The 72089-nt window shown below is 38.9% G+C and overlaps 1 long non-coding RNA gene across 1 annotated transcript; it reads right to left on the bottom strand.

Annotated features, from left to right (window-relative positions):
• Positions 1–24361: 24361 nt before the first annotated feature.
• LOC308193687 lies at positions 24362–38689 on the bottom strand. The gene is made up of 5 exons (XR_013949848.1): positions 38601–38689; positions 37396–37576; positions 34275–34465; positions 28018–28171; positions 24362–26561 (listed from the first exon to the last, which is right to left on the bottom strand). It is a non-coding gene; the product is annotated as an uncharacterized lncRNA (long non-coding RNA).
• Between the last annotated feature and the right edge of the window lie 33400 nt (positions 38690–72089).

A 72089-nucleotide genomic window follows, 5' to 3' on the forward strand; every position in this document is an offset into this window, starting at 1 on the left:
GAATAGCAGGTTTCAGAGTCATTTCTACATTATTTGAAGTCATCACATGTGTATGCAGTGCCAGATAAAGTTTTGGCACTTACAGCCATGCAAAACATAACTTTCCCAAAAGATCAAAAAGGCAGTTCATTGTATATTTGTAGCAAAGAAGCCATGTTCAGAAAGAAGTTAATGACCTTCCCCGATACACGCACCTATACATATAGAGATGGGAACTGTACATGACCAATCTTAGAGCGTATGTGGAATTACCAAAGATTTTCAGTATTGGTCTAACTCTGCTTTTTGTAAAGTCAACTCAGGTCTTACACTTGGCTTTCCTGTAAGCAGAGGTAGGCCAGCAACAACTGAGTACTTTAGAACTTCCCAGCTTACATATCAAATGCTAAACAATTCTGTAACAGTACTCTTGGGTTAAGGTGAAGGTGCTACCCCATACAGTCATTTTACTGTATGCAGGATCTGGAAATGCAGTGAAATGCATTTTTGTGACTGTTAAAACTATAACATCTGGAATGCCATCCTGGACATTTTCCAGGTGATTTCCATGAGGAACACTTTGTAAAAGTTGTTACCCTTCTAAGCAGAATATGTTCCCAGGCTTGCATAGGAGCAGAGATTGGATTATAAAGTGCTAAATGTTTTTTTATAACTGCATAAGCAACAATACTGTATGGGTAACTATTCAAGGGAAATTATTTTTACAGACAATTTCAATGGACTTATTCCAGCCCTCAATAAGATTCATATTTCTGGAATTCAGAAATGTAAGATAACTTCTCATCTCATCATGAAATCAGGATACCCAATCTAAGACAAATGTCTTAGATCTTCCTATTTCCTCTCATTTTCACATGATGTTTTCAAAACCTAAGGCATGAACAAAATGGTGTGGGAGAGGGTATAGAGAAGTTAGGTCTGTAGTAAATTTAAAAAGCCAATGCTGGCCATTCTCACATGGCCAGGACAGCCAAGTAATTCAAGCATTTATCAGAGCAGGCAGGCACATGGTTATGGGAACAGGCAATAAAAGGGTTTTTTGGATACACTAAGAGGTTAGAGGCCGTCTCAAATGCTCACAAGGAGGAACAATGAGATGTCTCGTCTCAAAACATAAATTCATTTTCTCATAAACTCATTAGGACTTTATGTCATTTATGTTCCTTGTTGGGAGTCTGTTGACTTCAAAACCTTGGTGAAGGAGTCCTGCCCTACAAACACACCACAGACACACTTCATGCTAGAGAAAAAATGTAATAAACACAACTAATTTAATTAGATTGGAGGAGAGGAAGAGTAAGCAGTAAGGGAGTAAAAACAAGAAGATATTTGAAGGCTTTGGGCTGAGTGTCTAGCACAGACCTTAAAGTCGGTAAGAAACTACAAATCTGGGACTTGTGTATGAGGAAATATTACTGGGAACAAAAAAAAAATAAAAATGAGGAGGCTAAGGAAAAATAAGTAGTGACAATTTTGGCATAACTAGGTACCCATGAAAGAGAGTCTGAAAATGCTACTCAGTATGAAGTGCTAAAGAAAATCTGGATGCAGTCAACAAAACATCTCAAAGAGACACAGACAGCCTCACTACTACTATTCTAATTGCTATATGTCCTTTAAGAACAACATTTAGTTGATAATTTCAGAATCTCTCAGCACCAAGGACAAAACAACAGTCACAGCTGAGTTTTCCCCATGATTTGTGCCTCTAAAACTATCCAGTCAGGTGAGTCTTCTGGGTAATATCTTACACACTTTTAAAACAGTTTTTCAGAAAATCACACTAATTCATGTGGCTCCACTCACACAATTGGTACATGAAAGGCGTGATAATAAGAATATCAATTGGTGAAATAATATTTTTCTTTTTGTGGGCTTTTAACACTGTATTGTTGTTTTTAACTTATTTCTTCAATAAAGAACTGCAGTTATCAACTGGGTTTACATGTTAGAGAGAATTGTTTTCCAGGATAATACTTCATGTTACACATTAATGAAATAATTGGATATAAAAGAATAGATATTTTATTTTTTTTTCAGGTAGAAAGGCCTTCTGAGTTTTACTTTGTTTTTCAGCAACATGCTGTTAGACTATGATGTTACAATAAAACTAATGAACTTTTCAAATTGCAAATCTTACCCCGTCTAAAATGTGTTTTTGATTGTGTAGATATTAAACTTAATGTTATTCAAGATCTCATTTTTTTTAAGTTTCCTGATCACAAAGCAAACAAGAGAGTTTGTAATTCTCTTAGTGTTATCTTATCTGTCCTAGCAGCATCAAAACTATGCTGAATTTGTATGGATATATGATGTATTCTTTAAATGCCTCAGCTCAATACCATCAAATCTAAATTATATTTGACACTGCAATTGCAGAAGTTCAACGACTTTGGAGTGTAAACAGTACCATTTAGACAGGAAACTACTTAATTGATTCAGAAAATAACCATGAGTTCAATTTAGAGACTATTCAACCAAACTTTGTGTCTTTTCAATTTAAAAGGCTCAAATATGCAAGTCATTTCTGTGAGCCTTCTTGGAAGTCTTCTGATTGGGGAAAGTTGAATACAATTACCCAATTTTGACAAATAAAATAAAATATTTTTTTTCTGTTGAAATAAGAAACCAGTTTACTTTATAAAGTGAGATGGAGATCTAAACACTCAACAAAATTCGAAAATTTTTGTATAAGAATAAAGAATTAAATTTTCTTGTAAATAATCATCTATTATAGATAAGCCACATCACTGAATGTTCAGCAAGAAACATTTCAGACCACAGCCAGGACAGCAAGGTTTGTTCTACTAGGAAACAAATACCCACAACCTCTTCTGAATTCATGGGACTGTAGTGAGTGTATGGGTAGGACACCTAGGCTTGAAGAATGACATATTAACCATGCTCATTTCCTCCCGTATCTATACAGCTAATGCAAATATGGGCATCTGAAATGTTCATGAGATTAATCCATTTGTGCACCAACAAGATAAGGGAATTTATCTAAAAACTCTTTTCTGAACCCTGAGTTCCCTGTTTTTAAAGACAACAATAGTCTTGTAGCCATAGTCACCTCTTACTTTAGCATAGCTTTGGGGTTGCTTCTTCTGAAAATGGCTATAACTTTCTCCCATACTTGTACACTGAGGCTCACATGCTGTACCAGCCCATTCATCAGACAAAGTAAAAGAAATGGGATAAAGTTAAAGAAAGAAAATATTTCAATATTAGCCCTTCCAGTGTAAATCAGCTTGTGGACCTTCAGTGGGCCACGTGAAAACCTCACGCTCACATTTAATTTGCCCATCCTGAAGTATTTTTCCTCCTAATGCCAAATACCATAATGCTCTCTGTCAGTGATTTGAAATTATTGTATAAGCTACATATCGGGTACACTATTGTTAATGAAATGCACACAAGATGATGAACAACTTCCTTTTCCTGCTGGAGCCCAGCTGCAACCAGGCCCTGTATCCTTGATGCTGTAAATCAGGCCTTTGTACTCCGGGAGGATTCAATCAGCTGCAGGTGTGGGCCCGCCAAGGCCCGCCTGGGATTAGGTAGCAGTATTTGATATGAGATCCCAAACAGCACCAGCAATCTACACACCACATGTGGCCAGTCTTTGGAGAAAGCAAAGGAAAAACGCTGATGAAATGTGGCACAGGACCATGGAATGCAATTTCAAACTTCCACATCTGCAGGAAAGAGAGAAAGAAAGTTCCTAATTTTACAATGATGATGTCATTGAGAATCCATGATAGTGAAAATGATGTGCCAAGGCTTTCATAAATTTAACCACTTAGGATGCTGCTAACTGAAGGTTGAGATGTGTGTGTGATACTTCTTGTTGTAGGTGCATTAAAGTTCTGCAAAGCAATGTGGTGGTCTGCTGCTCTGTCAGAGGGTGTCTGCTTGTGTGTTTGCATGTTTGTGATGTGAACTCACAGACCTAGCACTGACATGACACTTGTATTCTATGCAGATGCAAAACTGAACCATTGCTAAAGCTCATTCACTAAACACTCTGTGTTATTAAAGTGAGGTGATTTGATCAAACTTATTACAGCCTAAAATGGGAAAGCACTTGCCTTCAACAAGTAACAATGAAAATGGTCGTTCGGTTCACTCCCTGAGGTTAAAAGTTGTGAAGAGTTTATTTTTAACATATATCCTTGATATCTGAGGGATAAAGAAATGTTAAAACAGGTCTGGTTTTGTTATTACCATAAAGATAAAATATATTGAAAAGAGCATGTCCTTGATTTCTTTTTCTTTAAAAAAATCTGTTTTCCATTAGCTTATCTTGATGGCTGAAGTTAATCATTATTTTCAGCCATATATGATTTAGATATTATGTCATTAATTCATGTACAATCCATCTGAATAATGATTGTGGTTTTCTGCTTTACAAATTCATCTACTTCACTGAGAAACCAAGAGAGTCAAATTCCATGCAACATCTGGTTTCCATTTTATGTAATTGCTATTTTCAGAGTTATAATCATGTGTTATTGTAAGGACCACAGTGTCAATCATGTTGCTAATGGGGAAAATTCAATGCCTAAATACCTGAGAGAACAAGAAGCTGACTTAAACAGGTGCATTTAGACACTTGGTTTTAAGTATAATTCTGGTCTACTAATTTAAATAAATCATTTTAAGAATAAACTATATTCGTTCCATATCCTCTATTGAACCAAAGTTTAATACAAGCTTTCTACACTCTGAGCCTAGTTTTGTTCCCACTGATACAAAAACAGCGGAACTGGATCCCATGAAAGTTCTACTGCCATTATTCTAGGGCAGGTCTAAATCCAATTGACTTAGCTGACGTCAGTACACAAAATTAAACCACTTTTACGAATATAAGCAGAGTTGAGAGCAATATAGTTCCTTTTAAAGAATATAAAGTTCACATGTGGTTTATTTATCACATCAATAAAAAGGTGCAGAAAATAGACAGATGTAGGACAAAACATTGCAATCATGTTTTCAAGTAAATTGTTTCACAAAAATGCAATGCATATATATCTCTGTGAGCTTAACTTTCGTTTTGATTATATTTAGGGGAAAACAAGGTATTCATCAACATTCAGAGTAGTTCCAGCCCAAGGTACAGGTCGTGATAGAAAGAGCTCTCCAGTTAGTACTTCTATTTTCTGGTTCCTTTTTTTAAAAGTAATTTTGTTCATGCAAATTTTCAGGTAGAACTATATAGTTTATGATTAAAAAGAAAATATGAAACTAATATACATTTGTATAATATGTGTAATGTTTTATCATGGACAATAATTCATGTATATATATAGTATATACTTACATGTGCTGTATCTTTACATATTCAGGGAGCAAGACAGTATATATTTTTTTTTTGGGGGGGGGGGGGGAATACGTTTGCTTATATTTAAGTATTCACTGATTCACTGTATCAACCAGCAGGTGCTCACTTACTCATTACCTTTTGGAAGAAAAAGGTAAATACATAAAGTAGGTACATAAAATCTTTCTAATCATTGCTTTTGAAAACAAGATAAGGAGAATAGTGACAAAACTTACAACTCTGGCAGCAAATAGCTTCTGTGAAAATTGTGCTTAACAAGATCAGTAAAAGGTGTGGGGTTTTTTTGTTGTTGTTGTTTGTTTTGTTCTTGTTGTTGGTTTTTGTTGCTGTTGTTGTTTTCTGGGATCTTTTGTTTTTGTTTTGTAAGAAAAGGTAGTTGCTCTCCTTTGTCCTGGTGAATACCGTTTTGAAAACATATCAGTTTAAACCAATTAGATGGGACAAAACAAAAAAACTAAAAAAACACAGCAAGTTTCTGTGTTCCTTCTCTGCAGGATGATGTCTCTGGGCCTGGAGACATTTATACACACGTACACTCCTGTCATTGATAACCTTTTGAACAAACTCCTATTTATTTCATCCCACCTCTCCTCCTTAAAACCTTCAGGTACACAGTGGTATAAGTACACAACCCAGGAGTGGCTTCTGTTTAAGGTAAAAGAATTGAGACTGGGAATGTCTTTGCTGACCTCACCCTGAAAGATAATCTCCGCTAGCTCCTCTGGTGAGCTTTTGAAGCTCAGGCTGAGATGAGCTGCCAAGTTGGAAGCTGTGCCTGTTATTGCCATGAGAGCCACAGCGGGCACACCCCAGCTCTGCTTCCCCAGGTGTTCAGCATTAAATTCTCTGCAGTCACATCCGCACAAGTAGTTTTGTATGTATGTGCAGCCGCAGCTCTGAAGGGTGTGGTTGGATCCTTCTCTGGCTTGGATAAATGCCTCTGTGCACTGTGAGGAAAGAGCTGCATTTACCCATCTGGTAATTTTATGGCCACATTAATTGACCGAAAGTAAATTTATGTATTAACTGGTAGGCACATATCAGTCAGCCACGATTATTTACCAGGATGCCTAAGGTGATTAAAGAAGATAAATAAGACTGTGATACTGGATACTATGACACCCAGGAAGCCCTGAGTTGCCGTGCCATCCAAATTTGAAGAAAACAGCCCATTCCTACTAGGAACACACAAGTAAAGGTGATTCACATTTTCACTTTCCGAAGGAAACAACTGACTGAGGTGAAGGTTCTTCTGTGCTACTTGAAGGGAATGCAAAAACATGGAAACATTGTGAATTAAGCCAGAATGTGGTGGAGCACATTGCAACGTATTCCAGAGTATTTTCCCATCTGAGTTAATATGACAAGGTAGCAAATACAAAAATGCATTGTTACACAGGTGAAATGTGGTAGGGGAGTGACAGGTGCCTTGACAGTACTGGGAACCCTCATTGTTTTCATAAGGAGTCCCTGATTTGAGGGGTTGTGTTGGTTTCTCTTTTTCTTTCCTACATCACTTTTCAGCTCAGGATTAAATGCAAACATTAGTTTTCTGTTTTCAAAAATGACATATCAAGCCAGGAAAAACTCCTGAAGACTTCAAAGCTAACAACTCTGATGACAGAAGGTAAATCAAAAGAATTCCAGATTTATGATTGTTTTTAATCTTTTGGTTTTCAGAGGATGCAGCTCATGATTTGTATTACACAGGGTCAGCAGATATGTAGACATGCTCTGCATTGTGAGTCTCAATGTAAAGCACAAGACACATACTATACTAGAAGAAACTCCTTACTTCTTCAGGTTGTTGTAAGACTAATTGTAATGCTGAATCTGTGGGTAAAAGTTTTGGTATATTATGTTATTAGTTCTCGTAATAAATATTTGCAAAACCTTTCTCTAAAATAAGTAAATTGGTAACATTCTTCACATGCAAATAAACAAGAATTTATTATTATTATTATTATTATTATTACTATTATTATTAGATTTTACTCTGATTTTTCTTTTCAAAAGTATTATATTCCTCAGTTAAAGCAATAAACAAGGGTAATTACCTACTCTTCCTGAATTTACTTACTTTTGTCATGCAAATCAACTTTAGATTGACATGTCTGAAATATCACCAACATGAATTTTGTCATCATTTATTAAAACAAAGGGAACAAAAATATGTACACAAATAAATCTTCAAATCAAAATATAGCAGAGAAAAAAATCTTATTGCAACTCATGACAGTGAAGCAAAACAAAACAAATTTGGCATTTTCCATCTCAGAGATGAAGATGAATGTATGATAATTTTCACAGATCTTCAAACAATTAATTAATCCAACAACAATAATTTCACTAACATCTTCTAGAACCAAAAGTTTTTCAAGACACATTACATGTATTACTTATACAAGACTATTTTTATTTTTACAACATCAGAGTCAGCATAAAGTTAAACAATAAACTGTAAGAGAATTTCTTATCTTTGTAAACATCTTAGTTTGTATTTTGAGTATGCAGTCATGTTGTTTCTCAGTTATTGGCAATGAAGTGTCAGTCTCAGTCCATTTCTTGAGTTATTACTGTAGTATTGCACTATGACCTCAGTAGAGGAAGCCTAATTTTCATAAATAAACATACAATCAACAAAGTTCCAGAACAATATTTTGTAATTGCCTTCAGTAGGTGATAGTTTCACACTGCTGATTTTGGACTTCCATATCAGGTGATACTCAGAACACCCACATTTAGGTTTTAGGTTGGGGGTTTATATGGTCGGGGGCAGAGCAAGCCACTTCTATTAAGGGTGTTCAAGTTTGATACCATTGATAACAATGTGAATACCCTAGGCATCCATGAGCTGGTGTAATCATTTACTTGATAGTTTCCTGATGTGGCCATCATTTTTAAGCATATTTGAATTAGGTGTCAATGGAGTATCCCTTATTTTCTTTTTTAAACTTTACCTGTCCTACTGCTAACTAGATGCCCTAAATAAACTATTAGTGAAAGACATTAAAACACACAAAAAATTATCTTGTGTTGCTAAATTAGCTGAATGAACATAATTCTTAAAGATTCTGAGGTATCTGAACATTTATGTTTGAGAATTTCAAGGTGAGTTTGAGTTGTATAAGCAAAAGGAAAATATAGGTACTTAGCACAGTTTTACATGGCCTAAGGTATACCACCACTTCCACCACCTCCACAAGACTCCTCAAATATATGTGAGTTCCTGGCATGATCTGTGTTATATGTACAACAGACTGTGTATAGTTTGAATATATAAACACATTATAGATGACACCAAACAAGTATGTCTATGCAGCTGAATTTTGTCAATGAGATTCAGATCACTGCAAGGGATCATAAAATCATAGAATGGTTTGGGTTGGAAGGAACCTTAAAGATCACCTAGTTCCAACCCACCTGCCATGGGCAGGGACACCTCCCACCAGACCAGGTTGCTCAAAGCCCCATCCAGCCTGGCCTTGAACACTTCCAGGGATGGGGCATCCACAGCTTCTCTGGGCAACCTGTTCCAGTGCCTCACCACCCTCCATAAGAATTTCTTCCTAATATCTAATCTAAATCTACCCTCTTTCAGTTTAAAGCCATTAACCCTTGTCCTATCACTGTACTCCCTCATAAGGAGTCCCTCTCCTTCTTTCTTCTAGTCCCCCTTTAGGTGCTAGAAGGCTGCAATTAGGTCTCCCCAGAGCCTTCTCTTCTCCGGGCTGAACAACCCCAATTCTCTCAGCCTGTCCTCTTAAGAAAGATGCTCCAGCCATTTGATCAACTTTGTGACCCTATTCTGGACTCACTCTAATAGGTCCGTGTCCTTCTTGTGTTGGGGGCCCCAGAACTGAATGCAGGGCTCCAGGTGGGTTCTCACAAGAGCAGAGCAGAGGGGGACGATCACCTCATTTGACCTACTGACCGCACTGCTTTTGATGCAGCCCAGGATATGGTTGGCTTTCTGGGCTGCAAGCGCACATTGCTGCCTCATGTTGAGCTTCTCATCAACCAACAACCCCAGGTCCTTCTCCTCAGGCCTGCTCTCAACCTGTTCTCTATCCAGCCTGTATTTTTGCTTGGGATTGCCCTGGCCCAGGTGCAGGAGCCCACAGGTGGCTTTGCTGAACCTCATGAGGCTCACACAGGCCCACCTCTCAGGCCTGTCCAGGTCCCTCTGGATGGCATCCCTTCCCTCCAGCGTCTCAATCACACCACACATCTTGGTGTCATCTGCAAACTTGCTGGGGGTGTACTCAATCCCACTGTCCATGTCACCAACAAAGATGTCAAACAGTGCCAGTCCCAATAACAACCCCTGAGGAACACCACTCATTGCTGATCTCCACTTGGACATTGAGCTGCTAACCACAACTGTTTGAGTGTAACTGTCCAGCCAACTCCTTACCCACCAAGTGGTCCATCCATCAATTGGGGCATTATGTTTAGGCTACTAAAACCCACTATGAGTAGTAGCCAGTGTAGTCAGAGAGGCCCAGGCTCAGGTAATTGTAGCACTCATTAAGGTACCTTGGTCTGAAAGCTGAAATCCACCAACGTCTCATCTCTAATCATAGTAAGAAAGCTTTTCCCTGTAGAAACTGAGCAGATATAGGCACAGATTATCCTGAGTCAGAAAGAGGTTGACCTCAATGTCCAGACTTAAGCTTAACATCCTCATTGACATGAAGAGGACTTCACATTAAGTCTTATGATGCTTACCTTACTCAGAAGACTAATATTAAAGTGGAGGTTCTTGGTGCAACTCAGCTGCCTTAATAGAAACCATGAACACCATCTGAGAAATCCTCTGAAACATCCACATGAGGCTGGCAGCTCTGACAAAGAACCTTGTGGATCAGCAGCAGGGGGCTGGGCAGGATCCTGTACTGACTTTGAAGGATACAAGATAACATTAGTGGGCAATGAAGCCAAACCATCTATGACCAAGCCCCAGCTATGAAGGTGCACATTTGTTCCAGGCACAGTATGATTTCTATCCTTAACACTCTGATGATCACAAATCACAGAATCACAGAATGGTTGAATTTGGAAAAGACTTCTGGAGATCATCTAGTCCAACCCACTTGCTCAAGGAGGGTCCCCTAGAGCACAGTACTCAGAATTGTGTCCGGGCTGCTATTGAATATCTCCAGAGTACAGATTCCACAACTTCCCTCAACAATCTGTTCTAGTACTCAGTCACCTTCACAGTAAAGAAGTTTTTCTTCACGTTCAGCTGGAATTTCCTGTGTTGCTGTTTGTGCCCATTGCCTCTCATCTTATCACTTGACACCACTGAGCCCCATCCTGATGATGCCCAAGAAAGATTTTTTTTAATTTGCATGGAGAAGAAGACATCATGGTAAATAAAATAATAAATGAAAACAGATGAAATTATTTAGGAGAAAAATATAGTTTAAATAGTAAAATCATATTCCTAACATCAAGGTCTACCTGCCAGTGGAACACTTTCCCAAGGGAACTCATGGTAGAACCATTGATCAACCATTTAAAACAAGGCAAAACAAAACTTTTAAGAACAAATATTTCTGTAGGGAATGATTCTGTATGTGCAAGCAAATCAGCATGATGACCTCTCAGCTCTAGTCCATAGATATTTTCTTTGAGTGTGTGATACCAGGTAATGAATGTATAGACTCAGTGTAAAAATTAGCTGGCTTAAGAGGATTTAAAAAGTAAACATGTGGAACACAGTTTGAAATATTCATGTTTTCCTCTCATAACAGGCCAATGTAAATATTATTCCACATGTTATCAAGTAATTCCAAAGCTAAGTGTACTCACCCCAAGAATGGTCATGATCAAAATCTAACAAAGTCGTTCTGAAAGGGCTCAGTGTATATAGATTAAAGGTAGCCCAAAGGAAGATGTGACTCCATTCTAGCTCTTTGGGGGAGAACTGAGAGCCACTTGCTCTTGCTAGTTCAATAAACTATTCCAACTTCTAGTCCAGTCTGAGCTCCAAGCAACCCGTATGTGAGACAAGGAACAACCTGCTTATGCTTTTACCTCTCAGAAAGGCCTTATTCGTGATGCTTAAGCAGAACTTGGAGAATGCACATGGACACTGCTTTCTAGGTAGAGCACACTCATCACAGCAGCTTTCATCCAGACTGAAGGACACAACTGTTTACAAAATGAAGAATGGTAGGATCAAGTACTGAGCAGTGGTATGATTTTCATTCAGCCTTCAAGGCTTGTACTGTCCCCATGACTATTGTATTCAACTGTGCAGTGGCTCAGCTCCCAGAAAAGAGGAAAGCAATGAGTTCCCTTCACCTATATAGCCAGCCTGCTTAATTGCTGTTTATTGGGAAAACTCTTCAGAGAATAGCAAATATCCATTTGAATTCCTCCCACTAGGGAGGTCACTGGGTACAAGTTTTCAGTTCTGAGCAATTGTACCAATGCAGATAATAAAGTAAGATTGTCTCTGCTTCACATTGAAGCAGGTGAAGATTCCTAGTCAACATTCAGGATTTAGGGACTGTAGTTTGAAAGAAGATGCTTCCTCCACATCTCTGTACTTTGTCTATCTTTTTGGCTAGTTTTAGACAGCTCCTACTCAACCGTCAGGAGTAAGGAATGACTCAGTGGAAGTCATTCCATTCAAAATATGAACACATGCCTCCATATAAGAAAACTATGTATTTAGACTCCCCTCCTCTGTCCAGATACATACTTATCGACATTGTACTGCCAGAAATAGATGCCCAGAAAGAGAATTCTGAACCTGACCCAATGGGAAATAATAATGACATGCCTATCACAAGCTAATAATAACATCACAAAAGGGGCAAACAATCTTTTACTACTTACATTTAATTTTGGCTATATTTACAGATTTTCAGTGAATTAGCTTTCTTTAGATGCCATAGCTGGAAAATATTCCTGAGAGATGAAAACAAAAATTTTTATTGTTCCTGTGTATGTGTGCTACTCTACTTAAGTCAGCAGTTATATTCCCTCATCCCAATGATGAATTTCTTCCAAAACCTTAACTGTAAATAATTAACTCCTGATGGGCAGAACCCATCTCTTAGTTAAGCTTCTTTAATCAGTTCATTGTTAAAAATATTCTCTAGGTTTCGCTTCACAATCTGTTTCTGGAACAACATTATTGGTAGTGAAAAATCTTTGCTACCGGTTACAATACTTTCATCAGCCCCATAAAAGGAAGAGAAGCTGCATCAGCAGGAATCATTTATGGAGGAAACTTCTGGATATGCACACAGCTTCTGCAGGATGCTGAAAGCTCATATCTTTTAGTCAATCCAAGATTCAGAAGCAGGGGAGTATGTGACTTTAGCATTGCCAAATCTCGTAATTTGCATCCTGAGTCTTATGACAGTTTGCTGTTTCTTTTCCATTAAGCTTCAGCTCCTGGGGTCATATGATTAAGCAAGAATCTCAGCTTTCCTCCTATAAAATAAATAGATTCCAGTTTCTAGACCAGAACTGCAAGCTAGAAAAATGAACCAGAAGAAACTAGGAGTTTCCCAGTTTTATGAAGTCATGTGATTTCTGAGTACTTTTTTTTACTATTAGGAGACCAGTACAATTTCTGAATGCCAAGGGCTGGCAGTCTCATGGCTCTCAGATCTCACTGCAAACAGGGAATGAAGGTGTTTACTTGGAGGGTTGCTTTACAGCATGACAAAACCCAGAGAAGATAACTGAAATGCTGGACCAGTTGTTAAATATATACTATCAAAAGGCCACCTGCCTGGCAGATCAAGGCAATGAATCTCTACAGAAATATTGAGGGTGCTGATTTTTGCACTTCCTTGACTTCAGTATGGTTTTACTTAACACATACACCTGTGAAATTGAAATCAATCCAACCATAAGTGATACTTAAAAAAAAAAAAAAAGGAAAAAAAAAAAAGGAAAACTAAACAGAAAAAATGACAGAGTTAACAGGACCAGCAGTACACCGGTAAAAATAGCTGATGAACCTTGCCAGCTGTTGAAAAACTGTCTGTGGGATCAGTTCCTTTGTTCTTCTCTAATAATAGTTTTAGTTTATGTTTCTTTTTTTTCCTTCTTTTCTTTTACTTTTACTGTTTTCATTTCGCTTTGATGTCAAAAACAGCCACAGCTGCAATACCAAAATTATTGTTCCTACTTTCATACACAAGTTCATGCACTCAGAGGCAACTTTCTTTATGCATACACATCACATGTGGAAATACATATTAACACATATAAATATATACATGCAACAGCACATACATTTTTGTGAATGTATCCTGATGTCAAATGACTACCAAAAAATGAACTGTTTTGCCTAACAAAAAAAATATATATAATCTTGAAGATCCTTTTAATTATAACCTTCTAATAACACATAAGAACTACTTCAGCTCTGCAAGTCTCCTCCAAATATTTCAGTTCCCTATGCAGATATTACTCACTTATTTTTTCATTTTAATAAATGTTATAATTGCAGCAGATACCCTGAGCATCCTAAACAGCCTTTTAAATGTGAACTAACAAATTTCACAAGTATAACATCAACCCAGATTAGCAGCAATATAAAAATAACAGAAATAAACCTTCACAGATGCACAGTACCAAGTAACAGAATCCCTCTTATCCTGCTTTGTCTAAAGCAGTTCCTCACATGCAGAGGAGATAAGATAGACCCTCCATGGTGCTCTGAAGTCTAAAGCTCTGAGCATATTGAGAACATGAGGTTGTAGAGTAACTTCCAAGAGCCAGAACTCTCCTAAATTTTTTTTTCTCATTTCTTAAGTCTCATGAACCTCCTGTGATGCTGATAGATATAATTATTTGTTTTTTGATGGAAGGAAAGAGAAGAACTGGTAAATGTAAATGGCTTATTCAAGGTGACACAGGAAGTCTGTGAAGAGCAGTAAATTGAACCCAGGTCTTCCAACTCCCTGTTCAGTCTTTACATCAGTCACAAAACCTTCCTTCCTTTGGATATTTAAAAACAAAAACATTTATAACTTGAAAAACAGTTTCTTTCCTCATTCATCAAATGGGATGCCTGAAATGGTTTTATTCTGTTTGAATTCAACTTACTGCATAGTCCCAATTATCACACTATTTCTTAAAATACTAAAATGATAAGAACTCCTAACTTCTGGAGCACAACTTAGGAAAATTAGGAGAAAAATATATCAAACCAACTCAGGTCACTGAATCATTTTCTCAAGTGGATCAGGCACTAATCCAAGCAAATAAACTTAAGATCGTTGTTGCAACAATTTGGACAACATAGTCCAATACAACTACACAAGAGAATAGGAGCAGGGTTCACAATTTTTTAGTTCTGTTTCTAACTATTGTTGTTATTATTATTGTTATTATACAGCATAAAAAATGTTTCAGGATTTCATAGCATTTGTATTTCACAAGTAATATAATAAATACAGATCCTACATTCTAGAGTTTACATTTGAAGAGACGAGATCTGCCACAGAGATGGTGAGTATTCTTTGGTAAATCACATCTATTTTCTATTTTATTGTGAATGGATGATAATCACTACTACTTCACAAGCAGCTCAATTGCAATACCTAAATAAAAAGGTGAGGAGGTTATTCTGTCCTTACAATTTATGATAGAGACACTGGGGCCGTTTGCAAGAAAATAGACCACAGGACTGAACTCTGAAATTAGAGCTAAATCTCTAAATAAACATTATCTTTCACAGAAATTAACCAGCTCAGAAATATAAATATCTTTACATGTATTAAGTTTATATGTGTATAAATATTGAGTTAAAAAATCAGAAAGAGGATTAGTAACTATGTCAGAATGGATACACGCATGCATGTGCATATGTGCTGAAAATACTGCTTTCTCTTGGAAATGTCTCAAGAATGGCTTCAAGTGCTAAAAATCATTACCATTGCTTCACCTTACCAGGAAGATAAAGGAAATTGTTCCAAGTATCTGAATAAAGAAATATAGTTTATGGATGTGACAAGAACACAGCAAGCAGCAGCAACATCTTATTTGAAGTTTTTAACCATTTCTGTATTTCTCTTCTAAATTACTCCCAGCTCCTTTTATAATGCCAGCAGCCAGAGTGAACTCTCCTTCCTTTCATCCTGTCTGTTTCCTCTGGACACTTCCCATCTATGCTAAAAACATTTCACAATGTTCATTGGTGCTGTAGATCTACAACAGGAAACAGCTGGTATGGGCGGCCTGCAGGCACAGGACAGCAGGCAAGATGGGACTCAGATCGTAGCACTGAAACTCCTGTGAGTGTGTTCTGTGGCTTCAGGTTATTACACAGTGAACATTACCTAAAAACAGTAGCATGGTAATCAGGGGAGGCAGAGCCCTGCTGTAAAACAATGCTGACCTCTGACAGGTGGGATGGATCATACGGTAAGAAGAGGAAAATAGGATCTACTTTCTAGCCAAGTCTCTCTGTCACAAATGTAGATGGCTGGCAATCCATTTTATCAGTGTGCTCTGCAGACACTGAGTTCATACTTTATGATACAGCAGGAAGCAATCGTTTGGATTTTTGTGGGGGAAGGTAGATTATTTCAGTTGCAGCTGGAGCCATTGCCAGCACAGCAAGAGCAGCTCCAGCTTCCTCTTGAATTTTAGTTTTCCTGGAAAAATATCACATGTTGTTGACCAGTCTTCCTGCCTCAGGGAAGAGGACCTAATGGGGGAAAGTCAGCTTCTCTCATATTCCTCCAAGGACTAACCATTTTTCTTACTGGAGGGAGGAAAGGACAGAAAAAGCCCAGTTTCCCAGTGAGCAAATTCTTAAAACTCTAAACTTGTAGCTCTTGGGTGTCCCTTCGCCAGACCTCCTCCTGTTAAGCAATGGAAGAATCCTGAGATGGACATCCTTATTTTGAATGGAGAAGTAAGTGAGACAGGGGAAGATGGCTACTTTCAGGATCTCTAAGATGGACAAAAATGATATTAGGAAAGTAAGGGAAGAAGTAAGTATATATGTCTTTGGAGGTGAAAAAGAACTGTTTGGAACGAAGAGATGAGTGGTGACAGAACTGATGATGCTAGAAATGATAGGAGAGCTCTGGAAAAGGTTGCTGAATCATCTGATCCTATACATTTGAGGGAACTGGGACTAGGGTGACCTTCTAGGGGACAAAGTGCTCTGAGGCTGAAAAGGGATGAGAAGACTACCAAAGACTTAAGACAGAACAAACAATTCAATATAGTAATTTTTAAAGAAATTAGCTGAAATATACTTATGGAATTAGTCTCACAGTTTTGCAATCCAGACTTGTGATTTCTGATCTTTTGGAATTGTCAACACTGTATGCAGAGCATAACCACAAATGTAATATAGCTTTTTGTATGTGGGCAAGGAAGAACATTAAAGTGTCTCTCAAAGTATTTACAGCATTAATAAAATGCATTTATTTTACCATCTCCCAGAAACCACGTTCGTGAAGAAGGATAGTCCATCAAAATCATTTCCAGGAGAAGCCCACCATAAGCTTGAGCAGCTGGTTAAGGGTTTTTCTGTTCTTGCCAATCAAATAAAATTTACTTGTTCCATTTATTATGCTGCTTCTGTTTTCTTATCTCTTTAGGCTGGGACTTGTTGTTCCACTTCCATGGTCTAAGATGAAATAATATACCCACATGGCTTTTCTGTGCTTTCAAGCATCACACGCCAATGTCCTCCCACATTCATTGGTTCTCCAACACATTGCTCAACCATTCTGTTGTATACACAGAACACAGAGATGGAGATCAGTACTTAATACAACCTAAGAGGAAAGCAGACAATTTTCAAAGGGGACTTTTGTAGAAAGGCAAAAAATATCTTAATTTTTTTTCTGTTCTTTATGCTGTTAGTATTCTTGTGACTGCTGCAGTCTATTCAAATAGAAAATTTGGTTTCTTTTGCTGAAGTTGAATTACACAAATGATTGTATTGTTTTTATTTGACCTCTCTCCTTTCTAGCCCAGACCATTTTACCATTCACCCTTCTGTCACTTTGTCATCCTATCAATTCAAACTACAAACACTATCACAGGGAAGACTTTTCATTTTATTTCAGAATGGGTAAGGCAAGGGACAATCATTGAACAAACATGACCTATTAAATTCCCATAAGGAACAAAATTTAATAATTTTGTTTGGAACAGGTTATATGAAGATCTTAGCATCGCAATCACGGTTGATCCCAAATCCATGGTCACAGTGGGGCAAGTGTAATAACTCCATGACAGAATCAGAATTGTTTGTGTTTCATCTTTTTTCTGCTGTTTGCCACTTGACAGTACCCTGTGCAAAGGGAGAGAAGGAAAAGGAGAGAGATTTTTGAGGTCTGTAGGTCTGGCCAACTAGGACACCATGACTGTGGAGTACATACACCAATGTATACCCACATCTGGTATGAAGTCAACATATACAGAATTGTTTTGTCAAGGTAAGTTCTCTGTTTTATTTTTCCTCAAATACAGTCCTGAAATATTTCTCTGAGGCAAGGTGTGAGGCTTTTGCATTACAGCTTCCATAAAGAGCAGTTTAAACAGGTGAGTAGAAGAGCAGCACAGCTAAAAAAAAATAAAAAAAAAATATACCAAGTAGCCAGAAGGTAGTGATTTGGCCTGAGACATCAGCTAATATCACCAAGTGACCTTTCACTAGTTGTTTGACCATTTTGTGCCTTAGCAAGTTCAGCTGGAAATAAAAGCAAGACTTCACTGGAAACCAGACATTGAGTGTAAACTGCGGTTTCCTAGATAAATAAATTACAAAAGAAAGTTTTATAGGAGTCACACGGCCAGTGTCTAGCACTTTGAACAGACAATGGGTAACAAAAACCGTATGTGGGAATGCTGTGTGGCAACACTGCTGTACTACAGATTCCCCATCCAAATTTGCAAATGGTCTAAACAGGTCTTATTTCTGAGCCTTTGAAATGACAGTGAGCCAAGATAAGATCCCCTTGAGGCAGTACCCTCACAGCAGCGTTGCAACCAGTTGCAGTAAGATATTTCACAGAGCTGAGTAATACTTGATGGCCAGAAGTGGGACAAAATTTATCCCTTCATACCATAAACAAGCATGGTTCTAATCAGCCTTACTTTTCCTCTTACAGCACTACTTCCCACTGACGAGCATTTACTCCAATGAATTACCCTATTGAGCTCAATGGGATTTTCCTCAGTAGTATGTGATACGGCAAATTTAAGGATGTTCCTGCCTCAGCCAGTGACTGGGATTTTGAGCATTTTCTTCCAAATTTGGTCATGTAAGTAATCATTTAAGTTTGCATGCGTGGAAAACGTTGCCCAAGTACTCAGGGAAAGCATATCAAGAAGACAAACTCCTTGAGTCCCAGCTGACCAATTTATCTCACAAATCCAAACAACAGCCAATTATTTTTAACTTTTATGTCATCAGACTTTCTAGATGCTTGTCATCTCTGATGAGATGTGCTTTAGCAGTCAGTCTCAGATTGCTTGCTACTATAATGACATTCCCAATTTTGATATGATTAGTCATGTTTCATTACTGACCACAACTGATATTTGGAGCCTAATGTTTCAAAATCATTTGTATGCATTTATTCAAACTCAGTAAAGCTTATGGAACTCCGGAGATGAATGTTGCAATGGAGGAAATATGAGGTACTCAGGATACCTTCACTTCATTCCTAGTAGGAGTGTGGCATCTCATAAAATTTGCTGCCAAAATTGAGACCCTTAGCAGTCTATTGGGATTTACTAGCTAAGTATTCTGTCTCTTCCTGGGAATTTTGCACTCTCGTTCTTCAGGACTCCACCCTTCAACTCTGCTACAAATTATCAGCGTACTGGACTCCAGCCTAGACCCACTTGTTTCACGTTTGGTTGATTGATGTGCGACACCAATTGAAGACCATGTGTCATGTCACGGAGCCTACAACCTGTATGACTTCTTGGTCAAGTGCTGTCTCCCAGTCACCATGTAGCCAGAATGGTGGCACGTGCTGATAGCTCACCTGGCCCCCAACTGTACCAAGATCCCCCTTACGCACTGTAACTCGCATCAAATCCTGCCAGCCCTTTATTTTTTCTTTCTCAAACTAAAACTTTTCAGAGGGATATCCCTGGCAGAAAAAACGTGACTGTCAGCTGCAGGGAGCCACTCACTCTCTTGCTGGGAATCTTATTGTTTGGCAACCAGCTTTCAACTGACTCAGAATCGTACTGAATTGTTTCCACTCTGGTCAAAGCTAGAGAGCATTGCCAACAGACACAGATGGGGTTGTCAAGAAAATTTGAAGTGCTGATATGGCCACGTGCAGACTATGACTCACAGTAGAAGACTATCCTCTGTAGATCAGCTGAGTCTAGGCTGACAATTTTGCCACCAAGAATGCTGTGACTTGGCTTGTGCAAACACTAGTAATATTTATGTGACCTACATGATTAAGGGTCACACAAAAGAATTCTAGATCATTACTCTTAGAGTGTAGTCTACATGTCTCTAATTCAAAGGGGGTTTAACTATTAAATCAGCAATACAAGGATAATGCATAATAAAGCTCATTTCTCAGAATTAAAGCAGATTTTTACATTATATGTTTCCTATAAAGGACCTTTAGGGGAGCCTTGTCGGTGACTTGCATAGGCAGAGCCCTACAAGATACTGGAATAACACCAGAAGAAATTGTGTTCAAATTGTCAGGGACTCGACGGGAGCAGATATTGCACTACTGGTAACACACAACGTGGACGATAGCTATAAGCCCATTTTGCCTTCTTCCATCTTTTTACAGCCACCTCATTTTCTGTCTGCAGAGCAGAACGCACAGGCAGTTCTTGCTGTGAGAGGTCCTTTCTCTGGCTTCACATGTGGCCAAAGAAAAAGAAATTTCTTAATATACACACAGTTCTTTCCCTAATTGCTTTCACAAAAGATGATCACAATGCAGCTCTCTGAGTGTGTGTGAGTGAGTTTCATTCCAGATTGCTGGCTATCTATTGTTTTCCTCCTTGCTGTGTGAAAAGAGCAATTCTGTATATAAAAAGCCTTTTGGGAGAAACATGTTTTTTTTCCCCAACAGTGAGCAGATGGCCCACAGATTTTGTGCATCATTTGTAAATTATTTCAAAGTCTATTTATCTATTCCAAAGAGATTACTGGAATCTACATCTGCATTTTCATGTAATTGTTTCCATGTCACATGAATGAGGCATAAGAGGGTTACAAAGAAATGATGACCACCTATAACATAGCTAGCTGACATCTGCAAGAATTTGGGGAACCTATCTGCTAAACCCTTCCTTACTAAACCTCTTTCCTTAGTCCTTATTACCTTTTTTTTCTTTTTTTTTTCTTTTTTGCCAAGAAAGAGCTAGAAATCAGCGTTACCGAAAAATCTTCTAGTTTATAAATCATTGACTCACAGAAATTAGAGCAGGAGGGACCTCAGAAGATCATCTGTTCCATTCTCTGGAGGTAAGAAAAGATCATTTCTGCCCTAAACAGCCTTGGCAGATGTTTATTTACCTTGTTCTAAAAAAGAACTGGAAGGAAAATATTAAAAAAATCCTGGTTATTGAAAGAAAAAAAGCAGGAATAAATGTGAAGTATTATAAGCTCAGAGATTTCACCTGAGATGTGAAACGACTTTTCTAGGATATCAGAAAAAAAAAAAAAAGGAAACTTTTATAAGATCATGACCACTATAATTATCATGACCATGATTATATCTATTTTTCTTCAGTACAAACTAGGTTGCTTGTCTGTTTATGGAGGCAAAAAGTTTTTAAAACAGATCGTCAGTTCTTCAGATGAGGGAGCAAGAGATAAGGTCTTTTCAGAAGTAACTTTAGGGATAGGCCAGAGGTAACTGAGGCAGAATAATTATGGGCATTCATGTGGTAACAGACAGCTTCTGACATAGCCTCAAATAAGCAAATGTCACAAGTCTGCTTTGAAGAAAGTGTAAGGACAAGGCTCTGATTCCGTGATTATAACATAGACACATGCAGCTGAGCTCAACAGATCATTTAAGGAAAGGCTTGAATGAGGAGAGGATGGAAACCTGTTGGGTAGACCAGGTCAAGGGAGCTCTTGTAGGAAGTTCTCTAACAAGTAAATTTTTAAGCCATATTAAAATGCAAACTGTAAAGATCTCAGCTCAGTATTAAAGATTGAAAGGTGACTGGATCATTCAGTGCAGAAGCTCATGGATGAAAAAGATAACTTGTGAGGGAGGGAGAAGGGAGGTACTCTCCATCTGGTTGATGAAATAAACGATAGTTTTATATGGGAAGATAGAATCAGATTTATGTAAGTCAAATTCAACTTTTCAAAAAAATGTGACAATTCTGCATCTTACAGGAAGTATGAATTAAAATGGTTGTCTAGTTAAACCATTATACTTGGGAGAAACTATTTGACCAGCTTTGGAAAAGCACTGAGAACCCTGATACATGATAATTCTACCTGATGATTTACTTCCAGGCATTAGTTTTATATCAGGCTATAAAGACTTGTGAGAAGTTCTCCAAAGGGCAAAAAAAGCGTGAGGAATTTACATAGAGACCAATCCTTATGACTGGGGACATGGACTAGTTATCTTAGTCACACCTTTCCAAAAAGATGCTTATCAAATCCAAACCTGAGATAATATTGATATTAATTCTATGTATTCCAATGTTACCCAGATATGTTCTCATCCATTACACACAGGACTTCCTGTCTTGAGAGTGCAGCCACAGTTAAGAATAGATATCATAGCCTGTTTATCAAGGGACAAATGAGGTCACTGGGGAGCTCTACTGAGGATTCCACTTGAATGCCAGGAAGTATGCTGTGGTCTCAATATAACCCAAGACATTGGGAAGACAGAGTCCTGAAAAGCTAACACAGGATACAAAAAGCTCCTCATTATTAAGAAATAAATAAATAAATAACAGTGAACCTAGATCCATAAATAAATAAATAAATAAAAGGGGAAAGAAAAAAAAAAAAAAGAAAGAAAAATGAACTCTGCTTGAGTGCTCCTAGGCTCTGAGTGCTAGGAGTGTGAATAGTCAATGATCAGAGAATCCCAGAGAAATTACGAGAATGCTCTTTCCAACCTCCTAGCAAAAAGGTGATACAGTCCACTGCACACATTGAGATCTGTGTTTTTCAATCCTCTGTAAAGTTTAGAGAACTGTAAAACTAGTTGCTAAAATGAACAGATAATCTGCCTTTATCTCTCAGTACCTTAACTCTCATGTACCCTTCCTAAGGGGTAACCAAATGCTTAAGTCTAACCTAACTCTCTGCACTCAGTGTATGACTATCTGCTCTTTTCTGTACTTAAGCTCTGCTAAATCTCCGTGAAATTGTACTGTACAAAGTAAAATATGTAAAATCCTATTCTAAGTATATTTTAAATTCAGTTTAGATATTTGCCCTTAATCTGAGGATTTTTTCTGGTGTTATTAAATTTCCTTGTTCTGTGTTTATGGAAGCAAAGTGCATGGGTCAGGGTTAAGATGAAAAAAAAAAAGAATGGGAAGGACCCCGTCTTGGAGAGAAGAAAATGTATTATTCACTTATTTTTTCATTCACCTTTATGTCTGTTGGTGTCTTTATTATTACAAGAATCACACAGTAACCATAAATATTCATAGTGCTGTATGTTCAGCAGACAGTTTGCAAATATGGATTTGATATGGAAGGAGCATCTTTTCCTTTTGAATGTGTGTTCTGCTTTGCACAAAGAGGCCCAAATCCCTGACCAAGGATCTGTTAAACTTTGCTGTCACAAAGATGAATCACTCTGGTCTGTCACCAGCTCAGAGTCCATAACAAGCTTTGGAATGTCCTGAAATTGTCCAAATGGAATTTGTTTATTTTTTTATAATAGAAGAAATGTTTATGAATTTCTTCAACATGCAGACCTCTAGAGCTACTGAACCAATCTATTTAAAACTTGGCTTGCACTTGAGCACTCAATGGGACATACATAAGTCAGGCTTTAAGTACAATTTTTATTGTTGTAGCAGCTGTTAAGAGCATATTGTTTCACACTTAGAACTACAACAAAGTATTTTCGACTAACTTCCTCAAAACATTTGCATGTGGGTTTAAGACAAAGCAGAACATTTCAGTTTAGTAAGAATTAATTTGTTAGAAAGAACAAGGAAAGTGAATTCTGTATCCAAACCAGAACAGACAGAAAGTGAGACTGGACAAGAGGAAAAGTAGCAAGTACTGAAAAACACCCAGATCATAAATTTGACATTGACATAGACTTTATAAAGTACTAGAGAAAACCCTTCAGATAATCTATTGGATGATCAGTTATGGTTTTTTGGTTTGGTTTGGTTTGTTGCCGGTGTGGTTTTTTTTGTTTGGTTGTTTGGTTTTGTGTGTGGTTTTTGTTTTGTTTTGTTTTGTTTTTTCATTTCCAGCCTTAATGATCTTTTTTTATAGATCTGTGATAATAGCCAGTGTTTCTGCAGAAAATCCAATTTGATACAGTTTCCCACAGTCAGCAACCCATGTTAACTTGACTACGAACTCCTAAAACTGGAACTTCACCAAATACTGGTTTCTCCCAAAAGAAAGTAGTCAATATTTTTATCACTAGTACCAATTTTTTTCCTTTATTATTGTAATCAGGTGAAGCACATGTAGGAAAAGTGTTCCAAATACACAAATTCTAAGGAAACCATGCTCCAAGTAGGGGCAGGAGCAAAAGGAATGCACATGGGACTCCTTGGGGGTCCTGGCTTGGGAGTGAAAGCGATGTGCTTCTACTTGGTGCAGAAATATATTTCGGGGAAAAGTGGAGATGAAATTTCCCTTGGGAATCTAATCCAGAAAGAAGAGTTTGGGGTTGCACAGAGTATTCTTTAAACACTGCATATCTTGAATATCCTTATTTTGATAATTATAAACATCCCATCATGGTACAAATCTTTAAGGTTGAGAAATGCTAATTACACTGTAGTTCAATAAATGCTTGGAGGAGAATAGGAAAAAAAATCAAAAAAACAGATGAGTTATTTTTGTTATTTTTTCCAATATTCCTTCCTCTCCTGCTTTTCTGCCAAGTCCCAAGTGCACTTTCAAAACACATGTTGCACCTACATTATGTTATTCAGACATTTTATACCACAATTTCCTTGACTGTAAACTGTTTATGTTAGTACTGCATGATGCCAAGACTTTCTGAAGAGTTCTGCACAGGGATCAGAGAGTTGTTATGTTGCCCCAAGAGCAGACCCAGAACACTGATAATGGCCAAATCACATCCGCAGTTATGGTTTTCAGAATATTCTGGTTTGATCTTTACTCATTAATCAGGCAAAACTCTGACTGATCAGCATCTGAACACAAAGCAGTGGATTGATTATTTCCTTTGCAGAAAGGTCCATGTTTTAAATTTAGTGTTATAGGACCCGACAACATCCGGTACAAGTTCTCCTCATCGAGATTTAAAAATTCTCTTCACCTTTGCCTTGGACACACATGAAGAGGAAATAATCTTTATCAAACTCTTGTGGGGCTTTTTTTTTTTTCTTGCTTCATATTTGGATCCAGATCTTATGCCTATAACTTTTTAAATCTACTTTACTCTTACCAATGATTTTTTCAATATACACACTTATTAGAACTAATGAATACTTTTTTGTTTGTTTGTTTTTGTTTTCAACTCTCTAGCTATTTTATTCCTGTCTGGGAAAAATAAAATAAAATCAAACGTTTAATGCATAGCCAGCTTCCTTTACATCATTAACAGGAATGCTGAGGCCTAATCTAATTATAGAACCTGTCATTAAGCAAATTCCAAAGCAAATTCTGTTCAGTGTATTGTATTGTATTTCCCCAAACCGAATGTATATACCTTCAAGTAAACTTGTGGCTTCTTCTTTTCAATATAAAGTGAATTTTCTAATGATATCAGGTTAACCGGAGGCACTAACATTCTGACCCTTTATCATGTATGACGTAACTTTTCCAGAAGCTCCCAAAATCCTAATCTGGAGGAAATAATTAGAACGAGAGCATCATTCACAATAGGATTGCCAGCAAGTCACATACAGAACACATCTATAAGCATTAATTAAATTTAAATGCAAAATCAATTAAATTTAAACATCAATTGAATTTAAATGCACCATTCATTCCATTTAAAAATGCAGCCACAATAATAATAATAATAATCCCTGCAAGAAAAAAGAACCCTACCCTCCATAAATCCATTAATCTCACTTCTGTGCTTGAATTCATCACTTTCACGATACATACCAACCAAGAATCCTCTAGGACAGCTCCCAGCCAATTTTAGCAAATACTTTCTACCAAAAGGGAACCAACAAGGGCTGGTCCTTTTTCATGCCCTTGACACAAGCTGGTGCACATTTGCTCTTACACACAGTGCTGTTGAAGTCTGTGTGACATAACTGTGTAATATAGTTTCAAGTTAGATGAATAAGCAGGACCAGAATGAAAATGCATAATGAGAATGTCCATGAATGGTCCTCCTTAAAGAGCTTTCAAAAAACTTAGTATCTAGACTACTGTATCTTATCATTTACTACAAAGTGTACACACGTCTGCTTTTCTTGTACATTCCCAAAAATATTTTCAGACATTTTCTCTACATTTTCTGGACTCTCAGTCACTGCAGCCACATGACCATTAGTAATGGGTAATTTGACTTCTTGGATTCACCACTGGGATAAAAATAGAACATGTGGCTGATACATAAGGAAGCAGATACTTTGGCAAATTAGTGTTATTTTAGAGGGTCAGGAATACTTACTGCAGTATAATTTATGTGGGGAAGGATGAAATTAAACAACAAAACTCAAAACTTTACTTGCATCTCAAGTTTTGTTAGGGGCCTGTCCATATTTTTTGGCACAATTAGTATTTGGTAAAGGAAGAAACTGGTAGCCCATTAGAAGCTTAAGCACTAAATAACACTATTTCTCAGGCCAGGAACAAAGCAATCAATTACTAGCAAACAGCAGCAACAACAGCTGGTAGGGAACATTGTATAAGAGTAGTGCTGAATAAGCCCAGGGTAAATGAAATGTGTCTTTGATAGAAATCGTATGTCAGGCCTTCACTGATGAAGCTGCAATATTTCCCATGGTTCACACTAATGAAAAACAGTCCTCATGTCTTCCTGGAAAAGTTACTCTTTTTTCAGCAAAATATTTTTGTTTTAATTTTATTTTCTATGGATGTTTTCTGCAAAAGAAGAAAAAATCATTGTTAATTATATTCAAAAGTTTCCTATTTATAACTAAGATAGTTTCTCCATCATGCAGAAAGTATGCTCAATTACTATTTAACAAAGAATACCAGAAAGTAATGATATTTGTGTTCCAGTTCAGGTGCCTAAACATTACTTGCATAGGAGCTGCTTTGGTACGACCTAAAATCAATGTCCTTTTCCTCACACACCTATTGTACTCCTCTTATTTTGATTCTCAGTTATAGTTCTTGGGGTTCTTGCATACCCATTTTGAAAAATTGGACTTGAGTTTATAGTTCAGCCATAACTGTCAATTTGATAAACTGCCTTAGTTCACGACAAGTTCAAACAAACCGCAATTGTTCTTTCTCAGTTTAATCAGCAGATAATATAAATAGCATGGTCTACAAATAGGGTAACATTTAGGAGTCAGTCATCCCAGGCTCTTGAAATAGCCAGTGATGAGAGACAGGGGGTAACCTACAATGTTCAGGAGGTGCCTGGATTTTGCAAGTAGAAAGCATTTGTCATCTTCAGGAGATACAAACCAAGGCTGAGGGGGGTGTGTCCCTGTCCTGTAAAAGGCACTTACAACAACTCTACTCATCTTTGGTCCTTGGGTTCAGTGACCCAGGCAAGCTGGCACAGTTCCCCTTCTGATCAAGGAATTGCCTTATCTGGAATAAAAGCTCCCCTTTCTCAGCATGCTGAACCCCATTTTAGAAGTGGATTAAGTTATGCATTTTATATCATGCTCAAATAAGTGTACTTTGTGTACTTTGTGTTCAAGGTATACTACTACCTCACAGCTTTCAATACTAGACCAAACAGAGTAAATGGTGGATCAAATAAAACTATGAAATTCAGTGGCATCTTTAAAGGGACAGGTTTGAAATTTGTCTAGCACTCTAAAGTACCAGAATCACAACATATGATACGAATCATGGATCAAACAACAAAGGAACTGAGAACCTGTCACATCTCAACTACCAGCTCAAAGTTGGATTGTGTCAGCAGAAGTGACTGAAAGTCCTGAGAATCCTCCACACCCAGAAGGTGTGTTTCAGCTTCTATGAAATTACTGGGGATTCTTCATCCTGCTTTCAGCAGGATGTAAATCCTGCTGATCTCAGTCTCAAAATGTCATTTAAAAAAAAAGCACAAACTGCAACTTTTTAGTTTTGGCTGAGTTCTGTTCTGTTCCTACAACAGTGATTAAAAAATGCCCTTCCCAAAGCTATAGCAACAACTCATATATCCCCAGTGATGTTTCTAAGAATCATTAGTTGACAAGCTGCAATGCCGTAAATAACAGCTCCCTTAAGAAATTCAGTGTTTGGGTTATACTTAATGTTAAACATGTTTTAACATACTCAATAAACTATCACATGATATCACTACCAGGCAGAATAAAGACAGTTTGGGTGCATTTACAGTGAATCTACATACCTCAGTATGCTTGCATTTCTTTTCAAGTGTAGACTGAGCTACACTGTGATGAAGATTCAGGAGTGTTTGCAGACAGTTTAATTCATAATCCCCTCACATTATTGACAGGAATCTTCACTGCCATTCCAGCTTTGGACACCACAATAGATGAAAGCTAGTTTCATGCAGAATATGCCAGAGACGAATAAAAGGTTAGAATAACTACTTCAGAAGACAAAATGAAGTATTTTGTTAGGCCTCTGCCTCCAAAAGTCAGATTTTATCACAAGCACTGATTTTATGTAAATTTAAGTGTTTTTATAAAGACAGTTAAAAAAAATATCTTCTTGCCACCATGAAGATATCTAAGCAAAGGCCTTTGTCATCTGATCAAAGATCCCTGTCATCTGCTGAGTATTCCATGGCTAAAAAGCAACCAGGTGAAATGCACAATACATTTCACGGAACTCACGGAACTGCTGGGCTCGCATGTTGAGAGCTTTGTAATTGCACTGCTACTACTACTAAAAAAAAAAAAAAAATGGTATATTCATAAATTCATAAATTCATAGGAATGAGCTAACATTTCAGCCCCACAGATATGATTCCGTGACATTGAGATGTATGGTTTGCAGCAAGTGTTACATCTCCAGAAGTGTCATATAGCTCACATCCCCCTGTACTCTTTTTCATACTGTAAATATGTGATCCCGGTATGAGCACCTCCTGTTGCAGGGGAGGGAGTGGGTTCCGAATGGCAGCCAGCAGGAGGCTTGGAGACTTTTGCACCTTTAATGACTTGCAAATCAAAAGCATGAAAACCCAACTACATTCCTCAAACTGTTTTCCCATTCAGGCCTGATAGCCTGCATCATTTTCTCCTATGCTATTCCTGTTATTCTCAATACTTGATTTTTGGTCTTTCAGTGAATTTTTTAACATGGAGGGAAGGGGGTAGGGTGGGAGAAGGGATCTGTCCAATGATCTCAAAGCATATGTTTTTGATTTTAATAAGATTATGGATACCAAAGGAATAAAAATGGAAATCACTACTGCCAAGATATGAAAGAAAGTTTGCATAGTAAAATAATTTAAACCCTAACATTTGGACCCAATAAGGCTAACAGAACGTTTATTCCATATTTTTGGAAAGTATGCTTTTTCTGCACATTAAGTGGTACCAATAAAAAATAATGATTCTCACTCAGTTTATTTCTATAAATTATATTGTTTTATAGTTTTCCAGGGCACAGTTATGTGTCAGATTCTATGGCAAACACCTGGGTGTAAAATGCAATAAGCTTGTTACTTCCAGCAGGGGTTGGGGGAGGAGTGCAAAAACCCTCCATTCTCCTCAAAATGTACCTATGTCCAAGAAAACTGGATTGCAGTTTATCTAAAAAGAGCCAAATTCTTTTTCACACTTCAGGAATTATCATTTGCATCTCCTCTTGACTTGCTAGTGATATAAAACTGAAACCTTCCGGGACTTGGAATCGGATGCATCAACAGCTTCAGACATGAACATGAATTTGGTGGTCCTTGCCCAGTGTCTAATAAGTGACTGTCTCTGTCATGGGTTTGCCCTTTAATTTAGTACAGGTCAGTGTACGTTGAATACAACACAGTCCATTTATGTGAGTTTTTAAGAAGTTATGAATGTTAAAAAAGTTTCATAACTTTCAAAAGTTATGATGTTACAGAGACTAACACTCAGAGATTATGGATAGATTACAGCTAGGAATGCCCTTACAGCATCAGTTTGGTCCTTTTTATGTATGCACTATAATTACAGCTGGTTGGAAATGTTCCATCAAAACTTTTTTTCAGTGAAAAAGAGTTTTCTGTGGGAAAACATTACATTTTTCCAGAAATGTTTCAATTTTCCATAGGGAAAATGTAAGCAAAATACATTCTTTTGGGTCAAATCAACTGGATTCTAAATATTTCATCTTGTTAAGCTGAATAAAAACACTTTGTTTCAGGTCAATGTGACACTAATATATATCTGCTGAAACTGCTGTGTTGCATCACAGCACTTGCAGCTTAGACCAGCTCCCGTGTGGCAAGAAACATACAGCGCAGTACCCCTCTTGTTGACTTCCCCACCATTCTGCAAGTGGCAACACAAGACCCTGAAACACAAGACCCTGAAAGCAACAGGATTCAGTACAGCAGCTAAAGTCACCTGAAACTGCACTAAAATAAGAGATTTATTTCATCCTACATTAGCCACCTAATAATTAGCCATGGTGTCTAAGCAGGATGGTTAAATCTGTTGAATAGCGAGAGCATATCCATACAGAAGACAACTTATCCTCCCTAAATACAGATGATTAAATTAGGTATCACTGCAGGGGAATTCATCTCAGCCATCTTTTTCTGTGGACTAGTGATGGAGAGTAGATGTCTACCTTAGTCTAGACTCTCACTTGTGTGAAGGCAGTTTGACACACCTACCCATTGGGTTGACATTTCTCCATCAGCTCTGTTTGTTCTGTCTCTTGAGGAAAATGTCTGTCTGCGTTTCATCTCAAAGTTAAAATGTAGAGGCAAATCCTTGTGCATGAACAGTGCCAGAAGACTTCACTGAAGTTTCATATTAACAAAGGCTTCTGCCTAGGCTTGGGACAGTGAGCATCAAAGTGAAGTAGTTATCCTAGCAAAAGAAAGACAACTACTTATCTCTACAGACTCACAGGCATAGGGAAATTGAAATAATTTTGGTGCACAAGGAGAATTAGAACCTCTGGTCAAGAAAAAAAAAAAAAGAAAGTGATTGCAAGTTAGCAATTGCTTAGCTAAAGATAATAATACATCATAATGCATATATTTAGAGAAATAAGTATTGCTGAACTGTACTTGCTACAGAAGTGTCCACAGATCAGTCAAGTGCAATGCAGTAAATTGTCCACACTCCGTGGAGTGGATACCCTTTACCCTGCAGAGCTTAGTCTGGCTAGACAGGACAGAAAGAAGATAAGAGAAAGCACTACAACAGCATCAGCTCATGTTGACAGCTAGTGGTGCATTGGAGCCATGTGTGTCATGTGCTATTTGCTAAGGAAGGCTAGCCGTAGAAGAAAGGCACTGAGGAGAGGAAGGAGGAATATGAGAGGGACAAGAAGGGAAAGAAGAGGAAGTGGAAGGTGAACATGGCCAATTACATTGGAGAGAGGGAGAGTCCAAAGTGCATGCCTCAATAACTTTTGCATTTCTTGAATTTACAATACTTACTTTTGCAACCTTATAAAATGTTCGTAATATTGTTTTAGAATACAGAATATAAACCATATGTGCCTGTGTCAAACTACATATAATATGCATGTCCTGGGTATTGTGTTTTGCAAATTTAGCAACAGTCTCACACACACGGCACTCATTAGCATATGTGCAACCACAGTGAAGTTAATAGGATTAGAGCTTGTCAGGAATTTTTCAATTAAACTTTTTTTTTTTTTCATTGGAAAATACCACTTCATTGAAATTTAAACTGTGCATGAGAACCTAGCAGTTTGGGTGTAATTTGCTGTAGGAAAGGTTCCTCAGGTCCTGGAATTTCTGATCAGAACTGCAGGGAAAAAAAGTTTAGAGTAACATTGCAGTCAGAGTAAACAGATGGACATTGAAGAACCACACATGAGTGTCTGCCATGTTGTTCACATGCCATCAATGAGATCCTGACTCAGTCTGTTGCTTATCTAGGGGTGAATCCCATCAGTTTGAAGTTGACTCTATCAAATCCTGAGTGACAACAAGACCATAATATCTCTCTGGGCAGTCTCTCCACTGGATGGGTTCCATACATAAAAGTCAAAAAGCTTTTTCTTTGTCCTAATAGGAAATAAGTGCAGAGCTATCTGCATATCATCTCAGAAATCACCTCACCAGCAACATTGCTTTTACCAGTTACTCTCAAGATTCAGGAAAAACATGTTGCACTGAATGAAAGGACTCAAACAGATACATGAAAGGAAAATTCCAGATGAAAAAATGTGACTGCACTGTTCATTGTCCAAGTCCTTCAGAAATGTAAAGATGTGTTTTTTAATTTTGCCATTAGTGCATAGCACAGAATTGTGCCATATCTAAGCTCCCATACCCACTTTGACTATATGGTGCGTCTTTGCATATAAGAACATATAGTAAAGAGCCTGGTAGCTGTCTTATCTTCTTCTTCTTTTAATTCAGACATTGTACTATTTTTCCTCCCCCTTGAATATGTTTCCTTTAAAAGAAATGTAAAATGGTTTGAAATCAACAGTTAAGGTTTGCTGAAGTAACTCCTAAATTTTCTGCCATGAACTGAACATGCTGTCAGAGTATGGTATCCCTTTGAAAACAGCAAATATGCTGGAAAGGCACCAAAGAAACTTTGATAATTCTGAACGGCATCTTTAAAACAGCAGCACTACAGAACAGAAGAAGAGCTCAGGGGAATGCACAGAGCCACTTACTCTCCAAAAATAAAACAAGTAATGCTTCACTTTGTTGAAGTTACCAGCGGTCGGTCATTGTTGGTTGAAAACTAAAAATGTATACTTTTACATTCTTAGCACACGTACACAGTGCCAGCTGGCCTTATGGCTTAGTTTTGCAACCTAGGGGGCTTAAAGGATCTCAACATCTGCAAAATTATGCTTTGATTTCTGGCATCGACAGATCTCAAGGGAACGAAACCAAAGCAATTGCCAGCCAGAACTCACATTTTGACATGTTAAGCAAGGGGCTGTTCCTGAGAGTTTTTGCCATTTTGAGAAGAGCAGTAAGCTATATACTTATAGGGCAGAAGAGAAAGAAAGAGAAGGTGACAGACATCAGTGTTACAGTATTTCTGCTACCAGGGAGAGTGGCTATTGGAACCAGTGTAAAGGAATATATTATGAGAAGGATGGGAATGGAAGGAAATTGGCAGGTTCTGTACATTAATGCTTATTTTTCAGTTGCACCATGTTCATTAGAATAACTGAAAAGTAAAAAAGAATAATTATTTAGTGTTGGGGCTGACATTAAAAGAAAGAAAACAAGAACTCTAGGGTAATAGAAAATATACACTGTTATCTTTTACAATGCTTTTTTTTTTTCCTCCACTCCAACAACCTGGGATCTTGCTTAAAGATTTATGGCCATGCAAACAAAAATATGGCAGTTTTATATTAAAAAACAGCACATGAGGTTAGCAGATCAGAAAAAGATAAGTACTGTACCTATGCCCTATATAGCTTTTATTGGACAGGACGAGCAAAAAAATATCAGAAACCTGTGGGTAGGAACTTAATTTTCCCCAAGTTCTTCCACACTCAGCACTTGAGGAATTGCAGCTCTGCAGCTCTGGAATTACTGCCTGACACTCATCATAGCTGTTTACTGATCCCAGGGATTTACAATAGGTCACTGGTGTTTAGTGACTGGTAACTCTTACCACCCTTTCTCACAAGAAACTGAACACAGAAAACTTGAGCTGGAGCAGTTTTTCAGAATGAAGACTGCAGTGAATTCTTTCCTGGCCTTGGGAAACAGCATCATTTCCATTCATATCGCCTCAGAATGATCCTCGGAACATAATTTTCCTAGTAAGTCACTTTAATCACATCATTTTCTCTCTTTTATCTTTGCTTCCCTCCTTTAATTCATATCTTTTTTTGTGTGTCTTCAAGACATTCTCTATATCTTGCCCACCTCACTCCTCTCATTTATTAAGAATGACAAAAGAGCAATCTTCTGGTAGTTTCTCCTAGGTATTAAGCCTCAGAATCCACATTGTTAGTTGTCATAGAAGTACCTTACACTTTTGCTCCTAGTTTCCCTTCATGCTCAAGCATTTTTTATAAGCATCAAAAACAAGGAGATGATTAAACAGGTTTGAACATAAAAACAGGAAGATGAGAACATGGTTAGCTTGTTCATTGTCCTTTCTTAGCAAGAAAAATGCCTCAGGCCCTCCTGTTGAACTTTGCTCTGTCATGATACCTCCAGTAAAATGGAAAATATATAGATGCTTGATTTTCTGATATGCTTGCAGACTAATAATGTCTCACAGCTGCCTCACCCTTCTTTACTTTAAATCGTTTAATACGTTTTACATACCAGCATTGCAAGTTCATTGTCAGTATGGTTCTGGTGTGGCAGAAAGAGCCATTCTGTCCCATGTTTGCATAACACCTAGCACATCTTCTGTGCTAGGCTATGCTGACATGGTCTGCACCAATACAAACAAATATAGTAATTTTAGAAAAGCATTGTACTCAGATTAAATTTAGGGTCCAACAAGATGTTACCTCATGCTCAGGAAATCCCATATCACTGGAGGTTGGGTGGAAGGAGAGAGAAGACGGAAATATCTCTGCGTGACCTTCACATGCTTTGGACGCCTCCCTTGGTGTTTTTCAGAGCCAGGCTGCCAGGCCAAAGAGACCTTTAGTCTGATCCAGCATAGCCATTTTCACGTGCTTCTGTCTTTTCCCATCACCTGTATGATGGACAGGAGTAAGCACTGAAATAGCCTTTTGGAGAAAGAAGAGGGAGAGAAGAGGTGGACTTAATGCTTTCAGTACTTAGGCTGTAAGTCCTAATCATCTCAAAGGCAAGCACAGGGCTTTGAGCTATAGACTGAAGATTGTAGGAAAATCTGAAATTATTTCCTTGAGAGAAGGGGACAGTGGTCATCTTACATAAAATCCTGTTTTCTTCACAATGCTTTCACATCAAAGACATTCTGAAAGTTAAAAATGCTGAAGCAATCCTGATCCTCCTGTAGTCTTAGCCAACACCACTGAAAGAAGATTTGGGCCTTTTGTTAATAGGAATTGATTGCAGCTTCACAATGACAGAAAGCATCAGCAGTATCTTCTCCACCTTTTACCTGTGTCACAGGTCTTAGAGGGAAAGCCAAATATACATTCAAAACGTATATTCAGCAATATAGTGAGGAACATACTCTGATCTCCTTTCCCTGAAGAACTACAATTTATTCCCTTCAATACGAAACATTTTTTTCCTTCCAAAAACAAAACAAAACAAACAAACAAACAAACATAAGAAATGAAAACTTCAGGGACAAGCCACAATGAACATCAAAGGTGAGGGAGGGCAGGATCTAGTAGACTAGTCTTAGACTACTAGACTGTGGCAAAATTACGGTGAAATGTTCTTTACTGAACTGCATTCCCTTGTTGCAGCTAAATGTAAGGAAATTCCCCCAAAATGTCAGGAGAATCAGCCTTGGAAATACACAGGACCATAAGGTGCTTTTGTTTCCCTGCAGAAAGGATGCCTCTTTTTCATCTGGATTTCAGTCTGATGTACTGCCATCTCCTCCTATTAGCCCCATCAGTTCCCCACAGGCGATATCATGTCACCACTGTCCAGGAAGACAAGAATTCAGCATCTTTCAGTCTCGGGTAGTGAACGAATCTCAGCCTACCCACTTCCTCCCAGGAGGGACTTCAAAGCAAGAGCAGAGACTGCAGTCCTCCTGGTGACCCTCCCAGAGGGGCTAGGGCCAGGATACGTGATGGGACCCAAGCAAGTGCTAACAAACAGGATAACCGTATGTAATCCTGTCATTCATTTCTCTTGTTCGCTCCAGCAGCAGCCCCAAACACTGCCCTTTTACCAGCAGCCTCTCACCTCACCAGCAATGGCCTGAATCACCTCTCAAATAATCATCAGCTGCATTCAGCAGCTAAAAAAAGACCAAAAAAAAAAAAAAAAGGAAATTACTTTGATAGCTAGGTAGCTGCATTGCAGGAGAAAAGGGTCATGGGATGGGAATGGGATGGAGTTTATTTACTATCTGTGATTGACAGATCTTTAACTTTTGCTTCCTGACTGGCAGGACCATTGATGGGGTTGCCAGGCAGGATGGAGATGAGCAACAAAACTTTTTTTTTTTATTACTATTATTTATTAATATTTTATGTTTTATTTTTAACCTTACAGGACATTTCCTTTTAGATGACATTACTTCAAGCTTTTCGTTATTGCTCGGCAGGAGGAGAGCGAAGAACGGCCTCAGAGCCCAAGCACTGTCTTACCTTCCAGGAGAGGATTTTCAGGCTGCCATCCAGAATGGTGCACTTTCCTCTTTTAACTGGGGGCTTGTTATAGTTTGCTGTCCAAAACTAAACCAGCCAGTACCTCTAAGTACCCTTTTCATGACTTGAGAGAATCGCTTACATCTGTAGACATTTCATTGTCTGTATAGGATATCTTCCCTGGGATGATCTCGCACATACTTGAGAAGTGCTTGTGTCCCTCTATGCTGAGAGAGAACAGTGACTACTTTGGAGTTAGACCCCTACCTCTCAGATGCATCCATCAGTGCATGGTCAGGGCATGTGGCCTGAGTGCTGCCCAAGCCAACAAGTTCCTCAGTTCTGCCTTCATGCTAGCTCAGAACCTGCTTCAGCTTCTGTATCAGTAGAAGGGAGATTTGACTACTCTATATACATGAAGGAGCTCTGAGGGTCTAGTTCGACAAACCATTACTAGAACCAAAAGAAGAAATTAGAGCTTTAGAAAGGTCTGATGATCATGCTGTGAGTCTGAATCCTGGGGACATGAAGTAAATTATATAAATTGTAAAATATATGATAAAAGTAGAAGAGGAAGGAAAAATGACTCTCACTCCATTGTTGTTTCAGGGCCACCCAGGGACCTGCAGAGGCCATATTAGCCATCAAGCTGCAAATAAGATGTGTGATGGTACAGCTTTAGGAGCTGTTTGTATTTCTTGTGGCCTCACCCAGGCAGCAGAGGCAGGAGCAAAGCACTGCTTGATACACATTGTTTAAACAGTAGCACACGTAATAAAATCAAAACCAGGATCCATACGCAAATGTAAATAATTCCTCCTTGTATCTTTAGGTTAAAAGAATTAAACAGACAGAATGAGATCAAGCCATAGAGAAAAAGACATAAAGCTGTCATGTCCTCATGTTAAAACTGCCCCTGTGTGAATGGCAAAGAAATCTCACTATATATATTTTATCTGAAATTACAACTGACATTTACCACCCTTCATAAAAACATGTGAAGCTGACCCAGCTCCTGTAGCAAGACTGACCTCCATCTCCCCTTTGCATGACTTCTCAGAGAGCAGAAGGGTAAGTCTGTGAGTCACTAAAGCCACAGTACCCGTTCATATGAAGCTGCAAGGGTATGAGCTACCGACTCAGCATAAAGGGCCCCATACATAAAGAAAAAGAAAACAACATTCAAAAGATGTCTGACAGACTAAGATATTTGAGGAAATTAACTTGACCTCTACATAACATCCAATAGCAGCACATCTGTAAAAAATAAACAATTCCTACCACCTACAGGTTGCATATTTAATAAGTAAATATGAACACAGCAGCAAAAAAAAATGAAATCCAATCAGCACACTGGCATGACCTTGAGTGATCCTCTTTTCCACAATGACATAGCAGTCTGTTCAGAAACATAGTACTTAATTCAGTACGTCTCTCAAAATGTATAAGGTAAATTACAAATTATCCTTATGTCCATTTTACAGACAACATGGGAAACAGCAAAAGATGCTTGCTGAGAGTCTCTTGTAATATCTGTTACAGAGCTGGAACAGAAAACAGATTTTCCATTTGTCACAATAAGCTTAGTATCTAGAAATATTGTGTTTATTGTTAATAATAGAATTAAAATTAATATTATTTCATAATATTAATATATTTAATTTATAATTAAATTAAATTTAATTTATATTTAATAATATTAATATAATTAATATTATTCCATAGTATTAATACTAATTTCAGTATTAATAGCATACCAACAGACCTGAATAAGTGAGGGGTTCTGTCATTGTAAATATTGCCCTGAGCTAACTTTTTTTTTTTAAGTGGGCTAAAGGATGACCCTCTACCTTCAAATAACAACCCAAAGGACAGAGTTTGTCAGAAAACTATGCAAGAAGTTTGTGAAGGACAAGATAAATTCCTGCTAGTTACAAAAAGAGTGCTCGTGCTCTTTTCTCATTTTTCCTGAGACTTAACACACATGAATTGGAAACTGAAGTGAAGGAGCTTTAGGAGTAATGTTTAAAATAACACTGTTATTGTCACTTTTCAAAATCTGTAAAAAGTAGATATTTCAAATTAAGTTACTTGATTTCAAATCTAGGTCTGTTAGACAGTTGTAATTCTTGTGCACATACTCTTTTTGTTTAAAAATCAATAATAGTGGTACTTGGAATTTCCAACATTTTATTTTCCCCTTTACTTTATATTTATGTCAAGAGCCAAAATAACAAGTACAGATCATCATGACAGTCATCTCAGTTTATGTATCTGCATTTTGTTGCTTAATTTAGACAACGTTCATGCTTATGCTGGTAAGTGAAATTCAGGTTTGTGCAGTCACCCGGTGAATCAGATCAGAGAATGGATACCACTAAAAAAAAATTATTATTATCAATTCCAATTAATTTCTGGAGCTGGTTCACCCATCAACTGTTGCATTTAAGATTGTTTGTGCCTAAAGATAACTTTTACCAGTTCTGCAGTTTGTTGCTTCCAAAAAAGAACATTTTTTCCCCTTCCCACCTCTGTTGTCTAGCCCACACCATTAACCCAGCTCCTTACCCAACCACCATGAGGCCTGTTCAGCTCACTCATCAGCAGACAGCAGGTTCTTCCTCTCATATCCCTCCTGCTGCAGGACTGAGCAGCAGATTGCTTCACCACCCACACCACCCACAGCCCTTGTTCTGGCTTCCTAAACCTTCCCATTGCTGCTAGTCACTATTCTGCTTTAGGACCTTTTTCTTCTTCTTCTTCTTCTCCTTTTGTTTTTATTTTTATTTATTTATTTTTAAATCCCAGGGGGAAGAAAGATCTTGTTGCTTTAAGGAAACAATGATACCCTTCAAATGTCAAACTGTACAAGGTCTTAGGATCATCAGAGACTTTAACAGGTTGGAACTGAAAGGGCAGCCATGTGAGGAAAACTCACAGCTGGTTATAGCTGGTTATAGCTGGTTATAAATCTCTTTGAAACTATCTAGTTAAGTACAGGAATGCCACCATTTTGAATCTAACCTTTTTATGTCTGTGCTGACAAAATATCATTATGTTTCTTGTCTGAGGTGGTACTTAATGTCAAAGGCAGGAAACACGGTACTAATTATATCTTTAGCATCTGAAAGAAGAGGAGAGGAAGGAGAAGCCTTTAAAGTCCTCCTTGGTATTGTATAGCATGTGTCTGCCCTCAGAGTTTGCAGCTTTTAGTTTTATGCCTTGAAGTCATCATTAATAATTACTTACAAGTATGAATGTTAAGCATAGCAAGGGATAGGGTGTGCCGCAAAGAACTCAGTGGGGTAAAAGATTAAGGGGAAAAATAAAAGGAGGGGTATAATATTATAATACCTCAATTTTTAGGAGCATCCAGAGATTAACTAGCTTACCTGAAGCTGCAGGGGAAAACATCCCATCCAGTGGCCCAGGGCTGGGGCACTGAACCTCAGCTGCAGTGATGGCGTGCAGAGCAACACCTCTCTTTGCCATCCTGCCATACACCAGCTATTCCTGCAACTTTCTGGTTAAGACGATGCTCTTAGGAAGGAGACAACATGTACCCATTACCCATTACAACATTACAATAAGAGAACATACTGCAATAATTCCTACAATTTGTCACATTTATATGCAAAAATTCTTTCAACTGATTTCAGCTTCTAACATGCACACTACCCAAAGGAAGGGCACCACCTTTATAGGCCTCTAAGTTCATAACTTAGCTCAGCTCTTAACTTTAGTGAATAAAACTTTAAACATGTTTTAGGTTAGCTGGGAAGAATCTCAGGTCCTCTTTCCAAAGAGGTGTCAGTAAGGCTCTTTCATTCTCATGCCCTCCCCCATGCAAAATAATTCAGTATTTCTGTCATTGCCACATTACAAAATAAGAAAACTCAGGCCTGTGTGCCTACATCAGGGTCATATTTTATTGAGCTTCATAACTCCTGAATAGTTTACTTAAGGTAATGAATTAGCTTTGAAGATCAGAAATGAAAAGCCAGATTCTTGGTTGCTTATGTTTAATTTAATTTCCCCAATACAATATGACTGATTTTAGGAAGCACTGCATTTCTACTGCCATGTCAGCTTGATGTTCATCAGAAGTTATATTGCTTTTTAGAATATTTCTTACAAGAATTTAATAGTACAGAAGTTTCAGTCAAAGTTATGTGTTTAGTGCCCCCTGATTTCTATATGGGCTAGGACAGAAAGGTGTTGGCAAGAGGATCCTGCATCCTTGAATCCTGCAGAAAAGATTCTCTCCAAACTATGTGGTTACATTCCAGACGCACCTGAATCTTTTCATTGCCTATAGAGGGAACTTTAACACATTGAGGCTTATTCACTAAGCACTAAAAATTTCATTGCAAGTTAGATGTTTAAGGTAGGAAACCAGGCTGCTCCCAAAGTTGATCAATTCATGAAGTTTAGGGCCAGATGAGACCTATACATCATCTAAACTAACTTATGTTTCTCACAGATCATTAAATTCCACCATTTTGCCTCTGTGCAATAAATTAAACAAGCTTAAAAAGAGGATAAAAAATAATAACTGAAATCAAAATATAAAGAAAAACTGCAAGCAATCATGCCAAAGGATAGAGCTGACCAACTTCCTGTCCAAAAAGTAGTCCCTATGTTCAAAAATGTGAACTCTATTTTGAAACATTTCAAACATTTCTGTGATGGGCTGTAGTACATACCCTAGCTGGACAAGACATCTGGGATGTCTACATGCTCTCAAATCATCCTTCTGAATATACTCTGGTGCTTTTGATCCTGACATATGCAGCATTTCAAAGAGAGTTTGCCAGGACACATGCATAGCTGGAGAACTATTCTCCTTTCACCCACCTGGAAACTACTAGTCCTTCTTTAAAAGTTCTTCCACCCATGGAGTTGTCCCACTCAAAACAAAACAAAAAAAAAAAAAAAAAGGAAGCCAGTATATCGGCATGCCCTTAACACACATTGGTTGCCATTAAATAAAACATAGATATGACAGATTTCCTATGACTGGGGGGAGAGTCTTAGCCCATGGAAGTATCTTTGTATTATTTATGTGGTTGACTAAACTCAGACCATTTCCGGTCACTGTTCCCCAGAGGTCAGTGTTGGAACCCACCCTCTTTAATATCTTTATGGATGATTTGGATGAGGGAATTGAGTGTACACTCAATAAATTTGCAAACACCAAGTTGGGGGAAAATGTCAATCTGCTGGAGGGTAGGAAGGCCCTGCAGAGGGACCTGGGAGGGTCAATGGGCAGAGGCCAATGGGATGAGGTTCAACATGGCTAAGTGCCGGGTCCTGCACTTTGGTCACAACAGCCCCATGCAGCTCTACAGGCTTGGGGCAGAGCAGCTGGAAATCTGTGCAGAGGAAAAGGATCTAGGGGTGTTTGTCAATGCTCACCTGAACAGGAGCTCGCACTGTGCCCAGGTGGCCAAGAAGGTCAAAGCCACCCTGGCTTGTATCAGGAATAGTGTAGCCAGCAGGGCCACGGAGGTGATTGTCCCCCTGCACTGTGCTCTGCTGAGGCTGCACCTCAAGTACTATGTTCAGCTTTGGTCCTCTCGGTACAAGAAGGACATCGAGGCCCTGGAAGGTGTCCAGTGAAGGGCTAAAAAGCTGGTGAAGGGTCTGGAACACAAGTCTTATGAGGAGTAGTTGAGGGAACTGGGGTTGTTTAGTCTGGAGAAGAAGAGGCTCAGGGCAGACCTTATTGCTCTCTACAGCTACCTGAAAAGAAGGTGTGGGGAGCTGGGGGTTGGCCTCTTCTCACAGGTAACTAGTGACAGGACTAGAGGGAATGGCCTCAAGTTGCGCCAGGGGAGGTTTAGGTTGGAAATTAGGAGACATTTCTTCTCAGAAAGAGCAGTCAGGCATTAGAACAGGTTGCCCAGGGAGGTGGTGGAGTCACTGTCCCTGGGGGTGTTGAAGGAAAGGTTGGATGGTGGTTCAGGACATGGTTTAGTGGGTGATATTAGTGGTAAGGGGATGGTTGGACCAGATGATCTTGAAGGTCTTTTCCAACCTTCATGATTCTATGATTCTATGAAATAATGCCCTAACAGAAGATGAAATCTTAGTGTCCATGTAGTTAGGAGGTCTGAAGAAGGAAAGACTCAGATCTTTGCCTCCAATATAGCTTTATATCTCCAAATCAAAAATTGTTCCCAGAAATTAGGAGACCACTACTGAAGATATCCTCTGAACTCAAAAGCTGGCAAGACTCACACCTTACTTACAGAATATTAAATAGTTTTGGGCAATATTTTTAAGCATTTTTATTTTTATAGTAAAAAGTTCCCAGACACTTTTTTAGTGGTTAACAAAATAGTTCATATTCCAGAACAGTAGTCCAACATCTTCCCAGGGCTTGGTACCACCCATACAATTTCCAAAGACAAAAAGCGAAAGCAGCAGTTCCTAACATAAAACTACATGGGTTTTGAAGATCCCCTTCACAAGTGTTTGAGAGCAGTCTGTGCAGAAAAACCTCTTTTCTTATCTGGCTACACATACCATTTTGAAGAATAAAATAGTGCTTGTATACAACAGTATGGCCAACGTGATTATTTCAATAATGAAACAATAATTTTATAAAAAGTGCAGTTGCTACATTTTTGCAAGACTACTTAGTGACATTGACATTTCTTTAACCTCCATAACAAACCACACACTTATTCAACACCACTCTTTGCATGTCACACTGCCCCAGTGTTATGTGATCACGTAATGAAAGACCCTATCATAAAATATAATATGCACAATGGGAACAGAATTAAGGTTACCAAGGGAGTCTTAATTCTGAATTTCCTGACTCTTGTGGGTTTAAATCTCAAACTTAACATTGTATTAACATATTTTTAATTGAGCAAGAGGGGGAAGAAAAGTACGTATTAAAAGCCTTTATTAGTTAAAGATGAGGATTTCCCAACAAACATGGTTTATCTCTCCATTTTTCATTCCAAGTTTTCTCTGTAATTCAAATCTAGCTGCTCTAGTCTCTTTGCAATGAGTCATCTTAAAATTAAGACCTGTGATGTGACACAGTTCATCTTTATTCTCAATTCAGTTGATGTTGCAATCTCTAATCTTGCAGGATTAGACCCTATTCCCTAGGAAGCATTTTCCAGCTCCTGTTAGCTGAGAAGTGTATGACTTTTATAATATTGACACTATTATTAAATGCTTTTAAGTAAATAATAGGAGTGGGGAGTAAGCTCTTCTGCAACAGAATATAGTCGGAGTTGGTGTGAGAGTCTGTTTAGAAAGGATTTAATTTTTTCAGTTCATTTAACTTCTGGGAGTATAACATTCAAGAACAGAAAAAAAAACAATTTTCTTTTTTCTTTTTCTTTTTTTTTTCCATTCTTATTCTTTTATAACAATGAATTTTTACCCGAAGACTTTAGGTTTTATAAGACTTTAAATCTTATATAGCATTTTAAGCCACAACAGAGAATTTGGTCATATTTTTATTATTTTTTTCACATCATTCTGTTTTACTCACCCTATGGAAAAATCAAACATTTGATGTTGACTATTGTATAAAAATCCTTTGACATGTCTCTGAAAGCAGTCTCTGGTAAGTCTGTTGTCTTTGGAGAAAAGTGCTTAACTGTCTGATGTAAAAACTTTTTACAAATTGAAATTCTCAGTATATGACTCATTTAAAATTAATTTAAGTCAGCAGGAGATTTTCTGTTAATCTTATTTTTTTTCCTTCTTTCTTTTGTTTTCTGATTGCTTTCTATTTTTTTACTTTTTTTTTCCTGATCTGCTTTAGCTGTTCTAAGAATTGGACTATTTAATGTAGCTATTGAATAATACTCTAGAAGAGGCACTCATTTAAAAGGACAAAAACTCACCTATCACCAAAGAAAACTCACAGCAAAATAACAGAAATTTCCAATTCTGAGATGTATTTGCAGAGTTTTTGTCTGTCCTCATAAAAGACCATTGGAGGTGAAGTTCTTGAGAGGCAGCTCTTTCTCTGCACAACCCAGTATGAGCTCATCAAAAGGCTCACTTGACAAGACCAGTATTATGAATCTAGTCTCCAAAAGGAAACCAGGGTTATTCTGGTGATAGAAATCAGTGTGTCCTCTAACACAGCCAAGTGTCCTCTGAGGACCCCACTGGGAAATCAATAGAGTTTTATGAGGCTAGCTGCAGCTTTTGTGTAAACGCCATAACATTTTATGATGGGAAGCATAGTCTTTTGCTTTTTATGTAAAAATGGCATTGATTAGGGTTTTTTATGCCTTGCGTGGCTGAATTGTTGGGGACTGTTAAAAGCCCCCAGAAAACCACAGTATAAGTTGTGGTTTGAAAGCCTTGCTGTCCAACGGTAGATAATGTTTTATTTAAATATTTTTTGTCCATTAAAATAAACAGAGATTTGGGGGCCTTTAAACCTCTGAGGTAATGAAATAGGTTTTGTTTTCTAAGAATAAATTCTTAGAAAAATTACATTATAAAAATGGTTGGTTGCTCATTCATTTTTATTACATTCCAAACATGTACCAGGTAAAAGACCAGCTAGTGTAGTTTCTAAACCACATTATGGCCAATGTTTGTTTTTTAATCTGGGATGTTTTCCTCCTCAAGGTTCAGGATGAATTTCTCTTTTCTGATGTTTATGTTTTGTAGGAGAATTTCATTCATAATGGCTATCTGATCACAAGGTATACTTTAGAGTTGAATCCTGTCTTCTCCTTCAGCAAGTGTGGTGTTTTGATGAGGAATTACACTGTTCCAAAAGCTTTTCAGAAAATGTATATGCGTGTGTCTGTACATATATATATACACATACACATATATAAATATATCTGAGCTTGAGATCTAATAGAAATAAAACTATCACTCACTGATCTTGGGCACGAGACAGTGCCAATTACTTTAGGGAATCTTGGTCTTCCTGGTTTCCTTTACATCAGCCCTTGGGAAAGGAGGTAAGACATGGTCCCATCCCAAAGCCTTCTACTTTCTGGATGCTCCCCCAGGACTGGGGTGGGATGACAGAAGATGCCCAGATTTACAGGGTGAAAAGCTGCTTGTTGAGTACCTGCAGTTATGACTAGCCCTCCCATGATCTTTACAAGATTTTCTGAAATATTTCCAGGCTTTTAAGTTAAGGTCCATGGGTATTTCTTTCCATATAGTCAATAATTTTGTTGAGTATGATTTCCAGTCAAAATGCTGTATTTAAAACCAAATATATTTTAAATGGGGGAAAACAACAGTGTAAATATCAGAGTCTGTGGAAAATTTCACAACCCCTCCAGGAAAGGCTTGTGACCTAGATCATGGTTATAGCTATACTTCAAATGGAAATAAAATAGTTCCAAAAAAACAACACCAGTGTTCATACACTGTGAAATGAAACTCACTAAACATCCTTGCCCATCCCACCCAACCTAAAGCTACTCCTGGCAGACAGCAGCAGCTCTGAGAAGTAAAATTTTATGGACTGTAAATAAAATCAGTAAAACATTCCTAATGTAAAGGTCATATATTTCTTCCTACTAAGTCCTTATTAAAGGTGAGATGGTCAAGGTCTGTGTGCAAAACACACCGCATCAAAGTGGCTTTTTAATTATACCCCAGTGCACTGAGAAAAATATGTCTGCAGATCTCCTAAGGTCTTTTATTTTAAGGAACAGTTCTAGGGTCTTTTTTTTATTTTTATTTTTTCAAGTTTTATCTGATTATTTAGTCAAAAAATTAGAAACCGAGCCTTCTATTTACCCACGGTGCAGTGTTTGCAGCTGCAGAAGAAGCCAGCTTCCTTACGCTGCCCTGGGGGTGACCCCAGGGCTGACCTGGGGGGACCACCCTTACAGGGGCGAGGGGGAGCCAGCCCCACTCCTGCTCCCCCCCGGGGCAGAAATTGGTGTTTTACAAGACGATCGCGTGTCGGTGAGAGACAAAGCTGAGGCCACCACATAATATTCTGACTCCAGCCACAAAGGTGGAAAACCAGCAATTTATCACCCAGCCACCCAAGTCCTTGGTGCGATTCCCAGCTATTTAAGAACAAACATAAAAATGTGTGGATGAAATTCTTCCTGAGGTCTCAGCCCACCAGCCTCGGCTTGCATCCTCTCCAAGGGGTTGCAAAGAGTGTGAGCCAGTAGAGAGTGATCTATTTTATGTCTTTTAATTTGCCCCAAAGAGTTCTTATTTGCCCAAGAGATCAATTTCTTTTGGACTTTAAAAAATCCATTTACCTGTCAAACTTTCCCCACAATTATACCACAGAACTGAAATAACATTTTAAAAACCTCAGGGTAAGATCCTGTGCTGTTGAAAAATTTAGACCTTTTAGAAAATGGCTAATTTTTAGTATCTAAAAAAAAAAAAAAAAAACCAAAAAACACGCAGTTGCTTTAAATAGCAATGAAGGGCTGATTCAAGCCATTAAATTTTATGTTGTGTGTAATGTTGTAATTGATGTCAAGCCTTTCCCATATTCTTCACACTGACATTGGGCAGCCTCCTTCTTGCTAAGAGTGCAGATACAAGAATCCAGACCAAGCAAAGTACCAAGGAATGGGTGGCAGAATAGGAGTTCATTGGTAAGAACAGAAAGTTTCAAATTTAAAGTAATTAAGAGTGAGCCAAATCTTGCCATTTTTTTCCCATCCATTTATTTCAGTAGATAATTGGGTGCATTAAGTATTTTGCGGCAAACTGTTTCTTCTGTGTACGCATATAAAACTTTATTGCCCTTGTAAAAAGCATGTTGTGAATTCTGATGCTTCTGTGTGTTTGAGAGCATATAATTGTTCTTTTTGCAGGAAAAGCCTTTTACCTACATCCTAAACTGAACAAGCCAGCTTGCAAAGCAGGAGCTGCTTGTAAGCACAGCATGCTGGATTTAGAGCATTGTGGATGAAAAAAGGCAAGTTCAGCACAGAGCTGAACAAGAAGCCTCATCTCCTTACTTTAGCACAGACATTAGCATAGTGCTTTGTCTCACCTTTGCTATTTTCCTGATAATCCTTAAACAGTTTAAGAAAATCTGTAGTGATTTAAGGCCCTAATCCTGGCAATACTAAAACAAGCTGAGTAACCTCATTTATGAAAGAGCTGCCCCTGAGGTCAGCAAGAGCATAAAGTGTATAAAGTTGTAGACATGCCAGTGTGGAATGAGGAGAAAAAGCAAGTTAAGAGAGGTTTCCCTTTGCTACACTGTTTTTCTGTAGGACATGTCCATGTTAGTAATTTAAGCAAGCCCATCCCACAATATTTATCATGTGTAATGTCAGGCCAGGGACCATTCCCAGCAGGCAGTTTGCATGCAACCACCCTGTTTTGAAGAAAGAGGACATTTACTAGTGTCAAGATGTGCAGATCATATCAGGCGGTCTCAGGGGTGACCACAGCACAACTTAGGTCACTGCTTCAGAAGTATGCATGCAGCCTTACTCTCCTGCTCTTTGCATCCAAGAGGTGCGGCTACATGGCTTGTACACAGTTCAAGGAATCTTGCAGTCCAAAGGTGGCTCATGTAAAGCCACCCAAATAGCATAAATTGCTTTCCTGAGTGGTACCACCACCGCTTCTGCAGCCCACAAGTGATTTAGGATTGGTGCCCGAATATTCACCCGGGTGGTCATGAGCATTGAAGGATGGATTTTTTTTTCTTTTTGTGTGTGTGTGTGTATGTGTGTGTGTGCTCTTCCCTGGTGTGACTGCTTTATAGCAAAAAAATAAAGCATGTCTATGAGCTTTCTTAGGGTAAAGCAAACTTCCACAGGGGTTTAAGGCCATCACGGCTGTCACCTCCCCTCCCCTGTGCACTGCAGTTCTTCATTTTGTCCTCTCTTACATTTCATGTACATTTAAGAGGAAAAGGCCAAAAGCAAAACACTCAACTCAATAGATTTAATTCTGTGATTTTGGAAAAAAAGGCAAAACAGAACAAACTACATGCAACAGATGTTAGTCACATCACTGAACACGTGACTGGAAGATGTGCAGTTGTCATAGTAATAAGAAGCACTGATATAACAATTTTTTAAAGATTCAATAGAGCTTTGAACTGGCCCCTACAAGTGACTCCAGTTGTTTTATGATGTTTACCTCAGCCAGTGAGTTTAAGCAGTAGTCATTGCTCTTGGGAGATATATATATTGCAGTGAAATAAGAGCAAATAAACTTGAATAAAAGATAGGAATGGCATTACTGCAACTAGAGAATTACTGTGACATGCTAAAAAGTGAGTGGGTGGGACTCTGACCTCTAACTGGAAGTGTTCTCCAGTTATTCTCATGGTCTTCATTTCCCCTGCAAGCAGATCAGTTTGCTTTCCTAGATTTAGTCCCTCTTCAGAGACAGTGAGCAAGCTCAGAAGAAGAAAGAAAAAAAAAAAAAAGCTGGAACAGTGGAACAGTCCGTGGTATGATAGGGAGGAAGAGGACAGTCTTTCAATGATTATGTTGCATATTTGGCCCAAGGTCCGTCTGCCAGGGGGTTGATTGTTTTCTTTTTAATGTCCACCATTCTGGAAATAGTTACAAAAAAAGCAGTTCTGATGCAAAGCCACAAGCCTGCTTTGATATAGAGTTATGTTATTCCTGTACAGAGGTCCTGTCTTCTTCTGTTCCCATGCCTGTCTTTCCTGGGGGCAGGATTCACCTCACGCACCTAAAACATAGGTCTGTCCTCCCATCTGGCAGATGCTGTTCCCTTTACAGCCTCTCCCATCCTAGGACATGTCAGACAAATCATACCATCTTCTAGATATATATGTCAGGTCATGCCCTGGAACCTGTCCATTGCAGATGCCAGACTACAGTATAGCAACATCCTTTTTTTTTTTTCCTCTTTTTTTTCTTTTTTTTTTTTCCTGGCCCATAATATATAGGTTTGTTCCTACAAACCCTCATGCAGAAGCAAAATCTTCCCGTTGTGGCTAGAGGAGCTAATTTGAAGTATATGGATAACTTACAAGGGCATTGATTTGCAGATTGGGGCCCCAGATCAGTGTAAAGAGGCCACACTCCAACTTCTGCCTTAGGCACACAGATCTGTCAGTTTTAAATCAGTCTGTGCTGTGACTTTTAACCTTGGCACTAAAATCTAAGTTCCAGGCACTCTTGCCCACTGCTTGGAGGCACCAAAGAGAAGCTAATTATTTCTCACCCTGTTACTTGCCAGACCTCATCTCACAGTGCAGAATGTATTTCCTGGAATAGACTCCTCTCTTTTTCTTTTTATGCCAAAATAATTCATTTCTGATTCCATAATTCCTTTGGAGATTTAATAAATATCTATAGTCAAAAAAGGGCAGCTGCTTCTTGCACAGCACTAAAATCTTAAAATGTCAAAACCAGCAGGACGGCCACCTCTTCAGATCTTTAATTTCACCCTAAGCAGATCTGATTTGTTGGAGGAAGTAACAGTTTACACATTGCAAAAATAAATGGTGCAGCAGGCGTTCATACACAGTAGGAGGTGTGAAAAATGGGGGGAAAGGGGGAAGGGAGACTGATGGAAACAATCAACTAATGCAGAATGAAAGCCTTTCTCTCTCTCCAAGTGGAACTAATAGGAACATCAAATATGTTAAACTAAAGCAGAAACATGAATGATGAAATTGTTTTCCACTTTTTTTTAAGAACTTTTTTTTCCAAGATTCTCACATATACTTGTGGAGGGAGAAAACAAAGGCTTGTATCTGGCACAAACAAGCAGTTTCAAATGATTCTGAAAAACAAATTTTGTTCATCTACATATCCCATGTGTCTACATCAGCTGTCAGCTTAGAGGGGATAGGCTCTGTGGTGGTTGTGGATGGCCCATAGTCAGGGGGTATTCCCACAGGTGCTGGAAGACAAGCAATATCACAGTAAAAATCAGCAGAGCGGGACTCAGTGGATTAGTAATTGTGAACATCCCCCAGACCTTCAGGAGACAAAGTTAGCAATTTCCAGCAGCTTCAGTGGGCATGTTTTATATTACATTCTCTTGTAGGTGATGCTGGAAGAAAGCAAGACCAACATCTGGTCCTTCCAAGCATCTGGCGAAGGGCATGGGCATAAAAATGCCAGTTTAACTTTCATCTAATACTGCCCATAAATACTGCTGTCACACCAAAACCAAGTGGTGGCTCCATCAATTCACCTGCCATTAAACTCAGTATTTCAAAGGTGTTTTTTCTGTACCAGAAAAGACATTAGATGTTAGAAAATATTTCATCAACAGCACTGTTTGGAAACAAGAAGCATCTTGATAGGGCAAGGGCAAATTCTTGATGGAAGTATATTGGACTCAAATGTTAAAAGAGTAATATAAAGAAAATATAAATTGTGAGTGACACATTAGCCCAGTTTCATTAACAATACCCAAGTTAATCTAAGAAGGTTAATTTACATATATTTATTTATGATGTTATGGAATTGTCTTATAGGCTAAAAGAAGTACAGGATTAATTTCTTCTCAGATTGTCTCTGGTCCTGCTGGTGAATGGCATTTATTTATTTATTTATTTATTTATTTTATTCTAGAAACCATCATGCTCACTATCAAATTCTTATCCTTCTCAAGCAAATTAGTTGACAACATGGACTTTATTGTCTCAGTACTACAAAACTCTCCAGGGTACTTCCACAAGCCTGGCTCAGACCCTGTTTGGGAGGCACTCCATTTCTATCCACCTCTTGGAGCTTTCACACTTTGAACATCCACATTTTAGCTCTCAGAGCTGAAGAAAAGTACAAGGGAGTGAGTCTAGAGGCATAACCACTGCCACCTCTATTAGGCACTACCATCACCATTGTCTAAAAGCACCCTCAATAGCCTGACAGTGCTTCTGTGTGCAGCACCAGACTTTGTAGCTCCTCAGCACTTGGTGATGTGCTTCCTCTGGAGTTCCTATATGATATAGAAGTAATGATTACATCCATACTGGCACATGGTCCCAAGCACTGGAGCTTGATTGTAGAATAATTTTGCTTAAAAGATTTATATTTTTTGGCCCATGCCAACCAGCATTCCCTTAAAAAATTCCCAGGCATCACTGAATAGTTGGCACAGTACAGGGACAATTCCCAATGGATAATTTGGATACAACACCCCTGCTTTGTAAGAAGAGAATTTAACTGTATGAACATGGCCAAACCCGGTCACCTAACCTCCCAGCCATATAAGAGGCCCTAGTGCTGCTTTCTGATGCAGATGTGAGCAATAGAGCATGCCTCGTATGAATCTGGATTACTTGGACTAGTTCACGTGTGGTGAGGAACTGTCCCAATGCCAACAAATATCACTATTCTGGCAAGTCATTAATCATTTTCTTTACACCAAAGATGGTGTTGCACCAACTTGCTTTAGGAATATACGTTACAAATAAGATAAAGTGACTGATGATTATCCTGACCTGGCTAAATCTGGAACCAGAAATACAAAGCATTGCAGTACAGAGATTTGACCTAGCCAGATCCAAAGCAGGCTGAGGAAGCTGAGAGGTGTTTGTGCCTATAAATCAAACATCAATGAAGGAAAAATGTTTTCATCATGCAAGGACGCTTGTTCACATATTAACTGATGCAGCTAAGTCTGTCATGACATCAGTTCAGAGAACTAATGAAGTGCACCCCAAGTATCATGCATGTGAGCTGATCTATTGAAATACACATGCAAATTTAGACTTGGAGTAAAGTAGATGCCTTGAAATAGAGCCCATATGTGTATTTTGGAAACAAACTATGAGAAAAACAGAAAAATCCCTAAAACAAAGACTTCTTTTTTTCCAGCAAGCCATCGATGCCATAAATGATCATCTCTGTGCATTTCCTATTGCTAGCTGTGCAAAAAGTAAATATCTCACAGAAGTGAAATTAAACTCATATAAATTGGTGTAATTGCAATTACAATAATAATTAATTCCATGATGAGCTGATGTTTTGTGGGAATACAGTTCCTTAATTCTGAAAAAAAAAATAAAAAATAAAAAAAAAATATTATGTATATATATATTAATACTACACTATTTCTACTACAAAGCAACACTAAAGAGAACACAGGTTGAAATGCCAGTTTATATTTGATGCAGTTTATTCTTAGTACCTACCCATTATACTCATCTGATTACTTAAGTTTTTCTTCTGAACTTCTTGAGTGTAAACAAACTGTGCTAGTGTCCTTCAGCTATGGGCTTCAAAAGACCTACAATTACAAATTTTATTGCTCAGCATTACAAGATGATGGTATCTCAAGAGAAGGTGACAGTGAGTTAACAGATAGGTCCCCAAGGGCAACTGGCCCAGACCTACAGACTCCCTTCTCCAAACAGAGAAACAGGCACAATTAGCGACTTTCAAAATGATAAATCTCTTTCCTTCATTCACCAAGCCTAAGGTGGCTGAGTGGACTGTCTTTCATTCACATTTTATTACTAATTAACTCATAACATTTGGCTTTGTCTCAGAAGAATCCCTAGCTCATTAGATACCATCTCACAACATGAGGGAATGTCACACAAATAATATCAGAAAAAAACAATTATGAAAGGAATTCTTTCTTAAATCACTTCTGGTGAGCTGTTAAGAGTCACAGCATAAGGATTTCAGGTACACATTGATTTTAGATTTTTCTAATGTGGCCATCAGCTCAGAATAGCAGTACCAGTGACAGCAGGAGACAAACAATAGCTAGAAGTCTTAGAGGTGCATATAGCAGCATTTCTAACATTCCAACTACATTTCTAACATTCTAACTACAATATCTAATAATTAAGAAATACATTATTAGAAAACACAACACAGCACATAAATGATTGGGTTTTGTGTTTTTTTTTTGTTGTTGTAAGTTTTTTGTGGTTTTTTTTTTCCAATAAAAGTGGGATGTTTTCAAATGAGTATAAACTGAAACGTGGGCTTTTGCACCTAGAGCTAATGAGAATCTAGGCAAGAGCCAGCTTTGATGTAGGACTAGCTTTAGGATTCAGAACTGAATAAATCCGTTGCAGATATATTCAGGAGATTAAATTTTGTCACTCAGGTCCATCACTACTTTTGACAACTGTTGGGTAAAACCTCACACATTGTCAGGAAGCTTAACACCATTTTTTGAAGGGAATGTATTTGTATGTCTTCTGTTTCATTTACCTCTTCACCTAGTGATGTGAGGCAGAACCATGATATTGAGCGGTAAATGTGGTGACATATAGAAGATACTCCATCAAAGACACAGAAAACACCTCGGCAATATTTAGAGAATTTCTGGGATGTCATTTCACTTCAGAGACAGGAGTCATTAGCTGTGGAAGACTCTTAAATATTCGATGACCCATTCATAGGATAAGTTTTTGTTACATTTCCTCCCAAATTCAAAAAGAATGATGAATCTATAGGATGGATAGCAAGGGATTTATATGGTTTCTGTGCTTAGTAAGCTCTGATCACTTCTTATCTATCCAGAATAAGACATCAAGGGCTTATAAGGTGATAAAAATTACCTTTAAATCTGCTTGTTGCATTTCTTAGAAATGCTCAGAAATATGGATCCTTATTTCCCTACATGCTATATTTTCTTTTCCCTAAGTAGAAAACAGTCTGTGCAAGATAACTATTTTCTTAAATAAAACTTTATTCCTGATTTCTTGAAATGAATAATGATAGAAACATTGGATCGGGATCCATCAGGTTACTCTTTTATAAATGGTAGATGGGCAATTTAAAGTCCAACTTTTTTTTCCATTGGGCTGGCTTCCGACAGCCTACAGAGGCTGAGTAGCTGAAAGTGGACAAATAAGTCTGTGCTTGACTCCTGCAGATTTTGACAATTCCAAATAAAAAACTATATATTTCTACAGCTCCTTTCTCTTGATTTCATAAGTCACAAAAGTTCAGGTCCCATCCAGCCATAACAGAATTTTCACCAAAATACCTAAGGTTTGCCCGACGCTATTTCAAGCAGAGAGCAAATAGTATGTGTGATGCTTTTGGCACCTGCAGACAGAGCAACGTAACTAATAGAAAGACATCTGTTTCTGTTATGATGGAAGGATGTTTACATTATGGCAGATTTGCAAGTTCTACAGAGGAGAGGCCCTTTATTGGTAAAGGAAGTCATCATTTAGTTTGTTTAGCACTGAACACTTACTAGGGGCCACCTTGATCAGTAATCTGGAAGCCAGGAAAGGTTGTGGATCTTGGCTTCCCAACAGGCTAAGCTATTGAGCAGAACATTTGGCTGGAGAGCAGAATCCATCTTCTTCATTTTTGACAGCAGTGACTTTGGTAAATTGCAGGGGAAGAAGAGGTCTCTTCCTTCAGTAGCTATACACTTGATTTGTCAGGTGGTTTAAATCCAGATCTGTGTGGCAAACTCAGTTTCTACAGTTTAGAGGTTCCAAGGTCAACAAGCCAATGGACATGGAAAGTATCTTACACCTGCACTCTGAGAGGAGCCGCTCAAAACGGAGGGCTGAGTAATAGCCCTGAGCAGGGAGAGGGGAAACTCAGACTGCTGGGCACAGGAGGAGAAGGGAGAAAAACATAGCCAGTGAGTGGCAATATCACATGAACAAGCAATATGTGTGCAGCAGTGATCAAATAGGAAGTAAAGCTAGGATCTTTAGGAAGAGTGGTTAAAATTACAAAATAAATTATTAATAATAATAATAATAATTCAAGACTCACTGGATAGTGTTGGTATTAAAGCAAAGATGTTCAGCTATAGCAGAGAGAGTCCTTCTGAGCTGAATAAAAAGTGTATGAATATGAATCATATATGTATATGTGTATATGTAACACAGAATATCAGTCTAGAATAAATCTTTCGATAAGCTCTAGTCCTCCTCCACACAGATACAGTTTTACCTTTGTCAGTGAAAATAGAAAAATGTTTTTTTAATTATTTTCAAAGAACAACTCTTCAACCACTCCATGGTTTCATCTCTGTGTAGGTAACACATTTAAATTAAAACTTGTTTGATTCAGTTTAAACACATTGTTTCTTGTACTATCCCCAATAACATGGAAGTCATCTCTTCACTGTGTTAAGACAAACAGTTTTTCAGTCACACGAGCTTCCAAATCTCTACTTACCCTATTGTTACTCCCAGGACTTTCTCTAACAGACCATTATTATTCCTAAATGTGGGCAAAACTGGCCACAGTGATTCAGAGGAGACTTTACAGATGCTGAGAGGAAGGGAAAAAAAATCTTCATATATCATCTGTTCACTTTCTTTTTTCCCTATGCTTGATATTTACTTCTTTTTGTTTGTTTGTTTGGTTGGTTGGTTGTTCTTGTTGCTGTTTCCTTAAGATAGTATGCCACTGCTGGTCAGTTTGAAGTACATAAAACTTATTTTAAAAATCAAATGCCACAACCCAAATTTAAATGCAATGCTCACCATGTATTACAAATTTTATATCTTAAGCTCTTAGACTGACTGTAAGTGCAAAAGGTATCAATTCTCCTGTTTCTGGGAAACATTTCCCATATTTGCAAACCGTCTGAGAGACAGTTTGGTCCTCAGTTTAGGTAAATGTAGCCTCAGTCAGAGCCAATATTTCTCTGACTTCTGCTCTGACTGAAAGTACTCAGGCACAGTGTTGAAACTTCATGTTTCAAAAAAAACATGACTACGTCTCCTGTGTTCACTGCTAAATCCACCATCTAGGGTAGGTTATAAAATACAGTCTCCATCATCGCTGTCAGCAGAATTTCTGAAATCCCACTGACAACATTTTTACCTCACATAAACTACAAAAAGAAGTTGAAATGTGATGATTCAGCCTTGCAAAGTGTACCATTTTCAGAGCTTCTACATCATAATCATACCTCCCCTCCCCTTTCCTTCACTTCCCTTTGTTTCTGTTCATTCTGTTTCATTCTCTGCCTTCATCTTCTCCTTCTTTTTAAATTTTCCCATCTTTTTTCTGTCTTTTTTGTTTGTTTGTTTTTGGTGGTGGTTGTGGTGTGTAGGTTTTTTTTCTCCTTGTTTTTTTTGTTTGTTTTATGGGGTTTCTGTTGTGTTTTTTTGTTTATTTTTGTTGTTTGTTTGTTTTAGAGGAAAGGATAGAATAACCACATGCACTCCTGTTTAAACATACACAGAAGGCAGAGGTGCTGGCAGCCATGGACACCAGCTGCCCTATATCACCCCTCCTCTAAGCAGAGCATCAGCAGTGCCCATGAGCTTCCAGCACACTCTCAGGGAGCAGCAACCATCATGGTAGCTGGGATCACAGATGTCCCCAAGAGGAAAGTTATATAGTTACGCCATTTAGCTAAAGAAGGAGATATAGGTCGGGAAAGTGGGACTTCTGATGTGTAATTAGCATCTAAAATAAAGTAAAAAATGCAAGGGAAGGGAAGGGAGAAGGGAAGGGAAGGGAAGGGAGAAGGGAAGGGAGAAGGGAAGGGAAGGGAAGGGAAGGGAAGGGAAGGGAAGGGAAGGGAAGGGAAGGAAGGGAAGGGAAGGGAAGGGAAGGGAAGGGAAGGGAAGGGAAGGGAAGGGAAGGGAAGGGAAGGGAAGGGAAGGGAAGGGAAGGGAAGGGAAGGGAAGGGAAGGAAGGGAAGGGAAGGGAAGGGAAGGAAGGGAAGGGAAGGGAAGGGAAGGAAGGGAAGGGAAGGAAGGGAAGGGAAGGGAAGGGAAGGGAAGGGAAGGGAAGGGAAGGGAAGGGAAGGGAAGGGAAGGGGAGGGGAGGGGAGGGGAGGGGAGGGGAGGGGAGGGGAGGGGAGGGGAGGGGAGGGGAGGGGAGGCGAGGCGAGGCGAGGCGAGGCGAGGCGAGGCGAGGCAAAGGCAAGGCAAAGGCAAGGCAAGGCAAGGCAAGGCAAGGCAAGGCAAGGCAAGGCAAGGCAAGGCAAAGGCAAGGCAAGGCAAGGCAAGGCAAGGCAAGGCAAGCAAGGCAAGCAAGGCAAGGCAAGGCAAGCAAGGCAAGGCAAGCAAGGCAGAGGCAAGCAAGGCAAGGCAAGGCAAGGCAAGGCAAGGCAAGGCAAGGCAAGGCAAGGCAAGGCAAAGGCAAGGCAAGGCAAGGCAAGGCAAGCAAGGCAAGGCAAGGCAAGGCAAGGCAAGGCAAGGCAAGGCAAGGGCAAGGCAAGGCAAGGCAAGGCAAGGCAAGGCAAGGCAAGGCAAGGCAATGCAAGGCAAGGCAAGGCAAGGCAAGGCAAGGCAAGGCAAGGCAAGGGCAAGGCAAGGCAAGGCAAGGCAAGGCAGGCAAGGCAAGGCAAGGCAAGGCAAGGCAAGGCAAGGCAAGGGCAAGGCAAGGCAAGGCAAGGCAAGGCAAGGCAAGGCAAGGCAAGGCAAGGCAAGGCAAGGCAAGGCAAGGAAAGGAAAGGAAAGGAAAGGAAAGGAAAGGAAAGGAAAGGAAAGGAAAGGAAAGGAAAGGAAAGGAAAGGAAAGGAAAGGAAAGGAAAGGAAAGGAAAGGAAAGGAAAGGAAAGGAAAGGAAAGGAAAGGAAAGGAAAGGAAAGGAAAGGAAAGGAAAGGAAAGGAAAGGAAAGGAAAGGAAAGGAAAGGAAAGGAAAGGAAAGGAAAGGAAAGGAAAGGAAAGGAAAGGAAAGGAAAGGAAAGGAAAGGAAAGGAAAGGAAAGGAAAGGAAAGGAAAGGAAAGGAAAGGAAAGGAAAGGAAAGGAAAGGAAAGGAAGAAAAAAGGCCTGCAGTCTGATAAACTACAGGGGTGACAACTTCAATTTTAATGATACGTCTCTCTTATTTCTTTGGCTTATGAAATAACAAGTGTAGTAGGTTCTTCAAAATTTCACTAATATAATTTTTACAGCAGATTCACACTTAAAGAAAATACAAACAGATGGTATAACATGGTTATGAATAAATGTGGTTCTCCCACATTTAAATTCAGAAAAAAATTAAGCTTGAAAAGATGAGACAGTAAACAGGCAGAGTCATAGGCATAGAAATGAGGAAGAACAGACTGATTGATGTGGACATACTGAAGCTCAGCCACGAAACTGAAGGTTTCACATCAAGGTGAAAGCTTGGAGTGAGTCTGATAATAAGACCCGCAGTTAAGTTGATACAGAAATCTCTTCCTTTCTTTGCCACAGAAGAAATCTGTGATCTATCCAAGCCAGTCAACCACTCCAAATCTAACTCTCCCCCTGTGTAAACTGAGACTAGCTCTCAGTCCCTTTAGTAAAGTGCTTTGAGAGCTACAGATTGTAAGTGATGCTTGCAGAACACCAGCCAAATGCTAGTTCCTTTCAAGCTCATGGCAAAATTCCTCTGGGCCTCTTTGGCTGTGTCGATACTAATAAATTAAATGTGCCCAGTACCCTCCTCTGGTCCCATAGCCAGCTGGCAGGGAACAGTCTGCATCTATAATATTCCTTCACCCTCTTAAATAGGGTGGTCATATTCAACGTGTTTGTAGGGAAGGGCTCGTGTGAGCTACCAAACTGCTCCTAGGAACTGTGAGCTGGGTGCTGGCTGCTGTCTCACCCAAGCCCAAGCCATGCCAAGGTCCTTTCTGACACTTGGAACAAACAGAAAATCCAGTCCCAGTGGATGGAAAAGTTCCTCAGCACTATCTACTAGTTCTGAGAAATTCTCAAGGTAGGCACTTGACCTATTAATTTTAATATGCAATGCAATTAGAACCATTAACTCCACTGATATTTCTTTCAAGTGTTCAGATCATTTCCTTTTATAACATTTTCAATTATTTCTATATTCTGAGTGTCTCTGTAAAATACCAACAGTTTTCAACTTGGGTTTAATCTGATATTTACTGCAAAACCCCGGCTGCTATGTCTCCATCTTGGATTCCTTTTATCAGCTCGCTCTGCAAAATCATCTTCATGCAACTGCAGAATCATCCTGCGAGTGCTCAGTTTGCAAACTCTTCTGCTCTTGGATGGTTTGTAGGACACAGAGGTTAAAATCAAATCTGATCCACAGCCAAGGTGGGCTGGTAAACTCCAGTGAAGCATAAAGAGCTAAATTATTAAGGCAGGGAAGGTTTTTACACAGCATCACCCACTGAGTGCAAGCAAACTAGACTAATCCCTCAGCTACCAGAATCAGCTGGCTATTTCCAAAAGCCAACAGCAACAAGGAAGCAATTGCATGACTTCTTTCTGAGCAACAGAAGGAGAGATCAGAGAGAGGAGGGGCTGGGTGGGAGCGGAGCAGTTTGACATCCAATCTATCATTTTTATTAGGCTGAGTCTGCAGACTTTTGAATTGTGTTTTCCTCGCTTTTTAAATGAAATGGAGAACAGTAACACTAACGGCACAATTGCTCATGAATGCTAGAATAATTTAAACTTCATAGAGCCTCCTAATTCAGATAGTGTTAATTTATATCTGAAGGAACACGCAAAAGTGGAATTTACATTAAAGAAAAAAAAAAAGAAAGAAAAAAAAAACTTCACAGTGCTGTAACACATCTACCTGAGGGCATATGTAAAAGACTTACTAGGAAAGTCAGGGAAAAAATGTTGTTCTACAAATGCACGCATGATTCCACACATACATGCACACAGAATGACACAGGAGATGAAGGAAAGGTGGAGGCTGGGTGCTGTGTGGAAGCTGTTTTCTTAACCTCTGCAACAGCCTGGCCTCCCTGCTGCACTCCCCCCACCAGCTCTCCCTGTGTGCTGCACAATGTCATCCAAAGCACCAACAACAACTTGAGTAAAAACAGCTTTCACTGAGAACAGGAGAGATAGGAAAGAGATTAGTTTTTTTTTTTTTTATACATATAAACCTTGTGGTTGGTGACCAAAGCTGAAGACAAACTACAGGAGTGAGATGAGGGGAGTGAATTCAAGGAGAGGCAAAGTCTAGGTGACTCAGGAGATAGTTTAAATCTATCAACAGGAGGCTAAGATCTGAACTAGTCATCTGCATCCAGGGGAGAAATCACAGTCTCAGTGTCAATGGCCACAAATCTTACTGCCTTTGAAGTAGCCAGTATTTTACCCAAAAGTTACTACCTAAGATTGTTATCTGGCTACTTGCTGGCCTATGTGAGACAAATTGGCAGTCTTCAGCTAGATCCTGGTAGACTAATTCCACAACACCACATTTGGCATTCATTAGCTGTCCTGGCTGTGGGGCTAAATAGGAACAGTCAGAAAGGCTGAACCTCTATTTCCCCCCTCAGAGGTGGTCTTTCCAGCACAGATTTGAGACCCATGGATAAATCAGAATGGGGCAGAGAGTCCTGCAGTAGGTACATGGGTAATTAGATGACTTCACCTTGAAGAGCTCTGAGTATTTTTTAGCAGCACTGCATATGATTGCATACTTCTTGCAGATTGTTAACAGTGCAGTGAAACTAGGCAAAAACAATCTTTTCCCTCCAAGCTTCCTGTGTGGAGGTAGTGGAGAAAAGAAGAGGAAGAGTTGAGGTACCTACCTGAGAGAAAACTGACTAGCGCAAGAAAAGGAAAACCTAAAGAATGCAGGTAATAGTATATTAAATATTTGTTAAGAAACTGAGCAAAGGTAATTTGCTCTTTCATTTTTATTGAGAGTCTTCTTGGTATTCTCACAGATAAACTGACATTGCAAAAGATCCTGATTCTCAGGATCAATCTGTGTTCACAGGCTTATTTAAATTGACTGCTCCTACGTGGCAGTAAAGTGAGAAATGTGTTCCTGAAGTGCTCTTACTGTAAGTACAATGTGACCCAAGGAAAATCAAGTCAATCAGCACTGAACTTGCATTCTGAATAACCTACTACACAGCACTTTTAATATTTTAAATGCTATTTGTCACTGTCACACTGAAAGAAAAATTGCAGATCACTTGAGCTAAGTGGTAGCTCCCTTCAACAACGTGAAAAGCCTCTGAACTTCTGCTTTTATTCTGACCTTATAAGCAGTTTTCGGTGAGTTAAGAATTGGAAAGGAGGGAAGGAGCAGGAGCTGCAGTTGGCTTTCAACCCTGCAGGCAAATAGAAGGGCTTAAGGTTAGTAAGGGGATAAACAGGTGTGAAGACCCCTAGTGAAATGCTCACTGCATGTCCCTGGTTCAGTTGGTTACCTTGGCTGATTTAAAGATGTATTTCACATCTGTGCAAAACTAATAGTCTGTGGGCAGATATGACAGTGTTTGCCAAAGACTGTTAGCTGCCAAGTAAAGCATTGACAATCAGACTGTGAAGGGGCAAAAAGAGCAAGAAAAGTGATCGTGGCAAAACTTACTCACAGACTGATTCTTGGAAAAGCAAAGGTTGGTAATGACTGACTTGTGGAACTGGGCATGAGCATAGGCTCACCTAGATGGGTGGTCTGAGGAACAACTGCGAAGGTGAGGAAGTTTACTTCTCAGGGTACCTCTGCGTGTGTTTTTTTTCTGACTGGAAGCTGCGGGAAAATTTCCACTGAAACACAGACTTCCATTGTTTTACAGACTCACAGACTCACAGAATGGTCGAGGTTTGAGGGGACTCTGTGGAGATCTTCTGGTTCAACCCCACTGCACAAAGCAGGGTCACTAGAGCCAGCTGCCCAGGACCATGTCTAGATGGCTTTTGAATATCTCTAAGCCTTGCTGGGCAACCTGTCCCAGAGTTTGACCATCCTCAGGGTGAGAAAGTGTTTTCTTCTGTTAAGGCAGATTCATGTATTTCATTTTGTACTCGTTGTCTCTCATCCTCTCACTGGGCATCTCTGAGAAGTGTTTCCTTATCTTTATTTCCCACCCTAGTCAGGCATTTATACAGATTGATAAGATCCCCCAGAGCCTTCTCTTCTCCAGACTGAACAGTCCCAGCTCTCTTAGCCTCTCCCTGTTAATTGTATTTATTTCATGTTTAAGCACATGTTCAGAATTGAGCTGTTTACTGTAAGAGAGACGCTTGAGCCCTTTGTGCAGCAATATGAATTCTTGAGCACATTAAAATTTCCATATTATTTCAAACAATAAAACTGAAAAGAGCCCCAAAAAGCTTTCAACTCCTCTGCCTTCAACTTCGTACTTGCTGAAACTGTTCTCTGCCACTTTCTTTTTTTCATGCTAGAGTTCTGTCATAACAGAAAATTTGTTGCTTTGCTTTTCTGTGAAATTGCAGACAGTGCAGTGAGTGCCAAGCTGCTGGCTCAGAGAATGGTGCTCAGATGGACATGCCGAGGGATGCCCACAGACGTAGAACCCACCATCCAGCAGCTTCTCTGCTCTGGACACAGAGGCAGATTGTTTCCCCCTGTGATCAGACCTTTCCTCTTGCAGAGCACTCCTTGAAACTCATATATCCTTTTTGTGCAAGTGCTTCGTTCTAATGTCCATCTGGTTTTGACTAGAAGAGTCCTCGGGGCAAAGAAAGAGAGACTATGGCTCTACTTATTTAACCACAATATTCTGATAAGGATATATGAATTTCCCATTAACATAGGAGCCACATACTTCTTTCTGCTTTATCCATTCAGTGTACATTAAATAATCAATAAAGATTTTTTTTCTACTGTTGAAGTTAATTTTCTTCTTTAAACAAATAATATTACAGATACTTGTAAATAAGACAGTGATTTCATTAAAAACTTACACTTTATGTCTGTGTTCTTTCGGAAGTTAAGTATAAGCTTATTTTTCCATGCAGATTTAGGAATGTTTTTCTAAATTCTTTTTCTAAATATTGAATATTTTTAATTTACCTAATAAAACTACCTGACATTTAATAGAGAGACTGTTTAATATTCTGCAATCTTTAAAATGACTTTGTAGGTTTGAAGAGATTTTTATTCTCAGAATAAAAAAATAGGTAATTGTTTCAGAACAGCTTCAGAAAAAATGCCTGTTAAAAATGTGGTAAAATGTCCTCATCACTGTACTAACACACATATTATTTTCATCACACTGATTTTTTTAACTTTTCTCTTTAAAAGCTGTTTTTTAGGCAAAACACTCATGCACACGTTTTTTATGAGTAACTCAAGGCAAAACTGAATGTACCAATTAATTAAATAAGCATAATGCTTTATTATTGTTTTCCTTTCATGATAGCTATCTCAGTGCTAAATCCTTCTGGAGACAAAGCATGACAGTTTTTCTTTTACTGTGATATAGCATGGTGGGGAAATGCCTTTAAAAAAAAATTTTTGAATTCCTTGATGCAGCCCAGAGAAGGTGGATGTAGATAATAAAACAGCCCTATTCAGCCTTAATTGTTTATTTCAGTTTCCTTTTCTGTTTTTCATAACTTCAAAATTCCTTTTCAACACTGAAAGAAAATACTTAACAGCATAAACACAAATTAAGTAGATTGTTTTAGTACACATTGGGTTCTGTTTTGCTTTGTTTTGTTTTGTTTTACACTCTGTCTCCAACTTCCATTAACATGTTGAAATGAATCCTAAAAAAAAAAAAAAAAAAGGAGCTGTTCTTTATCAGGCTAATACTTTTGCATATATTGTGTGCTTAGGTCATGCAGGTGAATTCAGTTTGCTCTAACAAAACTTTACTTCATATCACCTCCTCTCCTGAACTGGAAGTCATAGGGACAAGGACTAAAAAGAATTTAAAAGCAACTAGCTGAGAAAGTCAGAATATTACATGTTTTCACACATTGTCACGTGGAGGATCTCAGAACAGCAGTGACAGATTTTTTTCCTAGGCTCACAGAGAGAAATGTGAATAGTTGTTTCAGCTTAAGTAATAGAAGGAGTAAATATAAGATAAGATAGAAATAAAAGCATTATGGTAGATGTGACTACAGTTCTCACCTCTGGAGATATAAAAATGTAAATAATAATAACAATAATAATAATAATTACACCCTAGTTTCAAGCAGCATTATTTCCATCCACTATCATCTCATACAGAATTATTAAAGCTTCTGATAAGGCAAATTAATCCTAGGGAGTTCACTTTCTGGAATATACACTGCTGAGTCCTTGCCAGACTAACAGGTCTGAGTCAGCCCTACCCTAATCATTTTATCCATAGCCTGATTGTCCATGTGCCTTATAATCTTGGATCTTGTTCAAAATAAATAATGGCAGTAACAAGCCACAGGCTGAACTTTCCTCTGAAATTTTTTTAAGACAACATCTTCTTGCACAAGGCAGGCAACATCTGCTGAACCAAACGAGGAAGAAAATCTTGATGTTTAGGATGGAAAAGAGGAAAATAAAGGAAGGTCAGGGCCTTCACCTTGATCCCACTGACACCACAGGGATTTCTGCCTTGATCTCCAGGCAAGCTGGTAATGCGCACCCTACCTCTGTGCTCACGTTCAGCACAGCTCTGAGCTGGGCAAACTAACACCTCCGTGGTTCCATTTCTTCCAGCCGAATGTGAACAATACTTCCTATTTAAATACTTTAATCTTCTAATAAAAGATTTAGCCACTTTGATTCCAGCTGGCATACTGCAGTTCAGAGGCACTCAACACCTCACTGGTGCATCCTAAATATACAGATGTGGTGGTTCATACACCCATAGTCCTCAACCAAAGGTTGGACTTCTGCAGTTGGCCTGTTAATAATTTTAGAATTCAATATTTCCACAAACATGTAAAAGGGCTCATTATTAACTTCTTCCTGGATGATAACTATTACATTCATCTGCTGACCAGACTATGCTACACTCAAAAAAATTGCAGTTTGTGACACACTTTCATTACTTGTAGGAGGCCAAAGACCATTTCTGAGACATAAGTACATTTTCCAGCATCTGTGAGAGTAGCAGGGCACTCAAGAGGCGTGTCCCACAATTTGGAATTGCCTTTTATGTTAGCGTTATGTTGAAGGATGTCACATTTAATCAGTTTTAATCCTTTTCAAGCTGCTTTTTCATATGTAGACATATATATGAAAATACAATGACATCCAACTGATGTTGGAGTAAATCAGTGATCCAATTGCGCATAATTCAAACTCACCAGATTTATTTCTTTCCACTAGAGAATGTCTGTCAGAGCCAGGAAAAAATTTTATCACCAGGCTAAATTCATATCAACAATTAAATAATCGTTTACAGAAACGGCAATTTTGCTTTGCAAATAGCAAAACGACTCCCTGAAGCCATTTTTTTTTCTAAATGCATCATCTTTTTTCTCTTTCGTGTCTTTGTACATTTTTAGTTTTTTCCAACAAAGTTTTGTTTGTCTGGGATTATAACTAATTACCAGTTATCTTTCAGATGAAAAAAAAAAAAAAACATACAAAAACCATTTGCATTTGAGGTTGGAGAAGTATTTGTTGTTATTTGAATTGATTAGCTGTTTGCAATAAAACTAAATCTAAATAACTGAAAGAAGATGATCTGGACAGCAACATTCTTATTTGCCTCTGGTATCAGATCTGGATGAAGCAGGAGAGAGAAAAAAAAAAAATAAATAAAGACTAAATCTCTAAAGCAGCTTTGCCTGAGTATGCAGGATATATTTGTAAATTTAGTGATTTGTTAGGATAGACTTGGGACCTCTGAAGGGAAAAGATATGGGATACAGAACAGGAGTAGGAGTGACTTGTTTGCTCAGGAAAGCACAGGACTACATGAACAATTACAACCAAACAGGTTTCAGCACTAAGTCTCCCAGAGCTGCAAGTATTCTGTCTGCCTACAGCTATGAGGAAAAATATGTTACTGCAGTGAGGCAGCCTCTGAAGGGAGGGGAATCTAAAAATGGAAGACCATTTGTACATGATTATCTATTGTAAACTCATAATCCAGGCCATCCTTAATAAAAACATTGAGTTCATGCAGACCTTTCTACATCCTCAGGAATGTAGAGCTGGAAGAGAGCACTGAATCACTGTCTTGCTTCCTGTTACTTTGGGCACCATATTGCAAGATATCTTTCATAAACTTGAAGAAGATCCCAAAATCCTTTATGAAGGAGGTTACTATCACAGTCTCCATTTCACAGATGGAGAAACCTGATACTTAGAGGGGTGAAATGATGAAGCCATGGCCATCCAATAGCACAGTAGAAATGTTTGGATCAAGCCTGCTTTTCCCAAGCATCCACCCATGCTTTAGCCCCTGGGATGATCAGGGGTTTTTAAAGGTGCTTTCCAGATTTCAAAGATCAGTGTCCCACAACACTATTGTTGTTCATGTTTGCAATGTTTTGCCTTACTGATTTATGTTGAAAAGGACTCAACGCTCTGTGGTAATACTGAAGAAATTCTTCAGCACACATTTTTTTCTGGCATTTCTCAGAACACAGAATTGCTCCCAAAGTAACTGGCTTCTGGAAGCTATTGGAAAACAACACGAAGGCTTTAGTTTCTGAATAAAACTTTCCACCTGTCCTTATGGATGCTGAAAAATAAAGTATGCAATTTTGTCAATTACAATAGAAAACACCAGGGCCTTTACTTGAGTTGGCTATGTGTTAAATGCAGACCACCCCAGAATGCCTTTACACAAGAGCAGGAAAGAGATTACTGTTCATGGGGCTGGGACCTGCCAGTCAGAGCAAGACCAAATGCCTGTCAGTCTCTCTCATATTTGACTTGGAGGCAACTCATATCAATATGTAGTCAGGAAATGGCTCTTTAATCACTGCAAAGTCTCTCCTGATTTTAAAGATTAAATCAGCCACAGGCTGCTTGGGTCTTTCTTTTTTTTTCTTTTTTAACTCCTCCAAGATAACTGATGATAGCATTTGAGAATGATTAGCCATGCCACACGGCACAAGCGTACAGCTTGCTCCAATTTCATGCATTACAGGCCACACTGCACAACACTGATCTCAGATAACAGGACATCCAAAAAGATCCGACAGACTTGTCTATGAATGATATATGGGGGGAAGACAACTTGAAATACAGAAGGAAAATAAATTACCCAATATATTAACAATGATCTTGTTGGAAATGCTGGAAGAAGATGGGCCAGAAAAAGAGCAGGTTCTCCAGGAGGTCCCAGTGAGGTGGGATTCAAAAGGCAACTCCTGCAAAGCAGGGGCTAGAGGTGCTACTGCTCCAGGAGTACCAAGCAGGATAGATATATGTGCACAGAGGTACCCTTACAGCTATGTAAGTTTCTTAGAAAAATGGCGTCTGGGCCATTCACTGTTGCTAGCAGCTCTAGGACAATATGCGACGGCCAGAGCAACCGCCGGAGTGTGTTCTGGGAAAGCAGCAGAAGTAAGAGAGAGGGCAGAGGGAGAAGCCACCCCCAGGAAGCTGGTACCTGGAGTAGGCCAAAACTCGTACTTCTGTGTGTCAGAGTAGAGAAGCAGGCAGGCCAGGAACCATGCACCAGTGCTGTGATGGGAAACAGGAGCTTCAGGTGGGAGAGGAAAAAGATCTGGGGGTGTTGGCTGATGCTTGCCTGAACAGGAGCTGGCACTGTGCCCAGGTGGACAAGAAGGTCAGCACCACCCTGGCTTGTATCATTGATAGTGTAGCCAGCAGGGCCAGGGAGGTGATCAAAACCCTGTTCTCAGCTCTGGTGAGGCCGCTCCTCCAGTGCTGTGTTCGATTTTGGGACCCTCAGTACAAGAAGGACATCGAGGCCCTGGAATGTGTCCGGAGAAGGTCTATGAAGCTGGTGAAGGGCCTGGAGCACAAGTCCTGTGAGGAGAGGCTGAGGGAACTGGGGTTGTTTAGTCTGGAGAAGAGGAGGTTCAGGGGCGACCTTATTGCTCTCTGAAACTACCTAAAAGGAAGGTGTGGGGAGCTAGGGTTCAGCCTCTTCTCACAGGTAACTAGTGATAGGACTAGAGGGAATGGCCTCAAGTTGCACCAGGGGAGGTTTATGTTAAGAGAAATTTCTTCTCAGAAAGAGTAGTCAGGCATTGGAATGGGTTGCCCAGGGAGGTGGTGGAGTCACTGTCCCTGGGGGTGTTTAAGGAAAGGTTGGACGTGGTGCTTCAGGACATGGTTTAGTGGGTGATATTGGTGGTAAGGGGATGGTTGGACCAGATGATCTTGAAGGTCTTTTCCAACCTTCATGATTCTATGACTCTATGAGAGGACTTGGGCTATTTTTCAGGTGGAAGATAGAACATGTGCTGGGGGAAAGGAGGTGTGAGATACAGGGGAAGACTGTACACACAGAATGGCTTCATATATACATCTGCCTACTTTTATAGCAGAAACACAGACTGTTACAGAGGGCAGGAAGGGGAAAGCACAGCCTAAATTTTCTGATTGATCTGAATCATAGAATCTAATTGAATTGAAAAGAATCTAATCATAGAATCTAATCTACCTAATTTGAAGCCCCCTGTCATGAGCAGGGACACCTTCCACTAGACCAGGTTGCTCAAAGCCCCATCCAACCTGGCTTTGAACACCTCCAGGGATGGGGCATTCACAGCTTCTCTGGGCAGCCTGTTCCAGTGCCTCACCACTCTTATAGTAAATAATTTCATCGTTTTGTCTAATCTAAACACACCCTCTTTTAGTTTAAAGCCACTAGCCGTTGACCTGTCACTACATTCCTTGACAAAGAGTGCCACCTCAGCTTTCCTGTAGTCCACCTTTAAGTACTGGAAGGCCACTGTAAGGTCTTCCCAAAACCTTCTCTTCTCCAGGCTGAACAAGCCTCACTCTCTCAGCCTGCCTTCGTAGGAGAGATGCTCCAGCCCTTTGATCAACCTCATGACCATCCTCTGGATTCTCTCCAACAGGTCCTTATCCTTCTTATGTTGGGGGCCCCAGAGCTGGACACTGTACTCCAGGTGGAGTCTCACAAGAGCAGAGTAGAGGGGGATTTCTGAATCAGTTAATTCACCCTGAGAGGGCCCAAGGCTCCCCTGGAGGCTGGTGGCTTGTTGCTTGGTATGAAAAAGGGACTGAAAAGTTCTTTCTGCCATCACCAAGCAAGTCGTCACGGGGATCATCAACCCCTACTCTTCCCACAGCGATCTGGCTTGCTTCAAGTGAATAAATACTCACCAGCCTGACACACAGACAAATAAATCCTCTTGGAAGTTATTTTTCTCAGGTCCCACATTTCCCTAATAATATGGGTGCCATGTTTCACCCACTCTCCTCCACACTTTTTTCTGTCTTATTAGATTTACTGTGGGAACAAGGTACTGTTGTGAAAATCTCTCACCCCACCCCTACCAGCAAATTTCTGTTCTTTACATGACATTTAAAGGACAAAAACAAAAACAAACAAACAAAAAACTATCAGGTAAAATTTTACAGCAAATGCTTTTCCTTTTGCTATGAGTTTTTTCCCAAAGAGATTGACTGTTCACAAGTTGTTGTTATCCAAAGACATGCTAGAGCATGTTCAGGCACCTCATTTAAACAGCAAATGCACAGCCAAATGGCCTATCTTGTTCTACATTTCTGCCATTCAAGCACCAGTACGAAATTAAATGGAGAAAAGACAGGATGTGTTTGGTTCCTCAAGGCTACTTGAAAAGCCATTGAAATCAGCTGCATGACTCCTTCTAACATGTGTGGAGTGAGTCAGTCTGCACAACCTCAGTTAGAAATACCAGCGGGACTATGCAAGGGTGGGGGTGATATGCACAGAAAAGGTGTAACTGCACATACACGGCCATTTTGGACAGATACATATGAAGTATCTGGAAACATTGAGACTTTTGAAATACCACAGGAAAAAAATGTCCACAGCTCCGAAGTTTGCCTTCTTGCGTGTCTCCAACTATAGCTTGTTTTTAATTAATTATTCATTTGAAGCCTCATGCCAGTATCAGCTTCTTCTCACATATATTTGCCTCTTTTCTTTAGGACCTGCAAAATGTGAGATTTTTCTCAAAGAACACCAGAATGATGAGATTACGGGCTCACTTGGCATTCTCGCACTGCTCCTTGCAACACAGAGGTAAAATTTCACTTGACAAATCAGTCTCACAGCTGTAACCAGATTCTAAACATAAATTTCCAAATAGTCTTGCAGTAAATCAGTGAGTACAGTAGGCTGTGCTTATTGCTGTTTTCAAAATGCTCACTGAGAATTCAGGCTTCTCAGCTAATTCACCTCTTTGATACCTCCTGCTTTATTCCAAGTCTTTTCCTCAAAAACATGGAAAAAGAACACACCAACACCTCAAAAACAGCTCTTCAAGATTACTGACTTTATATAATTTGAATAACTGACAATGCACTCTGGATAGGTCATTTTTTCCATGAAATATCTCCAGCTAAGATAGTGTCTCGTGCCAGATTGGACTAGGCAAACATATGTCAGCCAATCTCCATAGTAGATGATGAATTGAAACAATTTGATATGGGGAATTAAGAGATAAAGATGAGTGAATAATCAGTAATGAATAAACAATATGGAATAGCCTACTGAATCAAATTTGTTTCCTTATGCGTACACATGGTTCTGCTTATGAATTACTATTGTTATCTCTTTTTCTAACTCTTTTATCTCTTAATGTATATGCTCGGCTCTTGGGCCATAGATTCCTTTTAAACCATTGTAAGCATTCATGACTTGGAATTTGCACTGGAAAATGGATTACATAATATTGTCTTTGCTCTCGTGCTAAATGAATGTGGTTAGTCTTTGAATTAACATTGTAAATGTTTCACTTTAAAGATAAGATATAATGTTGAGGGGTTTTGTGTGTGCGTGTGTGTGTTTAAGAGCTAGTCTCAATATAATAGGTGTCTGCTAGAGACTTCAGAAATGGAATGCTGGTAACAGCATAAAAGTACCAGTAAATAACTCTTAAATGCATATACATATATACAAATTTCCTTACTTAGCTGTCAGTATGGAGATTGGATAAAATGTTTGGAATTTTGGCTTTTAAGTCTCCTGAACCATGCACTTTTCTCACTTCATCCTGCTAAATTTTGTGTTTGATTAGATGTGACAACTGCTGCTAAAAATACTGGAGTTCATGGAGTGACAGTATAGCTCCAGTTTGCACAAAGGAGGGCCAAATTCAGCTCCACTCAAAAGATATAAATCCTTAAATACTTCACTGGAGTCAGGAGAGCTGGTCCAGATTTGCACCCTATGAGAACAGAAACTGGCTCATAAAGCTGAAGAGTGCAATTCTGTTGGCAGTCCTGTCCCGCTTTTTCACTTGGGTTGCACTCCTGCCAACATGTTTTGCAACTTTGCTTCTTTTCTGGTATTGACAAGCTCTAAAATTTATGGGAAGAGGAGAGCTTTGTCATTGCACCCACATTCACTTCCACTTATCCCTGCATTCAAGAAGTGCCTCTGCACAGAAGATTCAAAAGGTCCATACCTGAGAGTTCAGTGCTCAGTATCTGTGTTGGTGAAGACTCAGTGCAGATAGACAAAAAAGTTCAGTAACTTGAAAAATGCACCCGAGCAACTTCCTGCTGCTAAGCTGCATCTGTACATGGCTTTATTGCCTACATCAATACATTAGGGTTTGCTTTTGTTCAATGTGTCCACTCCTGGACATTGCACCAGGCATCTGGATGAGACTTGTATCTGAAGTGTCTTCTTCTTCCATCCTATCGTAAGTTGAAAAAAATAAATAAATAAATGGAGGTCACAAGAAAAAAGCACTCTGCAGCACTTTGTTGCTGCTCCATGGATATAAATAGATGCAAGCAGTTGTTGCTGTCCTTCCCGTCCCCTCACTCATGTAGTGGTCCATGCATGGCTGGGTCACTGTGGGGAGTATAAGTGTAACCACATGTTTCGTGGGTCAAGGACCCTTATGGCACTAAAGAACGTGGTTTAGTGACAGGACATGGTAAGTCAGGTTCACAGTTGGACTTAATGATCTGAAGGGTTTTTTCCAACCTAAATGATTCTGAGATTCTATGACAATTCCTTGATATCATCACTCAGACAGCTCTAGGTGTCCCACTCTGCAGAGAGGCTAAGCAATACTCATGTCTTTACACCAAGCAAGTGTTCTGCATTGGAGAAATATAGAGGCCAGTAGCCTTGTGGACAGGGACAAATTCAGGGTAGTTCACCTCAAAATTTTAAAATAAAAGATTCTCAGGTAACAAATGGAAAAAAAATATAATTAAAAATGGCTCTCAACTCACCAAGATTTTCAGTTCACACTCTTGTTGCCAGCCTACTCTGAAGAAAAGACATTGGGGTTGTTCTTACAGCAAATTAGCAGCTCATAATGTCTGGAATGGATTCAAATGTCCCATTGGGATAGTGCCATGCTTTTTTCAGCAAAATGTCCCAGACGAGAAACAGAACTATCT

The sequence above is a fragment of the Anser brachyrhynchus genome, assembly GCF_964034855.1.
Source record: "Anser brachyrhynchus genome assembly, chromosome: 3".
NCBI lineage: Eukaryota > Metazoa > Chordata > Aves > Anseriformes > Anatidae > Anser > Anser brachyrhynchus.